The sequence below is a fragment of the Halichoeres trimaculatus genome, unplaced genomic scaffold (genome assembly GCF_033239565.1).
Source record: "Halichoeres trimaculatus isolate MK-OKI-2021-1 unplaced genomic scaffold, fHalTri1.1 fHalTri1_scaffold_8, whole genome shotgun sequence".
Lineage (NCBI taxonomy): Eukaryota > Metazoa > Chordata > Actinopteri > Labriformes > Labridae > Halichoeres > Halichoeres trimaculatus.
This window is the reverse complement of record NW_027437186.1, coordinates 6,915,782-6,987,350: the sequence shown is the minus strand read 5'-3', so window position 1 is coordinate 6,987,350 and position 71,569 is coordinate 6,915,782. Positions and strand designations below refer to the sequence as shown.

The window sequence follows — 71,569 nt, the reverse complement described above, 5'->3', positions numbered from 1 at the left end:
GTGGTTCAGAAAATGAATGAGTGTAACAAACTGTGAGGGAGAATGACCGTAAATTTACCTCAAAGTTAAACTCACAAAAGAGGGATCAGGTGAAAAAAGTGACTTCTCTTTTGTTTTATCCTTTCTTATTTTGGATGTTGAAAATAAAAAAATGATATGAGAAACAAACACTTGTTCCTGCATTTTCTTGAATTGATTTCTTTGACTGTGTGTTTATGTTTACATTTAAGACAGTGATGTTTTGGAGGATTAACGCTCACTAGTCAATGTAAAACAGGAGCGTTCACAGGTGCATTGTGTCAGAGTCACAACAAATCAGATGAGGTTTGTACTTCTAATGACATAAATGTACTGGCTCAGAAGTCGTCAGAAATATTCTGCCGTCATGTTCCTCTTCACAGGAGGCAGCTCAAGGAAACAGAACCTCAACCTCGGTGTTGACACAGTTAAAGGCTCAGTTTTATTTGTATTGAATAGAAACGGGTATTTTGAAATGTAAAAGAAAAACAGAAAAGCCAAAAAAGGTACAACGATTTGTTGGACTTATTCAAAAGAGGAGAGGGGTGAAGCTCAGTTTTAGGGGTATTTGATCCAACCCCTCTCCCATTAGATAGTATGGTTAACAGTTAATTATTTAACTCCCTTATTCATGTGAACCTCAGGAATAATTACTTCACTTACTCCGGTCCAGTTCATTAATTACCAATAATCTTTGTTTTATAACAAGAAATAAATGAACAAGAAAAGGATCGCTACAAAACACAGCTTAGATATAAACCTTTAACAAATACAATCACAAATTTTTTGGTCTCAAAAAAACATGAATACATCAGTGTTTTCTTTAATCTTTTAAAATGTGTATCTAAATTTGAATTATATAAAAGATACAAATATCATTAGATGGTTTTTTTTTTTTTTTTTTTGGGGGGGGGGGGGGGGGGGGGGGCATATTAACGCTTAATATAACAACACTCAGTAAAAAAAGTGGATGAGATTTTTATCCTGGGGTCATCCTCCCAGCTTGGTGGCTGTCATAGCCTCCAGTGTCCCAATCACTAATGGCACCACTGTTGCCCTCACACTCCACATCATCTGTAGCTCTTCCTTTAGCCCTTGGTATTTCTTCAGCTTCCCGTGTTCCTTCCTCCTGATGTTGCTATCTTTCAGTATTGCTGCATCTGATGTTTGTCAACCTCCACTATGTCAGGCTGAGAGGCTTTCACCATCTCGTCAGTCTGGATCTGAAAGACCCACAGGACCTTGGCATGCTTGTTCTCTGCCTGTGTCAGTTACAACCTTTACTACAGATGATTTATTTTCTGTTTGGGATTATTCTGTCAGGACATGATTCAAATTCTCAATTGTTGATAAAAATGATAAATGTTCTGTGATCGACATGTTATGATGCTGTCTTTGAGTGGTGTAATATCTTCTTTTATTTTTAATAATTAACAAACCATGAGAAATAATAACTGTAAATTTACCTCAAAGTTAAACTCACAAGAGAGGGATCAGGTGAAAAAAGTGACTTCTCTTTCATTTTATCATTTTTAACTTTTAATGTTGAAAAGAAATAATGAAAAGAAAAACAAACACTTGTATCTCCACTTGATTAAATTTTCTGTCTGTCTACATGTTTACATTTAATACAGTGATATTTGGAGGATTTTAAAAAAATCCTAATGTAATTTTAAAACAGGAGAGTTCACAGATGTAATTTTGTGTCATAAAAGAATCATGAAGTATACTTCTACTGACATAAATGTAATGTATCGAAAGTCATCAGAAATATTTTGCTGTCATGTTCCTCTTCACAAGAGGTAGCTCACACAGACACCTGAAGGCAACAGAAACTGAACCTCTGCTGACACGGTTAAAGGCTCACTTAAATTTGGATTGAACAGAAATGTGTAATTGAAAATGTAAAAATGAGAAGTGATCACACAAGTGCAGGTAGATATGGACAGAAGGAATGAAAAGGAAGAAATATCAGCAATAATGACTTGACTTAGCTTGACAAGCTGCCAGATCTTAGACTCTACTCGAGAGTTAGTCTAGCTCCAGCCTTTGCTTCAAATATTCATTTGTGCCTTTTTGACGCCCGAGCTCAATCCTGTTCTCCTCTGTTTTAGAACCTGCTCTGGAATCCCAGCCTGCCATACCCTTCTCTACATCCCTGGATTCTTCAGCATTACCGGATTTACCCATTTATTTTAGCTTACTCCAATTAGCATTTGTTAGCATGATGATATCAAACAGACACTTCCTCGTTTCTTCTTTTTCTTCTTATTTTTTTTATTTTTTTTATTTTTTACAATCTGAAGAGAACAAACTGGTCCCTGTACTTGATTATTACCCTCTGTCTTTGCAGAGTCATGCTTTAAAATCTCCAAGTATACAGATGCATTGCAAAATATTAGAATACTGTGAAGAATTTGATTATAGAGCACAAAAAAGTTTATTCTTTATACTGTTATACATCTGGTGAAAGACATCAAGCCTTTTTTCATTTGAATGTTGGTTCATAGCTCCAAAGATCTTTCAAAAAAGAGCATCTCTAAACAAACAACACGTCCAAGCTTGAAGCAGATGGGCTACAGCAGCAGAAGACCACACCGGGTGACCCTCCTGTCAGCTAAGAACAGGAAACTGAGGCTACAATTCACACAGCAACACCAAAACTGGACAATAGAAGATTGGAAAAACGTTGCCTGGTCTGATGAGTCTGGATTTCTGCTCCACATTCAGATGGTAGGGTCAGAATTTGGCCTCAACAACATGAAAGCATGGATCCATCCTGCCTTGTATCAACGGTTCAGACTGCTGCTGCTGGTGTAATGGTGTGGGGGATATTTTCTTGGCTCACTTTGGGCCCCTTATAAGGGGCCCATGCTCAGTTGGTACTATAGTACCAACTGTTGGTACTATAGTACCAACTGAGCATGGTTTAAAGTCCACAGCCTACCTGAGTATTGTTGCTGACCATGTCCACCCCTTTATGAGCACAGTGTACCCATCAAATCTGCAGCAACTGTGTGAGGTTATCATGTCAATCTGGACCAAACTCTCTGAGGAATGTTTCCAGTACCTTGATGAATCTATGCCACGAAGGATTAAGGCAGTTCTGAAGGCAAAAGGGGGTTCAACCCAGTACTAAGGTATAGCTAATAAGGTGGCCGGTGTGATCTTTAAATAAATTTTGATGACAGATATTTGAAAACTTAGATATCTATAATTTGATTTTGACCAGTCAAAATTGAATACAGATATCTCTTTTTTACATTTGGCCTATTCCAAATTGATTTACAGAAATCCTGAATTAAAACTCTGACTATTTAAAATGTTATTACAAATCGTCAGGTATGCGTTGTTTAAACAATGTTAATTTCGGATGTAGCTTGATGTTAAAATCTATTGCCATGCACGCCCCTCCAAGTTATCGTGTTCAATAATTCAAACAGGATGAGACGTTCGTGGCAAAAGTGAAAGTATCCAGAAGTTTCTGTCCGGTTGACGGAGAGCTCCTCAAACTCAGCTACACAAACCCACTGAAAACGGAAAACTGTCTGGATGTATCTAGCCCTGGTGAGTCTGAGGGTAAGAGCAGAGCATTGCTTTTAAATAAGTTAACAAGAGAGATTATTATTACTACAGATGAAGAGCAGACCGGCTCGGCTTCCTGCAGTTTGTTCAGTTTACGCTACAGTCAGATTTCAATGTTCAAGACCTGATCTGTTAAACAAGTGAAGCAGGCATCAAGTGAAAGTCCCTGCTTACCGAAAAGTTTCATTTTTAATCCTGAAGTGGACACTGTGGATATACTTCCGTGTTGATACGGAGGTGTATATATTTCAGGGCTCTCAAGTGTCAGGCATTGAGCGGGACAGTCACTCTTTCTGGTCTGTTGTCACGCACTCCAGCCACACGTTGTATTTCTCACGCTGATAAAAATGTCCACAGACTTGACTTGAACAATCGTTACGATCTCTCTTTTCCTGGCGTATAAACATTAGGATAACTATGAAATGTCTGATCAGCTATGGCCCATCATAGATATGAGGCGCGTCTAGCGGTCCCGCACATTAGCAGGCCTACATCCGATATGCCGCTACGATCCGCTCTGTGGACTACAGACTCGATATCTTCCATTTAAAGTGTGGCTGTTACTGTTGTTGTCTGACAGTAATGTCACAGCCGATGTACGTGTGAATATCTGACCTAAATATCTCCCGAAACGCTCGACGTCTTTGGGAGCGCTCCCTGTGCTGGTGAGAGTAAAGACGCAGACAGATAACTCCATCTCCAAGCTGCTGTTTTTAGTCACTCACTGAAATGATAAGTTTAACCTGAGGTATCCTGCATCACGTATTGTCTATACCGGGGTGAGGACAGTTTCATTTTTAACGTTCGCCTTTCTTCTGTAAAAGTTGTGAGAGGATGGCCAGGACACATTGGAGGTCATTTCTTGATCATAAATTCAAAAAGACAAAGTTATTGACATTCCAAGTTGAAAAAAGCACATTTATAGCAACTGGCCCTTGATTATGGTCTCTGTGAGGTTTTTTTTAATGACCTTTTATAAACAAATTTAGAGCTGTGGAAGTTGTGAGAGGATGTCCAGGACAGAGGTTATTTGGTGTCAATAAATTAAAATTTGACAAAGGGGTTGAAATTATAACCTGGAAAAAGCACATTTTCATCGACTGGCCCCTGATTATGGTCTCAGTGTTTTTTAAATCACCTTTTATAAACTAAATAAAAACTGTGAAAGTTTTGAGAGGAGAAAGCTACCGATATTTAAACCTGAAAAATTGTCTTTTTAAGGCAAAATGTTGATGATGATGATGAAGATTAGCAGTTTCTTTTAATTATTACATAGTATTTATTGTTGTGATATTTTAAGGGCTGTCACATCCTAAAATAACAGTGGATTGAGGCGAAAAGTTATGAAAGACCCCAAATCCTATAACCTGCAGGTGGGGTGGGGGGTCACTCTAGTCTGCACTCAAACTCGAGAGCCCTATATATTTACACACACACACACACACACACACACACACAAACTAACACAGAAGTATATTAACATTCACACACACACAGAGGTATATTTACATCCATACATACACACTCTCACTCACACACACACACACACACACACACACACACACACACACACACACACACACACACACACACACACACACACTGTAGTGGAATAATAATCCTCAAGGGGGTCGAATATTTTGTGATCAGGTTTTTAAGGGAACTTAAAAACTGTGGATGCTACGCTGAGATAGACATGGAAATATGAGACGTGCCCATCAAGGTTCAGGTCCAGGACTGGTTCTCAGGTACTGATCTTGGATCTTGGATCAAATTCCTGATGTTTGGACACCCCTGCCAAAGAGTCAGTTGGTCCAGCAGATGTGGGGTAGTTGTCACAATGGTGACTGGATTAGAGGTAAATGAATTCTTCCAGAGTATGGACATGATATTAACTGGCTCTTTTGTTCTCCAGATCACTGAAGGCCGGTCTGTGTGCAGAGCAGACAGAGGCAGGGAAACATGGCGTGTACATCACAGTCTGCCCTGGAATATGTCAGGTCTGCCAGACTCCACCTTGTGACACACTTAAGGGACCTCTCAGTGATTGTTGAGAATCTGCATCAGGAAGAAGTGTTTCATGGGGAAGAGGTCAGTACGATACAGGCAGAAAGAAATGAGTTTGAAAAAGCAAGAAAAATACTGGACTTAGTCACAAAAAAAGGGGAAGAAGCCTGCTACAAGTTCCTCAGGGTTATTGACAGGACATGGAAGAGGACTTCAGGAAGGGGATCTGCTCATTCTGAGACAAGGACTGAAGCTTCCTCTGAGACTGAAAAGTTTAACCTGTCCTACTGGATCAGCTGCTATCCTTTCAGAGAAGATGCTGGAAACTATGAAGGCCTCTCAGCAGGTAATTTGAAGCAGCATTTGGTTGATATTGATCAGTGTATTTACTTTATGTGATGCACCCTCATGTGTCTGTGTACAAATCAAGTGTAGGCTCACTTCATTTGTCGTTGATTCTCTCACTGCTTAAATATTTCTTTCAGGTCTGAGATCATGCCATAAGTACCAGGAAAAGCTGAAAACACGAGCACGAAAAAAGTCTTCTGAATTTTGGATGAGGAACAAAAAACTGCTTGATGAAAGCTACAGCCCTGATCTGTGCTACAGTCCACTGGTATTAGTCACACAAGGACGTGAATCTGCATCGAAAATAAAGAAACTTAAGAGCAAAAAAAGCAAGATGAGTCGCCCTAAAAAGCTCAAGACGTACATCCCTGTGGACAAACCCAACATATCTCCCCATGAGCTGCTGAAAACAAACCAAAACATACTCCTGGTTGGTAAACCTGGAATTGGAAAGACAGCACTATGTCATGAAATGTTCAAACTCTGGGCAGAAAAAGAGAACAAGGAGCTGGATTACATGTTTTACTTTGACATGAGACAAACATCTGACTTCACAGAGAGGATGAGCCTGGAGGAACTCCTTTTCCGTGTGTGCACTGAGCCCGATGAGGGTAAAGGGGAGGTCGTAGCGGACATAAAGAAGTTCTCTGATAACGTCACAGTGGTTTTTGATGGAATCACAGATCTCTCCTCTTCACTGGTGAAAAGCGTGGTGGAGAGGGACCTGCTCCCCAACGCCAAAGTCATCGTAACCTGCAGACCAGACGATGAAGACGACTTCTTTTCTGGAGACTTCCTCAGAGTGGAGGTGAAAGGCTTCAGTGAGCAGACCATCAGGAACTACTTCTCAGTAATTCTTGGCGAGGACCACAAGAAGGTTTTGTGTCACTTGGAGTTGTTCACTCTTTGCCACGTCCCGGTGTATGCTCTGATGGTGGCTGCCTGTTTTCTATCCAAGACACCAGAGGACTCGCCACAGCCGTGCAGCATGACAGAAATATACATCAATATCGTCCGCTTTTGCCTTCAGAGGAGCGGCAACAAAACCACCAGGTTCCTCAATTCCTTCATCCAGGAGAAGAAAGACAAAATCCTTTCTTTGGCTGAGCTTGCTTTTCATGCAACCAAGAGAAAAAGTGTGAACTTAACAGATCTTCCCTGTGAAGACAGCTGTGTGCTCTGCTTCCTGAAACCACTTGTTGTCAAAGTGGCTCCCACTGAAACAAGAACAACATATGCGTTTCTCCACTACACAGTGCAGGAGTTTTTTGCAGCTCTGTGGCTCCTGAAGAATCCAGATCAGATCAATGGTGTTTTTCAGCAATGCCTCACAGAGGAGGGGAAACACATGAAACACCTGATCCCTTTCATGTGTCGACTGTTGACTGAGAAGAGCCCCAGTTTGTTGGAGCACCTGGTTCCAGCTCAGGAGTTGAAAAGTACATCTAGCTGGATCTTCCAGGAGATGATAAGCACATTTTGTCCTGATGTGGACCTGCTGTTCTTTTGCCAGTGCTTGTATGAGTCACAGTGTCCTGCTGCATGTGTGGACTTCCTGGAAACACTTGACTACCATCTTGATCTCAGTGCTGAGAGTCTTGATTCCTATCTTTGCTGTGCTGTGGCCAATGTGGTCACAATGTCGAAGGAGAGGAAGGTTGGGCTGAACCTGGAGGACGTGTCTGTGTCAGAACAAGGAATCACAAGACTGATTGGATGTCTTGATAATGTCTTATGGTACGTCTTAAAGGTGTCACAGTGCTGCTCAAATTACAACGTACAGGGATAAAATGAGCCCATGATCATAACCAGGATCAGTTTTTGTTAGAACTGGATAAAAAGTATTATCCTCTGCAGTTAAACAGCCTTGTTTCTCTTCTCTGCTCCTTTATGATATGGGAATGGGCTCTGTTTCTCCTTTGAATTACAGGTGTGACCCTCTGCCACAACAGATGTGGAGGATTGTCTTTCTCAGTGAAGGACAGTTCAATGATGCCAGCCTGCTCAGCTGTGATGGGAACCAGTTGAACCTCCCTCTTCAGGGTAGAAGAGAGCTGTTTGAAAGGGCAGCAAACATCTTACAGAAGAATCCAACGAAGGTGAACGTTTGCCTTCACTGGGACAGCAGAGCAACTACTGTCTGCCCGAGTCTGAGCGAGTCCCTCCTCAAAGCTCTGCCCTGCATCAGGTCACTCAGGTGAGCAGCTTCTGGTTGATCTAACATGCAAACTACAGAGAGGGGAGAGGTCTTAATAAGCCCCCTCTACCCCAAACAAAGGTGTCTGTCAATAAATGACCCAACTCACTGAGCAGAGAGAAAACACAGCCTCTTTCCAAATGATTACCTGGAAATCTTTTCTCTTTAGATTTGATTGATTATCTGAAGCTGAACCAAATCTATTTTTATTTCAGAAGACAATTATTCAAGGAGGCATGTGTAATCTGAATAGTTGAACAGCTCATGTAGTGCATTCATTGATATATTTTTTTTACTCTTTCAGCTTCAGGATAAACGATACAGGTCCAGAACTGCAGGACAAGAAGGAAAGGGTCAGGAAACTGAAGGAGACAAGAAAGAAGCTGTTCCTGGATTTATGTCTGAAAGCAGTACTCCACAAAGAACAGAGCATTCAAGATGTACTGCAAAGGTTAAGGTCATTGTTTTCAGATTACAAAGAGCAGGAGTTCATCCTCGATTTATATCAACACATGGAGAGTGAAGGCTGTCTAAGTGTTATTCCAAGACTCAGACTCAAAACTCTTTTCAAGTCAACTCCTGCAGTCTGGTTCATCAACGTCTCAGAGAGAAAGACCTCCATCCTCCTGGAAGTGCTGAAACTCCAACCAGAGAAGAAACATGTGGAGCTGTTGGGCTGTTCATATGAAGAGAGTGAAGTGAGGACTTTCCTGCAGTGTCTGCCTTATATCTCACAGCTCAGGTAAATGAACAGTTCTTCACACATCAGTGCTCACCTGTTGAGGTGTGCTCAAAGTCAAATGTCAGTTTTTCAAATTTCATTTAAAAAACATCTCTTTAATGTTCCAAAGTCACCGACAGGTTAAATCAGCTAGAAAGTACTGATTGATTGATCAGTTACTGTGTGAAGTTTTCTTTGGCTCCTCCTGCTGCTTCATGAGCTGTATCCCAGTTTATCAAACTATCTGTGGATGCAGAGGAGAGGACAGAGCTCTGAGGATGGACTTTAGTCAGAAAACCTGTTCTGAAGATCTTCATTTGGTGTCAGGGATCAGTCCTCTACATTTGATGGACTTGGTTCAGAGTCATTTGAGTTTGAGATGGAGGAGAGAAACTGTTCTCTGCTCACAAACAGCTATTTGTTAGCTTTTAGTGCAAACACTCCATCAGTAAAACATGTCTCCTTTCCTGCTGTTAACATCACATCCTGACAAACTTTTCATCTTCTGTTTCAGTTTCTCTGACTGGTCTGAAAATGACGTCAAGTTTTGTGGGAGACTGTTCTGTGCAGCAGCAGAAAGAGATCAGCAGACAGGAGAGAACACACTGGAGCTGTTAGCATCACTGTGCACACATCAAGAGTTCCCTTTACCAAAAACTGTTGATAATGTAGGATATGAGGTCTACCACTGTGGTCTTCTTCTGGATCTGTTCTCCTACATTAAGGTCTTTGAGACTGAAACAGGCCTTAGTGTTCTTCCATCTCTACAGTCAGTTTTAAAGTCAACTCCTGCAGTCTGGATCATCAGCGTCTCAGAGAGAAAGACCTCCATCCTCCTGGAAGTGCTGAAACTCCAACCAGAAAAGAAACATGTGGAGCTGTGGGGCTGTTCATATGAAGAGAGTGAAGTGAGGACTTTCCTGCAGTGTCTGCCTTATATCTCACAGCTCAGGTAAATGAACAGTTCTTCACACATCAGTGCTCACCTGTTGAGGTGTGCTCCTCCATCTCAGAGTCTTACTGTGACATTCAGGTTGAAGATCAAGAAGATTTATAATCCAGAGGGCTGGATGAAATATTGTTCATCTCAGTTAATGTTGATCATGACATTGTGTAAAAGTCTAAGTTACATGCGAGTTTTTCTCATTTCATTTTAAGAACATGTCTTAATGTTCAGAGATCAGTGACAGGTTAAAGCAGCTAAAAAGTACTGATCCTGTTCTCTGGTCTTTGAGTTCAATGAGGATTTTATTCAGAGACAGAACGACTCTTAGACAATAAATGAACTAAGGCTGAATGTGGGTCTGAAAAGATCATTTCTTAAAGAGGACAGACAAGATAATTAGTGTTTGTTTAAAAAATTACACTCACTGAAAGAATCAACATTTGTTGATCATCAAACCACAGTTTTTCTCCAGGAGGGAGGGACTGGTTTGATGCAGCTTGGTCATAAAAACAAACCAGCACAGTGACACCAAATCAGTAAGACAGAAGAGTTTAAACACTGATTAAGATCAACATCTACTACTGATTAATACATGAGATGATTCTAATGTCCTCAGCGTGTAATGAGTGACCTGCTCTAACACTGGACTTTAACATTATTAGAATCATGAGGTTTCACTGGCAGAGGTCAAACATGAAGTCTGGTATCTGTAGGCTCAGATCTAATTGATTGATCAGTTACTGTGTGAAGTTTTCTTTGGCTCCTCCTGCTGCTTCATGAGCTGTATCTCAGTTTATCAAACTATCTGTTGATGCAGAGCAGAGGACAGAGCTCTAAGGATGGACTCAAGTCTGAAGACCTGTTCTGAAGATCTTCATTTGGTGTCAGGGATCAATCCTCTACATTTAATGGACTTGGTTCAGAGTCATTTGAGTTTGAGATTGAGGAGAGAAACTGATCTCTGCTCACAAACAGCTATTTATTAGCTTTTAGTGGAAAGACTCCATCAGTAAAACATGTCTCCTTTCCTGCTGTTAAAATCACATCCTGAAAAACTTTTCATCTTCTGTTTCAGTTTCTCTGACTGGTCTGAAAATGGAGTCAAGTTTTGTGGGAGACTGTTCTGTGCAGCAGCAGAAAGAGATCAGCAGACAGGAGGGAACACACTGGAGCTGTTAGCATCACTGTACACACATCAAGAGTTCCCTTTACCAAACACTCAAGGAGTCTACCAGTGTGGTTTCCTTCTGGATCTGTTCTCCTACCTTAAGGTCTATGAGACTGAAATAGGCCTTAGTTTTCTTCCATCTCTACAGTCAGTTTTAAAGTCAACTCCTGCAGTCTGGATCATCAACCTCTCAAAGAGAAAGACCTCCATCCTCCTGGAAGTGCTGAAACTCCAACCAGAGAAGAAACATGTGGAGCTGTGGGGCTGTTCATATGAAGAGAGTGAAGTGAGGACTTTCCTGCAGTGTCTGCCTTATATCTCACAGCTCAGGTAAATGAACAGTTCTTCACACATCAGTGCTCACCTGTTGAGGTGTGCTCCTCCATCTCAGTCAGCTCACTGTGACATTCAAGGTGAAGGTTAAGGAGAGTTATAATCCAAAGGGCTGAATAAAAGTTTGTTAATCTCAGTTAATGTTGATCAGGACACTGTGTGAAAGTCAAAGTCACATGTTAGTTTTTCTCATTTCATTTTAAAAACATCTCTTTAATGTTCAGAGATCAGTGACAGGTTAAAGCAGCTAAAAAGTACTGATCCTGTTCTCTGTTCTTTGAGTTCAATGAGGATTATTTTCAGAGACAGAACGACTCTGAGCCAATAAATGAACTGAGGCTGAATGTGGGTCTGAAAAGATCATTTCTTAAAGAGTACAGACAAGATAATTAGTGTTTGTTTATAAAATTACACTCACTGAAAGAATCAACATTTGTTGATCATCAAACCACAGTTTTTCTCCAGGAGGGAGGGACTGGTTTGATGCAGCTTGGTCATAAAAACAAACCAGCACAGTGACACCAAATCAGTTAGACAAAAGAGTTTAAACACTGATTAAGATCAACATCTACTACTGATTAATACATAAGATGATTCTAATGTCCTCAGAGTGTAATGAGTGACCTGCTCTAACACTTGACGTTAACATTATTATAATCACGAGGTTTCACTGACAGAGGTCAAACATGAAGTCTGGTATCTGTAGGCTCAGATCTAATTGATTGATCAGTTACTGTGTGAAGTTTTCTTTGGCTCCTCCTGCTGCTTCATGAGCTGTATCTCAGTTTATCAAACTGTCATTTGAGTTTGAGATTGAGGAGAGAAACTGATCTCTGCTCACAAACAGCTATTTGTTAGCTTTCAGTGGAAAGACTCCATCAGTAAAACATGTCTCCTTTCCTGCTGTTAACATCACATCCTGACAAACTTTTCATCTTCTGTTTCAGTTTCTCTGACTGGACTGAAAATGGAGTCAAGTTTTGTGGGAGACTGTTCTGTGCAGCAGCAGAGAGAGATCAGCAGACAGGAGGGAACACACTGGAGCTGTTAGCATCACTGTGCACACATCAAGAGTTCCCTTTACCAAACACTCAAGGAGTCCACCAGTGTGGTTTTCTTCTGGATCTGTTCTCCTACCTTAAGGTCTATGAGACTGAAACAGGCCTTAGTGTTCTTCCATCTCTACAGTCAGTTTTAAAGTCAACTCCTGCAGTCTGGATCATCAACCTCTCAGAGAGAAAGACCTCCATCCTCCTGGAAGTGCTGAAACTCCAACCAGAGAAGAAACCTGTGAAGCTGCTGGGCTGTTCATATGAAGAGAGTGAAGTGAGGACTTTCCTGCAGTGTCTGCCTTATATCTCACAGCTCAGGTAAATCAGATAAATTCTTCTTGTTTGCTGAAATGTGAGGATGGTTTCAGAATAAAATAAACAACTTATTAGGAAAGAGAGCAACTTTTGATGAATGATAATCTCATTCAGTAGCTTTTTGTGTCAATGTTTTTGTATTTTGTATTTTTTGTATTACCTGAGCTGTGTTTACATTTCTTTTTTTCTGTTTTAGCTGTGGTCCAGAGTTTTTCCAGTGTGCGTGTTCATCCCTGTCAGTGAGATCCAGAGAGGAGGCTGAGCAGTTTGTTTCTCTGCTGCAGCTGCTCGGGTTCATCCTGACATTAACAGGAGAGTTACCCAGCAAAACGTGCAAGTCTGTTGGACGAGTTCTCGGTCTTTGTGGTTCTGAAGTGGATCTGATCCTCACACCCACCAAGATTTCTGTTCGAGGAGCTTCACTCCTATTCAGACACACAGCAAGTCTACGCAGTCTGAGGTCGGTATCATACAATTCCTGTTTCTGTTTTTTTTCAAACACGTCTTCTCCAGCTTAATGTCTGTATTGTTCATGTCTCAATGCTTCCTGTGTGTGTGTGTCTCAGGCTTTCCAGTGACATGGCCTTGGTTCTGTGTGGATGGGTAAAAAGAGGGAGAGTGAACCTTCTGTCTGTCACAGAGGAGCTCTCTCTTTCCTCTCAGAAACACCCACCTTCAGAGAGAGTCGTGCTGAGGGTTGTCAGCAGTTTGGCATCCCTGCTGCGATCCTGGACAGTCAGACAGTTAGACCTGACCGAGTCCAGGACCCCTGCTCAGAGTCTGATCCCCCTCCTGCTTCACGATGGCCCTCTCACTATCAAGTAAAAGTTTTCCGAGCCTTCTAACCAATTTCTGGTGTTTAAGAAATGTTACGTTGTCAGTACCATGATACTTTGACTAAAACACATTTTCTTCAACAGACTGAGTGGGGAGGTTTCAGAGTCACTACTTGCCATCCTTTGTGAAATTCAAGACACATACTTGACCAGGTCCTGTTTGAGTAAGGTTGGTGGAGACCTGACCCCCGTCTGTCTGAACTGGGAGCTTCTTCATCATCTTTGGGAGTCTTCACATCAGACTGTTACTGTGGACCTGAGGAAAAACAGCTTCCTACAGGAGAGCTTCACACGTCTGCTCCCCTTTCTGGACAGGGTTCTGTTTAAAAGGTTTGTTTGTGTTTTTGTGACCCATGAAGATGACATGGTCTGGATATGTGTACATGGTTTTATCAGCCTGAACTTCTGCAGTCTCTGTGAAATCCAGAGACTTGTGTAAATACTCTTATTTGACTTTCAGGCTGTCCCCCAGCTTTGTGCTGACTGCCATCAGAGAGGTCTATGCGGCTCGTGCCAGTTCCTTTATTCCCAGTTTACTGAGGTCGTTTGATCATAAGATCAGCCTGACCTGCAGAGAGATGGACTCAGAGGACTGTGCTGCTCTGCTCTACACCCTCAGACACAGTGCTGGGGCAAAGCTGAACCTCATGTGGACCTCCATACCAACAGAGGAAATCAGCTCCATCCTCTTCACGCTGGACAAAGTTTCTCAGCTCAGGTCAGACATTAGTGCTGGTTTCCCACAGACAGGGCTCTATCAGCAGTGTGTTTTTAAAGCACTTTCTCTTCCAGTGTTGACAGGGATCTGCTGCTGAGGATCGTCCACTGCTGTGCTGCCTCTGCTGCCCCGCAGGAGAGGCAGGAGAGAGCAGCCAGTCTGCTCAGGAGTCTGCAGCACAGGTTGGATCTGTCCTGCTCCTCTCATGTGGAGCTGTCAGCAGGGGGTCAGACTCAGACCCTCTGTCTCAGTGTCTCTGACTGTAGGGCCATCTTCACCGTCCTGAGATACAGCAGCCAGGACACAGTGCTCCGACTGCAGGACTGTGAGGTGGGGGACAGTGGACTGGACCTGCTGTATCCTGTCCTAGACAGAGTCCAGCTCAGGTAGGAGGACTACAAAACGACCAAGATCCTGGCTCTAGTTTTATTCATGATTTTATTTCATTTTTTTAATTCTTTATTTAGAGGATGGTTGTGAGCATAAACTATTAGCCATGCAGTTACAGAGGGTATGAAGGGTCCACAGTGAAAGTCCGCTGCAAACATGGAAATATCTTCAAACCCTTTTCCTCTTTAACATCCTTAATATTTATTTTTTTAGCAATAAACTCCTTATTACTCTGTAGCTATATACAGTCTGTAAAAGGGATGTGCAGTTACCCTGATCTTCTTTCATACGTAGGGTAATTCATGAACATGAATCAAAGCAGAGGGCTAAAGAGAACAAAAACAAAATACAGGAAAAAAAAGACAAACACCCATCAAAAACAACAACAAAAACAACCCCAACATCTTATGAATGATTAACATATAAGACATCAGTAAACATATATGTTTGCATGAGAATAACATCAACTGTTAATTTACCAATTCACAGAAGTTTGGTCATGACTGACGTACAGTACAGGCCAAAAGTTTGGACACACCTTCTCATTCAATGTGTTTTCTTTATTCTCATGACTATTTATATTGTAGATTCTCACTGAAGGCATCAAACTATGCATGAACACATGTGGAGTTATGTACTTAACAAAAAAAGGTGAAATAACTAGTGCTGTTAGGCGATTAAAAAAATTAATCTAATTAATTAATTATAGGATTTGTAATTAATTAATCTAATTAATCACATTTTAATCTCATATCTGCTTAAGGTCCCAAAATAAAGAATTTGAATTCCAGGACATTATAATTACATTAAAAGACATTAAAAAACATTTAAAAATGAGGGGGGAATATATACAACACATTTTAGGTACCCTGAGGCATAAGGAACAAATGAAAAAAGTTTTATGGTTCTATCTTTACAAAATCTACACAGTCCTGCACCTAAGATAAGCTGATTTTTAGGATGGTTTTTGCTTCTGTCACATTTTTACTCGATGTGGACTCAATTTTCACTGCAATATGAACTTCTATACTTCTATGAGGTCAGGAAAACCAGGGCTAAAGGCTAAAAACTGTGAGGAACTATGTACAAATCACTTAATTCAAGTCTTGGATCAAAGAAAAAATAAGTATTTTCAGTTGCTCTGAACACACAAACTGTTGCTTATTGGTGCAGAGCAGCCCCAAGCTGAAACATGACACCAGGAAGATAAAAGGCAATTTTCAAAGAATTCTTTAGATTTAAATACAGAACAAATATCGATTATTCAGGGCTTGTTTGATGCAGTAAAGAGTGTAGAATTATCTGTTTTTTACAGAATTGAGCTAGAGCAATGGTTGATTTTCTGCAGATTTTCAAAAAGGACGTGTGAATAAACGAGATGTGGACGGCAGTCCCCCAAAAATCACTCTTGCTTCCCCCTGGTTTAAAGCATGTTGCTGACATCAAGTGTGATATATTCAGGGACTGTCGGAAATTTGAAAATCTGACAAGACCACCACTTTTTCAAAGTAGGACAAACGGTTTGTAAATGCCAGACATTCGAAAATAAGTGCGTCCTTGAACGCCCCGCGGGTTTGGGGTCCAGATTAATCTGCATTAATTTTTATAACGCGTTAATTTGCGGTGTAATTAATTAATCTAATTAACACGTTAAAATGGCAGCCCTAGAAATAACTGAAAACGTGTTTTATATTGTAGTTTCTTCAAAATAGCCACCCTTTGCTCTGATTACTGCTTTGCACACTCTTGGCATTCTCTGGATGAGCTTCAAGAGGTAGTCACCTGAAATAGTTTTCCAACAGTTTTAAAGGAGTCCCCAGAGGTGTTTGGCACTTCTTGGCCTTTTTGCCTTCACTCTGCCGTCCAGCTCATCCCAAACCATCTCGATTGGGTTCAGGTCTGATGACTGTGGAGGCCAGGTCATCTGCCGCAGCACTCCATCACTCTCCTTCTGAGTCAAATAGCCCTTACACAGCCTGGAGGTGTGTTTGGGGTCATTGTCCTGTTGAAAAATAAATGATCGTCCAACTAAACGCCAACCGGATGGGATGGCATGTCCCTGCAGGAGGCTGTGGTAGCCATGCTGGTTCAGAGTGCCTTCAATTTTGAATAAATCCCCAACAGTGTCACCAGCTAAACACCCCCACACCATCACACCTCCTCCTCCTCCATGCTTCACAGTGGAAACCAGACATGTGGAATCCATCCATTCACCTTTTCTGTGTCTCACAAAGACACGACCATTGGAACCAAAGATCTCAAATTTGGACTCATCAGACCAAAGCACAGATTTCCACTGGTCTAATGTCCATTCCTTGTGTTTCCTGGCTCAAACAAATCTCTTCCCCTTGTTGCCTCTCCTTAGCAGTGGTTTCCTAGCAGCTATTTGACCATGAAGGCCTGATTCATGCAGCCTCCTCTTAACGGTTGTTTTAGAGATGGGTCTGCTGCTGGAACTCTTTTTGCCATTCATCTGGTCTCTGGTCTGAGCTGCTGTTAACTTGTGATTTCTGAGGCTGGTGACTCGGATGAACTTATCCTCAGAAGCAGAGGTGACTCTTGGTCTTCTTTTCCTGGGTCAGTCCTCATGTGTGCCAGTTTCATTGTGGCACTTAGTTGTTTTTTCGACTCCACTTGAGGACACATTTAAGGTTTTTGCAATTTTCCGGACTGACTGACCTTCATTTCTTAAAGTAATGATGGCCACTCATTTTTTTAGTTAGCTGATTGGTTCTTGGTATAATATGAATTTTAACAGTTGTCCAATAGGACTGTTGTCAGCTGTGTATTAACCTGACTTCTGCACAACACAACTGATGGTCTGAACCGCATTAGCCACGTTTACATGGACCCAAATATTCCGCTTGCATTCGGATTATTTTCTCAAACGGAAAGAATTTAACCTTTGTATACACCTCATTCTGAAAGAAAAGTGCCAATCCAAATGAACATGTAATCGGTTTCACAGGGGTGGAATATTCCTTTCCCCAAACTGATTGAGGTATCATGTATCCACTCAAACAGAAAGTTGTCAGGGTGCGTTCTTTCAGTGCATGCTCAGATATGACGTAAGACGTTCCACAACTTTAAAAATGGCGGCGAGCTGTCAGCACTGGACTGCTGCTGAAAGTTTGTTTTTGATCCAAACTTTGAAAGAAATTAACATACTTTCAAGACTGGATGGACGACAAACTCGCAATATGGAGTATTGCAACACCGTGATAAACAAACTGTCGTCCTCCAGCTTTGATAAATCACGTGGTGTTAAGGTTGACTATTCTGTTTGATTACAGCGGCGCATGTAGACCAGAGATTGGAATATTCCTTTCCATGTATACTATTGTTTTCGGAAAAGTCATTCGGAAAGATTCCATTCAGGAAGACGGAAAACTCCTCATGTAACCGTGGCTATTAATAAAGCCAGAAATTCTACTAATTAACCCTGAAAAGGCACACCTGTGAAGTGAAAACCATTTCAGGTGAACACCTCTTGAAGCTCATCCAGAGAATGCCAAAAATGTGCAGAGCAGTAATCAGAGCAAAGGGTTGCTGTTTTGAAGAAACTACAATATAAAACATGTTTCCAGTTATTTCACCTTTTTTGTTAAGTACATGGGCTGCACGGTGGCGCAACTGGTAGCGCTCAATTCCCAGCTTTGTTTTAATTTCTTTGTCGAAGAGTGCAAATTTATAAAAAGATACATTTCAATCTTCTTAATATTGCAATACACATCAATGTTCCAACATAGTGAAGAAGATATAAAAAAGAAATATTGGTATTCCCAATCCTCACTGTTTTTTCTTATTTATTAATTTTCCCCCCAGATTTTTAATTAAGGGAGCTTTAGGAGAGGCTGATAAAACCTTAAAATGACACCTAAACTGACACCAGATTCGAAGAGTAGATCTTACAACTAGATTTTCTGTAAAGCCAGAGGGGTTGAGTGGCAATGAAGATGTGAGAAGAGCATCCAGAAAAGACAGACTACAAGGTTGTCTTTCAAGTCTGCACCATGAGACATCGGGAGATTTAACCCAGTGTATAATCTTTTGAATATGTGCTGCCCAGTAACATAACTGAAAATTAGGCATAGCAAGACCTCCATTAAATTTACATCTTTGTAGAAGAGATTTTTTAATTCTAGGAGCTTTTTTTCCCCAAAGGAAAGTTGAAATAATATTTTCAATAGTTTTAAAGATTTTTTTGGTATATAGAGTGGGATACATTGAAACAGAAAGAGCAGCTTTGGTAAGATGTTCATTTTTACTGTATCAATCCGTCCAATGAGAGAGAGTGGTAAACTATTCCATTTCTCCAGATCAGTTTTTAGCTGAGTTATTAGGGGTAAGAAATTGGCAGAAAATAAAGAGGACATACTACGTGTAATATTTATCCTCAAGTACTTGAAACCAGTGGAGTTTATTTTAAAGGGAATATCTGTCTGTTGTAGTTGTAGTGCCAGGTCATTTATTGGCTAACAAATGCTTTTAAGCAGATTCACTTTATAACCCGAAAATGATCCAAACCTCTGCAAGGTCCTCTGGATAAAAGGGATGTTTCTGACAGTGTCTAATACATACAATAAAAGATCATCAGCAAATAATGAAAGTTTAAATTCCTTATCTACTCGAGTAAGTCCTTGATAAAAGGGAGATGATCTAAGTGCAACTGAAAGAGGTTCTATCACCAAGGCAAACAGCAAGGGCGACAGAGGACAACCCGGTCTAGTTCCTCAATTCCCAGCTTTGCCAGTGGGCCTTTCTGTGTGGAGTTTGCATGTTCCCCCCGTGCATGTATGGGTTCTCTCTGGGTCCTCCCACAGTCCAAAAACATGCTCACCAGGTTAATTGATCACTCTAAATTGTCCCTAGGTGTGAGTGTGTCTGCGTGAATGGTTGTCTGTCTCTGTGTCAGCCCTGTGATTGGCTGGTGACCAGTCCAGGTTGTGCCCCGCCTCTCGCCCAATAACAGCTGGGATAGGCCCCAACCACCCGCTACCCTGAACAGGATAAGCAGTTCAGAAAATGGATGGATGTTGAGTACATAACTCCACATGTGTTCATTCATAGTTTTGATGCCTTCAGTGAGAATCTACGATGTAAATAGTCATGGAAATAAAGAAAACGCATTGAATGAGAAGGTGTGTCCAAACTTTTGGCCTGTACTGTACGTATGAGACCCATCCTGATCATAATTGCTAAATTTCATCCATTTGGAAACGAAGTGAAAATGAAATATTTTCCAACACGTATATTCCATTTACGATATCCCCCTCACTCTATCGTGGGGGGGTCAGGACGTAGCCAGTGTCTGGTTATGGTCTTTTTAGCTGCAGTTACCAGAATGCCAAATAATTAGACATCAAAGTGTCCAGCAATACAGTCAACTCTCCCAAAAATGTAAGTATTAAACTCAAAGGGTATTTTTTTTGTAAATATTAGCTCCAGAATGTTGTGGATTCTCGAACAGACATCTTTTAATAATTGGACAGTTTAAAGTATATGCCAGTGGTTAACATCTTTGCTCCCACATTGTTTCCAGCATTCTGGATCCTCTCCTGTGAGATAAGATTTCCAACCAAGTTCCCTCCATGTATGAGAGTTAGTAGATTTCCTCTGAAAGTCAGTGTTCATGATTCTAAATCTTAACGTGCTGCTCTGTTCTCCTTTTTAGGGCTGGTGGAGCCGTCCTCCTCCAGATGGTGTCCCTGGTAGGTTTTATCTCTGAGTGGGACTCAGCGAGTCGAGCAAGGTCCCTGTGCAGAGCCCTGGGTGGAGAGCTGGTTCTCAGTCACACCAAACTGGATCAGACGGCCTGTGAAGCCTTGGCCTTGGTGCTGGACTACGCTGAGGAGCTGACTGAGCTGGACCTGAGTTACTGCCAGCTAACCGACCAACTGCTGGTCACACTCATCGAGTATCTGCACAAAGTACAAGTCCTGGAGTGAGTTCATGAGACATGAGTGTTTATAATGCAAAGTTAGCTGGAGCATGACGAGTGTGTCATGGAGGTAATAACACAGAAGCAACAAATCACACAAACAAATATCTCTGTACCGTACTTCTGGATCTTTAATATCTACAGAGAAATGTGTGAATCTTGTTCTCTGATGTGTGTTTGTCAGATACACCTGGAGATGATCCATGAGGGTTTAGTGCTTGAACAGGATCAACAGCTTACCATGATACTAACTCTGTGTCACTTTGATTTGTGTGCACTTTGCAGCCTGAGTCACAACAGGATCACAGAAAAATCCACTTCCATGTTGCTCCGACTGGTGGACACCAACCCAGGCATTGAAACTGTGCGGTGAGCATGAATTCATGAGTTCACTATTCCTTTCTGTTGACATTTGAAGTGATTTCCCATCAGCTGACCATTCAGAACGACAGCTTGTTCAAATGGATGCTGAAACACGTTGTTCTGGCTGGATGAATGATGTTTGCTCTCTCTGCTTTGGGCTTTTTCGTAGACTCTTCGGGAACAACATTGTGGGCCGAGCACCCTTTGAGACACTGAAGCAGTTTGAAATCTGGTGAACCAGGTGTCACTGTGGTGGTAATGTGACACTCAGGGAAAAAAAAAACCTGTAATCTCAGAATAATGTTCTGTCTCAGGAAATATTTGTTTTACAGCTAGATAAACAAGTAACTTGTTAAAATTACAGGTCATATCATCTTGTGTTTTATTTTTCTCATGATGCAAGGGCAGAATTTTCTAATGATCATGTGTCAGTAACAGCCTTTGATACAAATTATTTATTTTCTGCTTGGGATTATTCTGCCAGGACCTGATTGAAATTTTCACTTGTTGATAAAAGTGATAACTGTTCTGTGATCGACATGTTATGATGCTGTCTTTGAGTTGTGTAATATTTTTTTAAATGTGTGACAAATATGTGACAAACTGGGCTGCACGGTGGCGCAACGGTTAGCTCTGCACCCTCGCAGCTCCAAAAACATGCTCACCAGGTTTATTTAACACTCTTAATTGTCTGTAGGTGTGAGTGTGTGTGTGAATGGTTGTCTGTCTCTTTGTCAGCCCTGTGATTGGCTGGTGACCAATCCAGGGTGTACCCTGCCTCTCACCCAATGACACATGGGATAGGCTTCAGTCACCCGTGACCCTGAACAGGAGAAGTGGTTCAGAAAATGAATGAGTGTAACAAACTGTGAGGGAGAATGACCGTAAATTTACCTCAAAGTTAAACTTACCAAAGAGGGATCAGGTGAAAAAAGTGACTTCTCTTTTGTTTTATCCTTTCTTATTTTGGATGTTGAAAATAAAAAAATGATATGAGAAACAAACACTTGTTCCTGCATTTTCTTGAATTGATTTCTTTGACTGTGTGTTTATGTTTACATTTAAGACAGTGATGTTTTGGAGGATTAAAGCTCACTAGTCAACGTAAAACAGGAGCGTTCACAGGTGCATTGTGTCAGAGTCACAACAAATCATATGAGGTTTGTACTTCTAATGACATAAATGTACCGGCTCAGAAGTCGTCAGAAATATTCTGCCGTCATGTTCCTCTTCACAGGAGGCAGCTCAAGGAAACAGAACCTCAACCTCGGTGTTGACACAGTTAAAGGCTCAGTTTTATTTGTATTGAATAGAAACGGGTATTTTGAAATGTAAAAGGAAAACAGAAAAGCCAAAAAAGGTACAACAATTTGTTGGACTTATTCAAAAGAGGAGAGGGGTGAAGCTCAGTTTTAGGGGTATTTGATCCAACCTCTCTCCCATTAGATAGTATGGTTAACAGTTAATTATTTAACTCCCTTATTCATGTGAACCTCAGGAATAATTACTTCACTTACTCCTGTCCAGTTCATTAATTACCAATAATCTTTGTTTTATAACAAGAAATAAATGAACAAGAAAAGGATTGCTACAAAACACAGCTTAGATATAAACCTTTAACAAATACAATCACAAATTTTTTGGTCTCAAAAAAACATGAATACATCAGTGTTTTCTTTAATCTTTTAAAATGTGTATCTAAATTTGAATTATATAAAAGATACAAATATCATTAGATGTTTTTTTTTTTTTTTTTTTTTTTTGGGGGGGGGGGGGGGGGGGGGCATATTAACGCTTAATATAACAACACTCAGTAAAAAAAAGTGGATGAGATTTTTATCCTGGGGTCATCCTCCCAGCTTGGTGGCTGTCATAGCCTCCAGTGTCCCAATCACTAATGGCATCACTGTTGCCTTCACACTCCACATCATCTGTAGCTCTTCCTTTAGCCCTTGGTATTTCTTCAGCTTCCCGTGTTCCTTCCTCCTGATGTTGCTATCTTTCAGTATTGCTGCATCTGATGTTTGTCAACCACCACTATGTCAGGCTGAGAGGCTTTCACCATCTCGTCAGTCTGGATCTGAAAGACCCACAGGACCTTGGCATGCTTATTCTCTGCCTGTGTCAGTTACAACCTTTACCACAGATGATTTATTTTCTGTTTGGGATTATTCTGTCAGGACATGATTCAAATTTTCAATTGTTGATAAAAGTGATAAATGTTTTGTGATTGACATGTTATGATGCTGTCTTTGAGTGGTGTAATATCTTCTTTTATTTTTAATGATTATGTATCAAACCATGAGAAATAATAACCGTAAATTTACCTCAAAGTTAAACTCACAAGAGAGGGATCAGGCGAAAAAAGTGACTTCTCTTTCATTTTATCATTTCTAACTTTTAATGTTGAAAAGAAATAATGAAAAGAGAAACAAACACTTGTATCTCCACTTGATTAAATTTTCTGTCTGTCTACATGTTTACATTTAATACAGTGATGTTTGGAGGATTTAAAAAAAATCCTAATGTAATTTTAAAACAGGAGAGTTCACAGATGTAATTTTGTGTCATAAAAGAATCATGAAGTATACTTCTACTGACATAAATGTATTGTATCGAAAGTCATCAGAAATATTTTGCTGTCATGTTCCTCTTCACAAGAGGTAGCTCACACAGACACCTGAAGGCAACAGAAACTGAACCTCTGCTGACACGGTTAAAGGCTCACTTAAATTTGGATTGAACAGAAATGTGTAATTGAAAATGTAAAAATGAGAAGTGATCACACAAGTGCAGGTAGATATGGACAGAAGGAATGAAAAGGAAGAAATATCAGCAATAATGACTTGACTTAGCTTGACAAGCTGCCAGATCTTAGACTCTACTCGAGAGTTAGTCTAGCTCCAGCCTTTGCTTCAAATATTCATTTGTGCCTTTTTGACGCCCGAGCTCAATCCTGTTCTCCTCTGTTTTAGAACCTGCTCTGGAATCCCAGCCTGCCATACCCTTCTCTACATCCCTGGATTCTTCAGCATTACCGGATTTACCCATTTATTTTAGCTTACTCCAATTAGCATTTGTTAGCATGATGATATCAAACAGACACTTCCTCGTTTCTTCTTTTTCTTCTTCTTCTTCTTTTTTTTTTTTTTTTTTTTTTTTACAATCTGAAGAGAACAAACTGGTCCCTGTACTTGATTATTACCCTCTGTCTTTGCAGAGTCATGCTTTAAAATCTCCAAGTATACAGATGCATTGCAAAATATTAGAATACTGTGAAGAATTTGATTATAGAGCACAAAAAAGTTTATTCTTTATACTGTTATACATCTGGTGAAAGACATCAAGCCTTTTTTCATTTGAATGTTGGTTCATAGCTCCAAAGATCTTTCAAAAAAGAGCATCTCTAAACACACAACACGTCCAAGCTTGAAGCAGATGGGCTACAGCAGCAGAAGACCACACCAGGTGACCCTCCTGTCAGCTAAGAACAGGAAACTGAGGCTACAATTCACACAGCAACACCAAAACTGGACAATAGAAGATTGGAAAAACGTTGCCTGGTCTAATGAGTCTGGATTTCTGCTCCACATTCAGATGGTAGGGTCAGAATTTGGCGCCAACAACATGAAAGCATGGATCCATCCTGCCTTGTATCAACGGTTCAGGCTGCTGCTGCTGGTATAATGGTGTGGGGGATATTTTCTTGGCTCACTTTGGGCCCCTTAGTACCAACTGAGCATGGTTTAAAGTCCACAGCCTACCTGAGTATTGTTGCTGACCATGTCCATCCCTTTATGAGCACAGTGTACCCATCAAATCTGCAGCAACTGTGTGAGGTTATCATGTCAATATGGACCAAACTCTCTGAGGAATGTTTCCAGTACCTTGATGAATCTATGCCACGAAGGATTAAGGCAGTTCTGAAGGCAAAAGGGGGTTCAACCCAGTACTAAGGGTATAGCTAATAAGGTGGCCGATGTGATCTTTAAATGAATTTTGATGACAGATATTTGAAAACTGAGATATCTATAATTTGATTTCGACTAGTCAAAATTGAATTACAGATATCTCTTTTTTACATTTGGCCTATTCCAAATTGATTTACAGAAATCCTGAATTAAAATTCTGAATATTTAAAATGTAATTACAAATAGTCAGGTATGCGTTGTTGAAACACTGTTAATTTCGGATGTAGCTTTTAAATGTTAAAATCTATTGCCATGCACGCCCCTCCCAGTTATCGTGTTCAATAATTCAAACAGGATGTGACGTTCGTGGCAAAAGTGAAAGTATCCAGAAGTTTCTGCCGGTTGACGGAGAGCTCCTCAAACTTAGCTACACAAACCCACTGAAAACGGAAAACTGTCTGGATGTATCTAGCCCTGGTGAGTCTGAGGGTAAGAGCAGAGCATTGCTTTTAAATAAGTTAACAAGAGAGATTATTATCACTACAGATGAAGAGCAGACCGGCTCGGCTTCCTGCAGTTTGTTCAGTTTACGCTACAGTCAGATTTCAATGTTCAAGACCTGATCTGTTAAACAAGTGAAGCAGGCATCAAGTGAAAGTCCCTGCTTACCGAAAAGTTTCATTTTTAATCCTGAAGTGGACACTGTGGATATACTTCCGTGTTGATACGGAGGTATATTTACACACACACACACACACCGAAAACACACACACACACACACACACACACACACACACACACACACACACACACACACACACACACACACGGAAGTATATTTACACACACAAACACTCACAGACACATACTGGGAAGTAAATTTGCACACACAAAAACACACACATGGAAGTTTATTAACACAAACACACAGAGGTATATTTACATTCACACACACACACACACACACGCACCAGGAAGTACATTTAAACAAACACGCACACAGAAGTATTTAACATTCAGAAACACGCACAAAAACACGCACATGGAAGTATATTTACACATACACACAAAAACACACAGAGAGAAGTATATTTATATTCACACACTCACACGCGCACACACACATACACACACGCAAACACACACACACACACACACACACTGAAAAGTATATTTACACACATATACGCAAAAAAACACACATCGAAATAAATTTACACAAACACACACAAGTATATTTACAGACACACACAAATACACACACACATAACACACACACACACACACACTTACACGCACAAACACACACACAAACACACAGAAGTATATTTACATTCACTCACACACACACACACACACACACACACACACACACACACACACACACACCGGGAAGTACATTTACACAAACACACACACACACACACACACACTTACATATACACACACACCGGGAAGTATATTTACACAAACACACACACACAAGTATATTTACACATGCACGCGCACACACACACACACACACACACACACACACACACACACACACACACACACACACACACACACACACACACACACACACACACACACCAGGAAGTACATTTAAACAAACACGCACACAGAAGTATTTAACATTTAGAAACACGCACAAAAACACGCACATGGAAGTATATTTACACATACACACAAAAACACACAGAGAGAAGTATATTTATATTCACACACTCACACACGCACACACACATACACACACGCAAACACACACACACACTGAAAAGTATATTTACACACATATACGCAAAAAAACACACATCGAAATAAATTTACACAAACACACAGAAGTATATTTACAGACACACACAAATACACACACACATAACACACACACACACACACTTAGACGCACAAACACACACAAACACACAGAAGTATATTTACATTCACTCACACACACACACACACACACACACACACACACACACACACCGGGAAGTATATTTACATTCACACACACGCACCAACACACAAAAACACACACATGGAAGTACATTTACACAAACACACACACACACACACACACACACTTACATATACACACACACCGGGAAGTATATTTACACAAACACACACACAAGTATATTTACACATGCATGCACACACACACACACACACACACACATAAGTATATTTACACACACATGCACATGGAAGTTTATTTACACAAACAGACATTCACACTAGGCCTGCACAATATATCCTTTTAACATCGCCATCGCAATATGCGCATGTGCAATAGTCACATCGCGCATGTGATGCGAGTGTCGAATTTCCCCCATTTATTGGAGAAATGGAAAAAAAGCAACTGAAATTGAAACTAATTCTATTTTGTACAGAGACATGGCCTCCTGGATCCCTTTCATATACAGCAATCTTCATCATTCACAGATTAACCCCCTTAGCCTGGATTAAATGGTATGATAGGAATACAATGATGTCATTGTGAGTCAACCAAATTCTTCCCAAACAGAGCTATTCAAGTCATCGGGTGAAAATTCTTCTATATTTAATAATGCAATATATATCGCAAACCCCCAAAACATGGCAATGTCATTTTTTTCCAATATTGTGCAGCCCTAATTCACTCACACACAAGCACATACACACACACACACACACACACACACACAGGTATATTTACATTCACACACACACACACACACACACACACACACACACACACACACACACACACACACACACTGTAGTGAAATAATGATCCTCAAGGGGGTCGAATATTTTGTTGTCAGGTTTTTAAGGGAACTGAAAAACTGTGGATGCTACGCTGAGATAGACATGGAAATATGAGACGTGCCCATCAAGGTTCAGGTCCAGGACTGGTTCTCAGGTACTGATCTTGGATCTTGGATCAAATTCCTGATGTTTGGACACCCCTGCCAAAGAGTCAGTTGGTCCAGCAGATGTGGGATAGTTGTCACGATGGTGAATGGATCAGAGGTAAATGAATTCTTCCAGAGTATGGACATGATATTAACTGGCTCTTTTGTTCTCCAGATCACTGAAGGCCGGTCTGTGTGCAGAGCAGACAGAGGCAGGGAAACATGGCGTGTACATCACAGTCTGCCCTGGAATATGTCAGGTCTGCCAGACTCCACCTTGTGACACACTTAAGGGACCTCTCAGTGATTGTTGAGAATCTGCATCAGGAAGAAGTGTTTCATGGGGAAGAGGTCAGTACGATACAGGCAGAAAGAAATGAGTTTGAAAAAGCAAGAAAAATACTGGACTCAGTCACAAAGAAAGGGGAAGAAGCCTGCTACAAGTTCCTCAGGGTTATTGACAGGACATGGAAGAGGACTTCAGGAAGGGGATCTGCTCATTCTGAGACAAGGACTGAAGCTTCCTCTGAGACTGAAAAGTTTAACCTGTCCTACTGGATCAGCTGCTATCCTTTCAGAGAAGATGCTGGAAACTATGAAGGCCTCTCAGCAGGTAATTTGAAGCAGCATTTGGTTGATATTGATCAGTGTATTTACTTTATGTGATGCACCCTCATGTGTCTGTGTACAAATCAAGAGTAGGCTCACTTCATTTGTCATTGATTCTCTCACTGCTTAAATATTTCTTTCAGGTCCGAGATCATGCCATAAGTACCAGGCAAAGCTGAAAACACGAGCACGAAAAAAGTCTTCTGAATTTTGGATGAGGAACAAAAAACTGCTTGATGAAAGCTACAGCCCTGATCTGTGCTACAGTCCACTGGTATTAGTCACACAAGGACGTGAATCTGCATCGAAAATAAAGAAACTTAAGAGCAAAAAAAGCAAGATGAGTCGCCCTAAAAAGCTCAAGACGTACATCCCTGTGGACAAACCCAACATATCTCCCCATGAGCTGCTGAAAACAAACCAAAACATACTCCTGGTTGGTAAACCTGGAATTGGAAAGACAGCACTATGTCATGAAATGTTCAAACTCTGGGCAGAAAAAGAGAACAAGGAGCTGGATTACATGTTTTACTTTGACATGAGACAAACATCTGACTTCACAGAGAGGATGAGCCTAGAGGAACTCCTTTTCCGTGTGTGCACTGAGCCCGATGAGGGTAAAGGGGAGGTCGTAGCGGACATAAAGAAGTTCTCTGATAACGTCACAGTGGTTTTTGATGGAATCACAGATCTCTCCTCTTCACTGGTGAAAAGCGTGGTGGAGAGGGACCTGCTCCCCAACGCCAAAGTCATCATAACCTGCAGACCAGACGATGAAGACGACTTCTTTTCTGGAGACTTCCTCAGAGTGGAGGTGAAAGGCTTCAGTGAGCAGACCATCAGGAACTACTTCTCAGTAATTCTTGGCGAGGACCACAAGAAGGTTTTGTGTCACTTGGAGTTGTTCACTCTTTGCCACGTCCCGATGTACGCTCTGATGGTGGCTGCCTGTTTTCTATCCAAGACACCAGAGGACTCGCCACAGCCGTGCAGCATGACAGAAATATACATCAATATCGTCCGCTTTTGCCTTCAGAGGAGCGGCAACAAAACCACCAGGTTCCTCAATTCCTTCATCCAGGAGAAGAAAGACAAAATCCTTTCTTTGGCTGAGCTTGCTTTTCATGCAACCAAGAGAAAAAGTGTGAACTTAACGGACCTTCCCTGTGAAGACAGCTGTGTGCTCTGCTTCCTGAAACCACTTGTTGTCAAAGTGGCTCCCACTGAAACAAGAACAACATATGCGTTTCTCCACTACACAGTGCAGGAGTTTTTTGCAGCTCTGTGGCTCCTGAAGAATCCAGATCAGATCAATGGTGTTTTTCAGCAATGCCTCACAGAGGAGGGGAAACACATGAAACACCTGATCCCTTTCATGTGTCGACTGTTGACTGAGAAGAGCCCCAGTTTGTTGGAGCACCTGGTTCCAGCTCAGGAGTTGAAAAGTACATCTAGCTGGATCTTCCAGGAGATGAGAAGCACATTTTGTCCTGATGTGGACCTGCTGTTCTTTTGCCAGTGCTTGTATGAGTCACAGTGTCCTGCTGCATGTGTGGACTTCCTGGAAACACTTGACTACCATCTTGATCTCAGTGCTGAGAGTCTTGATTCCTATCTTTGCTGTGCTGTGGCCAATGTGGTCACAATGTCGAAGGAGAGGAAGGTTCGGCTGAACCTGGAGGACGTGTCTGTGTCAGAACAAGGAATCACAAGACTGATTGGATGTCTTGATAATGTCTTATGGTACGTCTTAAAGGTGTCACAGTGCTGCTCAAATTACAATGTACAGGGATAAAATGAGCCCATGATCATAACCAGGATCAGTTTTTGTAAGAACTGGATAAAAAGTATTATCCTCTGCAGTTAAACAGCCTTGTTTCTCTTCTCTGCTCCTTTATCATTTGTAAATGGGCTCTGTTTCTCCTTTGAATTACAGGTGTGACCCTCTGCCACAACAGATGTGGAGGATTGTCTTTCTCAGTGAAGGACAGTTCAATGACGCCAGCCTGCTCAGCTGTGATGGGAACCAGTTGAACCTCCCTCTTCAGGGTAGAAGAGAGCTGTTTGAAAGGACAGCGAACATCTTACAGAAGAATCCAACGAAGGTGAACGTTTACCTTCACTGGGACAGCAGAGCAACTACTGTCTGCCCGAGTCTGAGCGAGTCCCTCCTCAAAGCTCTGCCCTGCATCAGGTCACTCAGGTGAGCAGCTTCTGGTTGATCTAACATGCAAACTACAGAGAGGGGAGAGGTCTTAATAAGCCCCCTCTAACCCAAACAAAGGTGTGAGTCAATAAATAACCCAACTCACTGAGCAGAGAGAAAACACAGCCTCTTTCCAAATGATTATCTGGAAATCATTTCTCTTTAGATTTGATTGATTATCTGAAGCTGAACAAAATCTATTTTTATTTCAGAAGACAATTATTCAAGGAGGCATGTGTAATCTGAATAGTTGAACAGCTCATGTAATGCATTCATTGATATATTTTTTTTACTCTTTCAGCTTCAGGATGAACGATACAGGTCCAGAACTGCAGGACAAGAAGGAAAGGGACAGGAAACTGAAGGAGACAAGAAAGAAGCTGTTCCTGGATTTATGTCTGAAAGCAGCACACGACAAAGAACAGAGCTTTCAAGATGTACTGCAAAGGTTAAGGTCATTGTTTTCAGATTACAAAGAGCAGGAGTTCATCCTCGATTTATATCAACACATGGAGAGTGAAGGCTGTCTAAGTGTTATTCCAAGACTCAGACTGAAAACTCTTTTCAAGTCAACTCCTGCAGTCTGGACCATCAACCTCTCAGAGAGAAAGACCTCCATCCTCCTGGAAGTGCTGAAACTCCAACCAGAGAAGAAACCTGTGAAGCTGTGGAGCTGTTCATATGAAGAGAGTGAAGTGAGGACTTTCCTGCAGTGTCTGCCTTATATCTCACAGCTCAGGTAAATGAACAGTTCTTCACACATCAGTGCTCACCTGTTGAGGTGTGCTCCTCCATCTTAGGCAGCTCACTGTGACATTCAGGGTGAAGGTTAAGGAGAGAACAAATCCAGAGTACTGGATGACAGTTGGTTAATCTCAGTTCAAGTTAATCTAGATATTGTGTGAAAGTTAAAGTTGAATGTCAGTTTTTCTCCTTTCAATTTTAAAACATCTCTTAAATATTCAGAGATCACTGACAGGTTAAAGCAGCTAAAAAGTACTGATTGATCGATCAGTTACTGTGTGAAGTTTTCTTTGGCTCCTCCTGCTGCTTCATGAGCTGTATCACAGTTTATCAAACTATCTGTGGATGCAGAGCAGAGGACAGAGCTCTGAGGATGGACTCAAGTCAGAAAACCTGTTCTGAAGATCTTCATTTGGTGTCAGGGATCAGTCCTCTACATTTAATGGACTTGGTTCAGAGTCATTTGAGTTTGAGATTGAGGAGAGAAACTGATCTCTGCTCACAAACAGCTATTTGTTAGCTTTTAGTAGAAACACTCCATCAGTAAAACATGTCTCCTTTCCTGCTGTTAACATCACATCCTGACAAAGTTTTCATCTTCTGTTTCAGTTTCTCTGACTTGTTTGAAAATGACGTCAAGTTTTGTGGGAGACTGTTCTGTGCAGCAGCAGAGAGAGATCAGCAGACAGGAGGGAACACACTGGAGCTGTTAGCATCACTGTGCACACATCAAGAGTTCCCTTCACCAAACATTGAAGCAGTCTACCAGTGTGGTTTTCTTCTGTATCTGTTCTCCTACATTAAGGTCTATGAGACTGAAACAGGCCTTAGTGTTCTTCCATCTCTACAGTCAGTTTTAAAGTCAACTCCTGCAGTCTGGATCATCAACCTCTCAGAGAGAAAGACCTCCATCCTCCTGGAAGTGCTGAAACTCCAACCAGAGAAGAAACATGTGGAGCTGTGGGGCTGGTCATATGAAGAGAGTGAAGTGAGGACTTTCCTGCAGTGTCTGCCTTATATCTCACAGCTCAGGTAAATGAAAAGTTCTTCACACATCAGTGCTCACCTGCTGAGGTGTGCTGCTCCATCTCAGTCAGCTCACTGTGACATTGGAGGTGAAGGTCGAGGAGAGTTAAAATCCAGAGGGCTGGATGAAAGTTTGTTAATCTCAGTTTATGTTGATCAGACATTGTGTGAAGTCAAAGTCACATGTGAGTTTTTCTCATTTCATTTTTAAAACATCTCTTTAATGTTCAGAGATCAGTGACAGGTTAAAGCAGCTAAAAAGTACTGATCCTGTTCTCTGTCCTTTGACTTCAATGAGGATTATTTTCAGAGACAGAACGACTCTGAGCCAATAAATGAACTGAGGCTGAATGTGGGTCTGAAAAGATCATTTCTTAAAGAGGACAGACAAGATTATTAGTGTTTGTTTAAAACATAAGACCCACTGAAAAAATCAACATTTGTTGATCATCAAACCACAGTTTTTCTCCAGGAGGGAGGGACTGGTTTGATGCAGCTTGGTCAAAAAATTAAACCAGCACAGTGACACCAAATCAGTTAGACAGAAGAGTTTAAACACTGATTTAGATCAACAACTATTACTGATTTATACATGAGATGATTCTAATGTCCTCAGAGTGTAATGAGTGACCTGCTCTAACACTGAACTTAACACATTATTATAATCATGAGGTTTCACTGACAGAGGTAAAACAGGAAGTCTGGTATCTGTAGGCTCAGATCTGATTGATCGATCAATCAGTTACTGTGTGAAGTTTTCTTTGGCTCCTCCTGCTGCTTCATGAGCTGTATCACAGTTTATCAAACTATCTGTTGATGCAGAGGAGAGGACAGAGCTCTGAGGATGGACTCAAGTCAGAAAACCTGTTCTGAAGATCTTCATTTGGTGTCACTGATCAGTCCTCTACATTTAATAGACTTGGTTCAGAGTCATTTGAGTTTGAGATTGAGGAGAGAAACTGTTCTCTGCTCACAAACAGCTATTTGTTAGCTTTTAGTGCAAACACTCCATCAGTAAAACATGTCTCCTTTCCTGCTGTTAACATCACATCCTGACAAACTTTTCATCTTCTGTTTCAGTTTCTCTAACTTGTATGAAAATGACGTCAAGTTTTGTGGGAGACTGTTCTGTGCAGCAGCAGAGAGAGATCAGCAGACAGGAGGGAACACACTGGATCTGTTAGCATCACTGTGCACACATCAAGGGTTCCCTTCACCAAAAACTAAAGCAGTCTACCACTGTGATTTTGTTCTGGATCTGTTCTCCTACATGAAGGTCTATGAGACTGAAACAGGCCAAAGTGTTCTTCCATCTCTACAGTCAGTTTTAAAGTCAACTCCTGCAGTCTGGACCATCAACCTCTTAGAGAGAAAGACCTCCATCCTCCTGGAAGTGCTGAAACTCCAACCAGAGAAGAAACATGTGGAGCTGTGGGGCTGGTCATATGAAGAGAGTGAAGTGAGGACTTTCCTGCAGTGTCTGCCTTATATCTCACAGCTCAGGTAAATGAAAAGTTCTTCACACATCAGTGCTCACCTGTTGAGGTGTGCTGCTCCATCTCAGAGTCCCACTGTGACATTCAAGGTGAAGGTTACCTTTAAAACTTCATGAGAAAATATATCTCTATCAGAAAGATGGTGAATGGTGCTCATTTTAAAATCCCAGGAGGGGGTCTGCAGCTTGTTTTTAAACCATGAAGATCAACAGATCAAATATAAAAGACACAAACTTTCTAAACATAAAGAAGATTTTAATCTGTAGTGATAAATGAGGATGCAGATCTCAGTGTGTGCAGTATTTCAAAGCTGTGATCCTCAGCAGTGACAGGCTGTAAACTGTTCATTTAGTCATGTTGTTATTTCTGAACTCTATTGAAACCCTCCTGGTACTTTTATTTATCTAGCTTACAGATCCCATTTCAAAACATTTCTTCATCATTGCAGAAGATGTTTGTATATTTTATATTTATCCCTGTTATCTAGATTTTAATGTGTTGTTTGTTTTGTTTGAAGCCACTGACATGCTGCATTGGTTTAATGCTAATATTTTAATCTATTTATTCAGTTTATTCCTCATTGTTTACTTATTTCTTATCACTGACATCAAGCCTCTGTTTTTCTACAGCAAAAAGATTGATAAAATGTTCCCTTGTCCAATTCTAATTAATACAACTAAAAATTATGTTGTCAGAATGGAACAGAGCACACTTCAAGAAACTCAACCAAACAGCAGCTTAACTCTTTATTGGTCTTTGATTTTTACTGAATGTTGAGAGGTTAAACATGAAGTCTGGTATCTGTAGGCTCAGATCTGATTGATTGATCAGTTACTGTGTGAAGTTTTCTTTGGCTCCTCCTGCTGCTTCATGAGCTGTATCCCAGTTTATCAAACTATCTGTTGATGCAGAGGAGAGGACAGAGCTCTGAGGATGGACTCAAGTCAGAAAACCTGTTCTGAAGATCTTCATTTGGTGTCAGGGATCAGTCCTCTACATTTAATGGACTTGGTTCAGAGTCATTTGAGTTTGAGATTGAGGAGAGGAACTGATCTCTGCTCACAAACAGCTATTTGTTAGCTTTTAGTGCAAACACTCCATCAGTAAAACATGTCTCCTTTCCTGCTGTTACCATCACATCCTGAAAAACTTTTCATCTTCTGTTTCAGTTTCTCTGACTTGTCTGAAAATGGAGTCAAGTTTTGTGGGAGACTGTTCTGTGCAGCAGCAGAGAGAGATCAGCAGACAGGAGGGAACACACTGGAGCTGTTAGCATCAGTGTGCACACATCAAGAGTTCCCTTTAGGAAACACTGATGATGATGAAGAATATAAGGAAGAGCAGTGTGGTTTTCTTCTGGATCTGTTCTCCTACATGAAGGTCAATGAGACTGAAACAGGCCTTAGTGTTCTTCCATCTCTACTGTCAGTTTTAAAGTCAACTCCTGCAGTCTGGATCATCAGCCTCTCAGAGAGAAAGACCTCCATCCTCCTGGAAGTGCTGAAACTCCAACCAGAGAAGAAACATGTGGAGCTGTGGAGCTGTTCATATGAAGAGAGTGAAGTGAGGACTTTCCTGCAGTGTCTGCCTTATATCTCAAAGCTCAGGTAAATGAACAGTTCTTTACACATCAGTGCTCACCTGTTGAGGTGTGCTCCTCCATCTCAGAGTCTCACTGTGACATTCAGGTTGAAGATCAGGGAGAGTTAAAATCCAGAGTGCTGGATGAAAGTCTGTTAATGTCAGTTAAAGTTGATCAGGACATTGTGGCAAAGTCTAAGTTACATGTGAGTTTTTCTCATTTCATTTTAAGAACATATCTTAATGTTCAGAGGTCACTGACAGGTTAAAGCAGCTAAGAAGTACTGATTGATTGATCGGTTACTGTGTGAAGTTTTCTTTGGCTCCTCCTGCTGCTTCATGAGCTGTGTCCCAGTTTATCAAACTATCTGTGGATGCAGAGGAGAGGACAGAGCTCTGAGGATGGACTTTAGTCAGAAAACCTGTTCTGAAGATCTTAATTTGGTGTCAGGGATCAGTCCTCTACATTTAATGGACTTGGTTCAGAGTCATTTGAGTTTGAGATTGAGGAGAGAAACTGTTCTCTGCTCACAAACAGCTATTTGTTAGCTTTTAGTAGAAACACTCCATCAGTAAAACATGTCTCCTTTCCTGCTGTTACCATCACATCCTGAAAAACTTTTCATCTTCTGTTTCAGTTTCTCTGACTGGTCTGAAAATGACGTCAAGTTGTGTGGGAGACTTTTCTGTGCAGCAGCAGAGAGAGATCAGCAGACAGGAGAGAAAACACTGGAGCTGTTAGCATCACTGTGCACATACAAAGAGTTCCCTTTAGGAAACACTTATTATGATGAAGAATTCATGGAAGAGCAGTGTGGTTTTCTTCTGGATCTGTTCTCCTACATTAAGGTCAATGAGACTGAAACAGGCCTTAGTGTTCTTCCATCTCTACAGTCAGTTTTAAAGTCAACTCCTGCAGCCTGGATCATCAACCTCTCAGAGAGAAAGACCTCCATCCTCCTGGAAGTGCTGAAACTCCAACCAGAGAAGAAACCTGTGGAGCTGTTGGGCTGTTCATATGAAGAGAGTGAAGTGAGGACTTTCCTGCAGTGTCTGCCTTATATCTCACAGCTCAGGTAAATGAACAGTTCTTCACACATCAGTGCTCACCTGTTGAGGTGTGCTCCTCCATCTCAGTCCTCCTGCTGCTTCATGAGCTGTATCCCAGTTTATCAAACTATCTGTGGATGCAGAGGAGAGGACATAGCTCTGAGGATGGACTCAAGTCAGAAAACCTGTTCTGAAGATCTTCATTTGGTGTCACTGATCAGTCCTCTACATTTAATGGACTTGGTTCAGAGTCATTTGAGTTTGAGATTGAGGAGAGAAACTGATCTCTGCTCACAAACAGCTATTTGTTAGCTTTTAGTAGAAACACTCCATCAGTAAAACATGTCTCCTTTCCTGCTGTTAAAATCACATCCTGACAAAGTTTTCATCTTCTGTTTCAGTTTCCCTGACTGGTCTGAAAATGACAACAAGCTTTGTGGGAGACTGTTCTGTGCAGCAGCAGAGAGAGATCAGCAGACAGGAGGGAACACACTGGAGCTGTTAGCATCACTGTGCACACATCCGTGGTTTTCTTTTTCATACACTGAAAGAGTCAACCAGTGTAGTTTTGTTCTGAATCTGTTCTCCTACATTAAGGTCTATGAGACTGAAACAGGCCTTAGTGTTCTTCCATCTCTACAGTCAGTTTTAAAGTCAACTCCTGCAGTCTGGATCATCAACCTCTCAAAGAGAAAGACCTCCTTCCTCCTGGAAGTGCTGAAACTCCAACCAGAGAAGAAACATGTGAAGCTGTTGGGCTGGTCATATGAAGAGAGTGAAGTGAGGACTTTCCTGCAGTGTCTGCCTTATATCTCACAGCTCAGGTAAATGAACAGTTCTTCACACATCAGTGCTCACCTGTTGAGGTGTGCTGCTCCATCTCAGTCAGCTCACTGTGACATTCAAGGTGAAGGTTAACCTCAAAACTTCTTGAGAAAATATATCTCTATCAGAAAGATGGTGAATGGTGCTCATTTTAAAATCCAAAGAGGGGGTCTGCAGCTTGTTTTTAAACCACGAAGATCAACAGATCAAATTTAAAAGACACAAACTTTCTTAATATTAAATAAATTTTTAATCTGTAGTGATAAATGAGGATGCAGATCTCAGTGTGTGCAGTATTTCAAAGCTGTGATCCTCAGCAGTGACAGGCTGTAAACTGTTCATTTAGTCATGTTGTTATTTCTGAACCCTATTGAAACCCTCCTGGTACTTTTATTTAAACTAGCTTACAGATACCATTTCAAAACATTTCATCATCATTGCAAAAGATGTTTGTATATTTTATATTTATCCCTGTTATCTAGATTTTAATGTGTTGTTTGTTTTGTTTGAAGCCACTGACATGCTGCATTTGTTTAATGCTAATATTTTAATCTATTTATTCAGTTTATTCCTCATTGTTTACTTATTTCTTATCACTGACATCAAGCCTCTGTTTTTCTACAGCAAAAAGATTGATAAAATGTTCCCTTGTCCAATTCTAATTAATACAACTAAAAATTATGTTGTCAGAATGGAACAGAGCACACTTCAAGAAACTCAACCAAACAGCAGCTTAACTCTTTATTGGTCTTTGATTTTTACTGAATGTTGAGAGGTTAAACATGAAGTCTGGTATCTGTAGGCTCAGATCTGATTGATTGATCAGTTACTGTGTGAAGTTTTCTTTGGCTCCTCCTGCTGCTTCATGAGCTGTATCACAGTTTATCAAACTATCTGTTGATGCAGAGGAGAGGACAGAGCTCTGAGGATGGACTCAAGTCAGAAAACCTGTTCTGAAGATCTTCATTTGGTGTCAGGGATCAGTCCTCTACATTTAATGGACTTGGTTCAGAGTCATTTGAGTTTGAGATTGAGGAGAGGAACTTATCTCTGCTCACAAACAGCTATTTGTTAGCTTTTAGTGCAAACACTCCATCAGTAAAACATGTCTCCTTTCCTGCTGTTAACATCACATCCTGAAAAACTTTTCATCTTCTGTTTCAGTTTCTCTGACTGGTCTGAAAATAACGTCAAGCTTTGTGGGAGACTGTTCTGTGAAGCAGCAGAGAGAGATCAGCAGACAGGAGGGAACACACTGGAGCTGTTAGCAACACTGTGCACACATCAAGGGTTCCCTTCACCAAAAACTAAAGCAGTCTACCAGTGTGGTTTTCTTCTGTATCTGTTCTCCTACATTAAGGTCTATGAGACTGAAACAGGCCTTAGTGTTCTTCCATCTCTACAGTCAGTTTTAAAGTCAACTCCTGCAGTCTGGATCATCAACCTCTCAGAGAGAAAGACCTCCATCCTCCTGGAAGTGCTGAAACTCCAACCAGAGAAGAAACATGTGGAGCTGTGGGGCTGGTCATATGGAGAGAGTGAAGTGAGGACTTTCCTGCAGTGTCTGCCTTATATCTCACAGCTCAGGTAAATGAACAGTTCTTCACACATCAGTGCTCACCTGGCGAGGTTTGCTCCTCCATCTCAGAGTCTTACTGTGACATTCAGGTTGAAGATCAAGGAGATTTATAATCCAGAGGGCTGGATGAAAGATTGTTCATCTCAGTTAATGTTGATCATGACATTGTGTAAAAGTCTAAGTTACATGTGAGTTTTTCTCATTTCATTTTAAGAACATATCTTAATGTTCAGAGGTCACTGACAGGTTAAAGCAGCTAAAAAGTACAGATCCTGTTCTCTGGTCTTTGAGTTCAATGAGGATTATTTTCAGAGACAGAACGACTCTGAGCCAATAAATGAACTGAGGCTGAATGTGGGTCTGAAAAGATCATTTCTTAAAGAGTACAGACAGGATAATTAGTGTTTGTTTAAAACATAAGACCCACTGAAAGAATCAACATTTGTTGATCATCAAACCACAGTTTTTCTCCAGGAGGGAGGGACTGGTTTGATGCAGCTTGGTCATAAAAACAAACCAGCACAGTGACACCAAATCAGTTAGACAGAAGAGTTTAAACACTGATTTAGATCAACATCTACTACTGATTAATACATAAGATGATTCTAATGTCCTCAGAGTGTAATGAGTGACCTGCTCTAACACTGAACTTTAACATTATTATAATCATGAGGTTTCACTGACAGAGGTCAAACATGAAGTCTGGTATCTGTAGGCTCAGATCTGATTGATCGATCAATCAGTTACTGTGTGAAGTTTTCTTTGGCTCCTCCTGCTGCTTCATGAGCTGTATCCCAGTTTATCAAACTATCCGTGGATGCAGAGGAGAGGACAGAGCTCTGAGGATGGACTCAAGTCAGAAAACCTGTTCTGAAGATCTTCATTTGGTGTCAGGGATCAGTCCTCTACATTTAATGGACTTGGTTCAGAGTCATTTGAGTTTGAGATTGAGGAGAGGAACTGATCTCTGCTCACAAACAGCTATTTGTTAGCTTTTAGTGGAAAGACTCCATCAGTAAAACATGTCTCCTTTCCTGCTGTTAACATCACATCCTGACAAACTTTTCATCTTCTGTTTCAGTTTCCCTGACTGGTCTGAAAATAACGTCAAGCTTTGTGGGAGACTGTTCTGTGAAGCAGCAGAAAGAGATCAGCAGACAGGAGGGAACACACTGGAGCTGTTAGCATCACTGTGCACACATCAAGGGTTCCCTTCACCAAAAACTAAAGCAGTCTACCAGTGTGGTTTTCTTCTGGATCTGTTCTCCTACATTAAGGTCTATGAGACTGAAACAGGCCTTAGTGTTCTTCCATCTCTACAGTCAGTTTTAAAGTCAACTCCTGCAGTCTGGATCATCAACCTCTCAGAGAGAAAGACCTCCATCCTCCTGGAAGTGCTGAAACTCCAACCAGAGAAGAAACATGTGGAGCTGTTGGGCTGGTCATATGAAGAGAGTGAAGTGAGGACTTTCCTGCAGTGTCTGCCTTATATCTCACAGCTCAGGTAAATGAAAAGTTCTTCATGCATCAGTGCTCACCTGTTGAGGTGTGCTGCTCCATCTCAGTCAGCTCACTGTGACATTCAAGGTGAAGGTTACCTTTAAAACATCATGAGAAAAAATATTGCCATCAGAAAGATGGTGAATGATGCTAATTTTAAAATCCAAAGAGGGGGTCTGCAGCTTGTTTTTAAACCATGAAGATCAACAGATCAAATATAAAAGACACAAACTTTCTAAACATAAAGAAGATTTTAATCTGTAGTGATAAATGAGGATGCAGATCTCAGTGTGTGCAGTATTTCAAAGCTGTGATCCTCAGCAGTGACAGGCTGTAAACTGTTCATTTAGTCATGTTGTTATTTTTGAACTCTATTGAAACCCTCCTGGTACTTTTATTTAAACTAGCTTACAGATACCATTTCAAAACATTTCATCATCATTGCAGAAGATGATTGTATATTTTATATTTATCCCTGTTATCTAAATTTAATGTGTTATTTGTTTTGTTTGAAGCCACTGACATGTTACATTGGTTTAATGCTAATATTTTAATCTATTTATTCAGTTTATTCCTCATTGTTTACTTATTTCTTATCACTGACATCAAGCTGCTGATGTTTTACAGCCAAGATATCACAAGAGGATTGATAAAATGTTCCTGCGTCTAATTCTGATTAATACAACTCCAAATTATGTTGTCACTTCAAGAAACTCAACCAAACAGCAGCTTAACTCTTTATTGGTCTTTGATTTTTACTGAATGTTGAGAGGTTAAACATGAAGTCTGGTATCTGTAGGCTCAGATCTGATTGATTGATCAGTTACTGTGTGAAGTTTTCTTTGGCTCCTCCTGCTGCTTCATGAGCTGTATCCCAGTTTATCAAACTATCTGTTGATGCAGAGGAGAGGACAGAGCTCTGAGGATGGACTCAAGTCAGAAAACCTGTTCTGAAGATCTTCATTTGGTGTCAGGGATCAGTCCTCTACATTTAATGGACTTGGTTCAGAGTCATTTGAGTTTGAGATTGAGGAGAGAAACTGATCTCTGCTCACAAACAGCTATTTGTTAGCTTTTAGTGGAAAGACTCCATCAGTAAAACATGTCTCCTTTCCTGCTGTTAACATCACATCCTGACAAAGTTTTCATCTTCTGTTTCAGTTTCTCTGACTGGTCTGAAAATAACGTCAAGCTTTGTGGGAGACTGTTCTGTGAAGCAGCAGAAAGAGATCAGCAGACAGGAGGGAACACACTGGAGCTGTTAGCATCAGTGTGCACATATCAAGAGTTCCCTTTAGGAAACACTGATGATGATGAAGAATATAAGGAAGAGCAGTGTGGTTTTCTTCTGGATCTGTTCTCCTACATGAAGGTCAATGAGACTGAAACAGGCCTTAGTGTTCTTCCATCTCTACAGTCAGTTTTAAAGTCAACTCCTGCAGTCTGGATCATCAACCTATCAGAGAGAAAGACCTCCATCCTCCTGGAAGTGCTGAAACTCCAACCAGAGACGAAACATGTGAAGCTGTTGGGCTGTTCATATGAAGAGAGTGAAGTGAGGACTTTCCTGCAGTGTCTGCCTTATATCTCACAGCTCAGGTAAATGAACATTTCTTTACACATCAGTGCTCACCTGTTGAGGTGTGCTGCTCCATCTCAGAGTCCCACTGTGACATTCAAGGTGAAGGTTACCTTTAAAACTTCATGAGAAAATATATCTCTATCAGAAAGATGGTGAATGGTGCTCATTTTAAAATCCCAGGAGGGGGTCTGCAGCTTGTTTTTAAACCATGAAGATCAACAGATCAAATATAAAAGACACAAACTTTCTAAACATAAAGAAGATTTTAATCTGTAGTGATAAATGAGGATGCAGATCTCAGTGTGTGCAGTATTTCAAAGCTGTGATCCTCAGCAGTGACAGGCTGTAAACTGTTCATTTAGTCATGTTGTTATTTCTGAACTCTATTGAAACCCTCCTGGTACTTTTATTTATCTAGCTTACAGATCCCATTTCAAAACATTTCTTCATCATTGCAGAAGATGTTTGTATATTTTATATTTATCCCTGTTATCTAGATTTTAATGTGTTGTTTGTTTTGTTTGAAGCCACTGACATGCTGCATTGGTTTAATGCTAATATTTTAATCTATTTATTCAGTTTATTCCTCATTGTTTACTTATTTCTTATCACTGACATCAAGCCTCTGTTTTTCTACAGCAAAAAGATTGATAAAATGTTCCCTTGTCCAATTCTAATTAATACAACTAAAAATTATGTTGTCAGAATGGAACAGAGCACACTTCAAGAAACTCAACCAAACAGCAGCTTAACTCTTTATTGGTCTTTGATTTTTACTGAATGTTGAGAGGTTAAACATGAAGTCTGGTATCTGTAGGCTCAGATCTGATTGATTGATCAGTTACTGTGTGAAGTTTTCTTTGGCTCCTCCTGCTGCTTCATGAGCTGTATCCCAGTTTATCAAACTATCTGTTGATGCAGAGGAGAGGACAGAGCTCTGAGGATGGACTCAAGTCAGAAAACCTGTTCTGAAGATCTTCATTTGGTGTCAGGGATCAGTCCTCTACATTTAATGGACTTGGTTCAGAGTCATTTGAGTTTGAGATTGAGGAGAGGAACTGATCTCTGCTCACAAACAGCTATTTGTTAGCTTTTAGTGCAAACACTCCATCAGTAAAACATGTCTCCTTTCCTGCTGTTACCATCACATCCTGAAAAACTTTTCATCTTCTGTTTCAGTTTCTCTGACTTGTCTGAAAATGGAGTCAAGTTTTGTGGGAGACTGTTCTGTGCAGCAGCAGAGAGAGATCAGCAGACAGGAGGGAACACACTGGAGCTGTTAGCATCAGTGTGCACACATCAAGAGTTCCCTTTAGGAAACACTGATGATGATGAAGAATATAAGGAAGAGCAGTGTGGTTTTCTTCTGGATCTGTTCTCCTACATGAAGGTCAATGAGACTGAAACAGGCCTTAGTGTTCTTCCATCTCTACTGTCAGTTTTAAAGTCAACTCCTGCAGTCTGGATCATCAGCCTCTCAGAGAGAAAGACCTCCATCCTCCTGGAAGTGCTGAAACTCCAACCAGAGAAGAAACATGTGGAGCTGTGGAGCTGTTCATATGAAGAGAGTGAAGTGAGGACTTTCCTGCAGTGTCTGCCTTATATCTCAAAGCTCAGGTAAATGAACAGTTCTTTACACATCAGTGCTCACCTGTTGAGGTGTGCTCCTCCATCTCAGAGTCTCACTGTGACATTCAGGTTGAAGATCAGGGAGAGTTAAAATCCAGAGTGCTGGATGAAAGTCTGTTAATGTCAGTTAAAGTTGATCAGGACATTGTGGCAAAGTCTAAGTTACATGTGAGTTTTTCTCATTTCATTTTAAGAACATATCTTAATGTTCAGAGGTCACTGACAGGTTAAAGCAGCTAAGAAGTACTGATTGATTGATCGGTTACTGTGTGAAGTTTTCTTTGGCTCCTCCTGCTGCTTCATGAGCTGTGTCCCAGTTTATCAAACTATCTGTGGATGCAGAGGAGAGGACAGAGCTCTGAGGATGGACTTTAGTCAGAAAACCTGTTCTGAAGATCTTAATTTGGTGTCAGGGATCAGTCCTCTACATTTAATGGACTTGGTTCAGAGTCATTTGAGTTTGAGATTGAGGAGAGAAACTGTTCTCTGCTCACAAACAGCTATTTGTTAGCTTTTAGTAGAAACACTCCATCAGTAAAACATGTCTCCTTTCCTGCTGTTACCATCACATCCTGAAAAACTTTTCATCTTCTGTTTCAGTTTCTCTGACTGGTCTGAAAATGACGTCAAGTTGTGTGGGAGACTGTTCTGTGCAGCAGCAGAGAGAGATCAGCAGACAGGAGAGAAAACACTGGAGCTGTTAGCATCACTGTGCACATACAAAGAGTTCCCTTTAGGAAACACTTATTATGATGAAGAATTCATGGAAGAGCAGTGTGGTTTTCTTCTGGATCTGTTCTCCTACATTAAGGTCAATGAGACTGAAACAGGCCTTAGTGTTCTTCCATCTCTACAGTCAGTTTTAAAGTCAACTCCTGCAGCCTGGATCATCAACCTCTCAGAGAGAAAGACCTCCATCCTCCTGGAAGTGCTGAAACTCCAACCAGAGAAGAAACCTGTGGAGCTGTTGGGCTGTTCATATGAAGAGAGTGAAGTGAGGACTTTCCTGCAGTGTCTGCCTTATATCTCACAGCTCAGGTAAATGAACAGTTCTTCACACATCAGTGCTCACCTGTTGAGGTGTGCTCCTCCATCTCAGTCCTCCTGCTGCTTCATGAGCTGTATCCCAGTTTATCAAACTATCTGTGGATGCAGAGGAGAGGACATAGCTCTGAGGATGGACTCAAGTCAGAAAACCTGTTCTGAAGATCTTCATTTGGTGTCACTGATCAGTCCTCTACATTTAATGGACTTGGTTCAGAGTCATTTGAGTTTGAGATTGAGGAGAGAAACTGATCTCTGCTCACAAACAGCTATTTGTTAGCTTTTAGTAGAAACACTCCATCAGTAAAACATGTCTCCTTTCCTGCTGTTAAAATCACATCCTGACAAAGTTTTCATCTTCTGTTTCAGTTTCCCTGACTGGTCTGAAAATGACAACAAGCTTTGTGGGAGACTGTTCTGTGCAGCAGCAGAGAGAGATCAGCAGACAGGAGGGAACACACTGGAGCTGTTAGCATCACTGTGCACACATCCGTGGTTTTCTTTTTCATACACTGAAAGAGTCAACCAGTGTAGTTTTGTTCTGAATCTGTTCTCCTACATTAAGGTCTATGAGACTGAAACAGGCCTTAGTGTTCTTCCATCTCTACAGTCAGTTTTAAAGTCAACTCCTGCAGTCTGGATCATCAACCTCTCAAAGAGAAAGACCTCCTTCCTCCTGGAAGTGCTGAAACTCCAACCAGAGAAGAAACATGTGAAGCTGTTGGGCTGGTCATATGAAGAGAGTGAAGTGAGGACTTTCCTGCAGTGTCTGCCTTATATCTCACAGCTCAGGTAAATGAACAGTTCTTCACACATCAGTGCTCACCTGTTGAGGTGTGCTGCTCCATCTCAGTCAGCTCACTGTGACATTCAAGGTGAAGGTTAACCTCAAAACTTCTTGAGAAAATATATCTCTATCAGAAAGATGGTGAATGGTGCTCATTTTAAAATCCAAAGAGGGGGTCTGCAGCTTGTTTTTAAACCACGAAGATCAACAGATCAAATTTAAAAGACACAAACTTTCTTAATATTAAATAAATTTTTAATCTGTAGTGATAAATGAGGATGCAGATCTCAGTGTGTGCAGTATTTCAAAGCTGTGATCCTCAGCAGTGACAGGCTGTAAACTGTTCATTTAGTCATGTTGTTATTTCTGAACCCTATTGAAACCCTCCTGGTACTTTTATTTAAACTAGCTTACAGATACCATTTCAAAACATTTCATCATCATTGCAAAAGATGTTTGTATATTTTATATTTATCCCTGTTATCTAGATTTTAATGTGTTGTTTGTTTTGTTTGAAGCCACTGACATGCTGCATTTGTTTAATGCTAATATTTTAATCTATTTATTCAGTTTATTCCTCATTGTTTACTTATTTCTTATCACTGACATCAAGCCTCTGTTTTTCTACAGCAAAAAGATTGATAAAATGTTCCCTTGTCCAATTCTAATTAATACAACTAAAAATTATGTTGTCAGAATGGAACAGAGCACACTTCAAGAAACTCAACCAAACAGCAGCTTAACTCTTTATTGGTCTTTGATTTTTACTGAATGTTGAGAGGTTAAACATGAAGTCTGGTATCTGTAGGCTCAGATCTGATTGATTGATCAGTTACTGTGTGAAGTTTTCTTTGGCTCCTCCTGCTGCTTCATGAGCTGTATCACAGTTTATCAAACTATCTGTTGATGCAGAGGAGAGGACAGAGCTCTGAGGATGGACTCAAGTCAGAAAACCTGTTCTGAAGATCTTCATTTGGTGTCAGGGATCAGTCCTCTACATTTAATGGACTTGGTTCAGAGTCATTTGAGTTTGAGATTGAGGAGAGGAACTTATCTCTGCTCACAAACAGCTATTTGTTAGCTTTTAGTGCAAACACTCCATCAGTAAAACATGTCTCCTTTCCTGCTGTTAACATCACATCCTGAAAAACTTTTCATCTTCTGTTTCAGTTTCTCTGACTGGTCTGAAAATAACGTCAAGCTTTGTGGGAGACTGTTCTGTGAAGCAGCAGAGAGAGATCAGCAGACAGGAGGGAACACACTGGAGCTGTTAGCAACACTGTGCACACATCAAGGGTTCCCTTCACCAAAAACTAAAGCAGTCTACCAGTGTGGTTTTCTTCTGTATCTGTTCTCCTACATTAAGGTCTATGAGACTGAAACAGGCCTTAGTGTTCTTCCATCTCTACAGTCAGTTTTAAAGTCAACTCCTGCAGTCTGGATCATCAACCTCTCAGAGAGAAAGACCTCCATCCTCCTGGAAGTGCTGAAACTCCAACCAGAGAAGAAACATGTGGAGCTGTGGGGCTGGTCATATGGAGAGAGTGAAGTGAGGACTTTCCTGCAGTGTCTGCCTTATATCTCACAGCTCAGGTAAATGAACAGTTCTTCACACATCAGTGCTCACCTGGCGAGGTTTGCTCCTCCATCTCAGAGTCTTACTGTGACATTCAGGTTGAAGATCAAGGAGATTTATAATCCAGAGGGCTGGATGAAAGATTGTTCATCTCAGTTAATGTTGATCATGACATTGTGTAAAAGTCTAAGTTACATGTGAGTTTTTCTCATTTCATTTTAAGAACATATCTTAATGTTCAGAGGTCACTGACAGGTTAAAGCAGCTAAAAAGTACAGATCCTGTTCTCTGGTCTTTGAGTTCAATGAGGATTATTTTCAGAGACAGAACGACTCTGAGCCAATAAATGAACTGAGGCTGAATGTGGGTCTGAAAAGATCATTTCTTAAAGAGTACAGACAGGATAATTAGTGTTTGTTTAAAACATAAGACCCACTGAAAGAATCAACATTTGTTGATCATCAAACCACAGTTTTTCTCCAGGAGGGAGGGACTGGTTTGATGCAGCTTGGTCATAAAAACAAACCAGCACAGTGACACCAAATCAGTTAGACAGAAGAGTTTAAACACTGATTTAGATCAACATCTACTACTGATTAATACATAAGATGATTCTAATGTCCTCAGAGTGTAATGAGTGACCTGCTCTAACACTGAACTTTAACATTATTATAATCATGAGGTTTCACTGACAGAGGTCAAACATGAAGTCTGGTATCTGTAGGCTCAGATCTGATTGATCGATCAATCAGTTACTGTGTGAAGTTTTCTTTGGCTCCTCCTGCTGCTTCATGAGCTGTATCCCAGTTTATCAAACTATCCGTGGATGCAGAGGAGAGGACAGAGCTCTGAGGATGGACTCAAGTCAGAAAACCTGTTCTGAAGATCTTCATTTGGTGTCAGGGATCAGTCCTCTACATTTAATGGACTTGGTTCAGAGTCATTTGAGTTTGAGATTGAGGAGAGGAACTGATCTCTGCTCACAAACAGCTATTTGTTAGCTTTTAGTGGAAAGACTCCATCAGTAAAACATGTCTCCTTTCCTGCTGTTAACATCACATCCTGACAAACTTTTCATCTTCTGTTTCAGTTTCCCTGACTGGTCTGAAAATAACGTCAAGCTTTGTGGGAGACTGTTCTGTGAAGCAGCAGAAAGAGATCAGCAGACAGGAGGGAACACACTGGAGCTGTTAGCATCACTGTGCACACATCAAGGGTTCCCTTCACCAAAAACTAAAGCAGTCTACCAGTGTGGTTTTCTTCTGGATCTGTTCTCCTACATTAAGGTCTATGAGACTGAAACAGGCCTTAGTGTTCTTCCATCTCTACAGTCAGTTTTAAAGTCAACTCCTGCAGTCTGGATCATCAACCTCTCAGAGAGAAAGACCTCCATCCTCCTGGAAGTGCTGAAACTCCAACCAGAGAAGAAACATGTGGAGCTGTTGGGCTGGTCATATGAAGAGAGTGAAGTGAGGACTTTCCTGCAGTGTCTGCCTTATATCTCACAGCTCAGGTAAATGAAAAGTTCTTCATGCATCAGTGCTCACCTGTTGAGGTGTGCTGCTCCATCTCAGTCAGCTCACTGTGACATTCAAGGTGAAGGTTACCTTTAAAACATCATGAGAAAAAATATTGCCATCAGAAAGATGGTGAATGATGCTAATTTTAAAATCCAAAGAGGGGGTCTGCAGCTTGTTTTTAAACCATGAAGATCAACAGATCAAATATAAAAGACACAAACTTTCTAAACATAAAGAAGATTTTAATCTGTAGTGATAAATGAGGATGCAGATCTCAGTGTGTGCAGTATTTCAAAGCTGTGATCCTCAGCAGTGACAGGCTGTAAACTGTTCATTTAGTCATGTTGTTATTTTTGAACTCTATTGAAACCCTCCTGGTACTTTTATTTAAACTAGCTTACAGATACCATTTCAAAACATTTCATCATCATTGCAGAAGATGATTGTATATTTTATATTTATCCCTGTTATCTAAATTTAATGTGTTATTTGTTTTGTTTGAAGCCACTGACATGTTACATTGGTTTAATGCTAATATTTTAATCTATTTATTCAGTTTATTCCTCATTGTTTACTTATTTCTTATCACTGACATCAAGCTGCTGATGTTTTACAGCCAAGATATCACAAGAGGATTGATAAAATGTTCCTGCGTCTAATTCTGATTAATACAACTCCAAATTATGTTGTCACTTCAAGAAACTCAACCAAACAGCAGCTTAACTCTTTATTGGTCTTTGATTTTTACTGAATGTTGAGAGGTTAAACATGAAGTCTGGTATCTGTAGGCTCAGATCTGATTGATTGATCAGTTACTGTGTGAAGTTTTCTTTGGCTCCTCCTGCTGCTTCATGAGCTGTATCCCAGTTTATCAAACTATCTGTTGATGCAGAGGAGAGGACAGAGCTCTGAGGATGGACTCAAGTCAGAAAACCTGTTCTGAAGATCTTCATTTGGTGTCAGGGATCAGTCCTCTACATTTAATGGACTTGGTTCAGAGTCATTTGAGTTTGAGATTGAGGAGAGAAACTGATCTCTGCTCACAAACAGCTATTTGTTAGCTTTTAGTGGAAAGACTCCATCAGTAAAACATGTCTCCTTTCCTGCTGTTAACATCACATCCTGACAAAGTTTTCATCTTCTGTTTCAGTTTCTCTGACTGGTCTGAAAATAACGTCAAGCTTTGTGGGAGACTGTTCTGTGAAGCAGCAGAAAGAGATCAGCAGACAGGAGGGAACACACTGGAGCTGTTAGCATCAGTGTGCACATATCAAGAGTTCCCTTTAGGAAACACTGATGATGATGAAGAATATAAGGAAGAGCAGTGTGGTTTTCTTCTGGATCTGTTCTCCTACATGAAGGTCAATGAGACTGAAACAGGCCTTAGTGTTCTTCCATCTCTACAGTCAGTTTTAAAGTCAACTCCTGCAGTCTGGATCATCAACCTATCAGAGAGAAAGACCTCCATCCTCCTGGAAGTGCTGAAACTCCAACCAGAGACGAAACATGTGAAGCTGTTGGGCTGTTCATATGAAGAGAGTGAAGTGAGGACTTTCCTGCAGTGTCTGCCTTATATCTCACAGCTCAGGTAAATGAACATTTCTTTACACATCAGTGCTCACCTGTTGAGGTGTGCTCCTCCATCTCAGAGTCTTACTGTGACATTCAGGTTGAAGATCAGGGAGAGTTCAAATCCAGAGGGCTGGATGAAAGTCTGTTAATGTCAGTTAAAGTTGATCAGGACATTGTGGCAAAGTCTAAGTTACATGTGAGTTTTTCTCATTTCATTTTAAGAACATATCTTAATGTTCAGAGGTCACTGACAGGTTAAAGCAGCTAAGAAGTACTGATTGATTGATCGGTTACTGTGTGAAGTTTTCTTTGGCTCCTCCTGCTGCTTCATGAGCTGTATCCCAGTTTATCAAACTATCTGTGGATGCAGAGCAGAGGACAGAGCTCTGAGGATGGACTCAAGTCAGAAAACCTGTTCTGAAGATCTTCAATTGGTGTCAGGGATCAGTCCTCTACATTTAATGGACTTGGTTCAGAGTCATTTGAGTTTGAGATTGAGGAGAGAAACTGTTCTCTGCTCACAAACAGCTATTTGTTAGCTTTTAGTGGAAAGACTCCATCAGTAAAACATGTCTCCTTTCCTGCTGTTAACATCACATCCTGACAAAGTTTTCATCTTCTGTTTCAGTTTCTGTGATTTGTTTGAAAATGACGTCAAGCTTTGTGGGAGACTGTTCTGTGCAGCAGCAGAGAGAGATCAGCAGACAGGAGGGAACACACTGGAGCTGTTAGCATCACTGTGCTCATACAAAGAGTTCCCTTTAGGAATAACTGATGATGATGAAGAATTTATGGAAGAGCAGTGTGGTTTTCTTCTGGATCTGTTCTCCTACATTAAGGTCTTTGAGACTGAAACAGGCCTTAGTGTTCTTCCATCTCTACTGTCAGTTTTAAAGTCAACTCCTGCAGTCTGGATCGTCAACCTCTCAGAGAGAAAGACCTCCATCCTCCTGGAAGTGCTGAAAATCCAACCAAAGAAGAAACATGTGGAGCTGTGGGGCTGGTCATATGAAGAGAGTGAAGTGAGGACTTTCCTGCAGTGTCTGCCTTATATCTCACAGCTCAGGTAAATGAACAGTTCTTCACACATCAGTGCTCACCTGTTGAGGTGTGCTCCTCCATCTCAGAGTCTCACTGTGACATTGGAGGTGAAGATCAAGGAGAGTTATAATCCAGAGTGCTGGATGAAAGATTGTTCATCTCAGTTAATGTTGATCAGGACATTGTGTAAAAGTCTAAGTTACATGTGAGTTTTTCTCATTTCATTTTAAGAACATATCTTAATGTTCAGAGATCAGTGACAGGTTAAAGCAGCTAAAAAGTACTGATCCTGTTCTCTGGTCTTTGAGTTCAATGAGGATTATTTTCAGAGACAGAACGACTCTGAGCCAATAAATGAACTGAGGCTGAATGTGGGTCTGAAAAGATCATTTCTTAAAGAGAAAAGACAAGATAATTAGTGTTTGCTTAAAAAATTAGACCCACTGAAAGAATCAACATTTGTTGATCATCAAACCACAGTTTTTTTCCAGGAGGGAGGGACTGGTTTGATGCAGCTTGGTCATAAAAACAAACCAGCACAATGACACCAAATCAGTTAGACAGAATAGTTTAAACACTGATTAAGATCAACATCTACTACTGATTAATACATAAGATGATTCTAATGTCCTCAGAGTGTAATGAGTGACCTGCTCTAACACTGAACTTTAACATTATTATAATCATGAGGTTTCACTGACAGGTCAAACATGAAGTCTGGTATCTGTAGGCTCAGATCTAATTGATTGATCAGTTACTGTGTGAAGTTTTCTTTGGCTCCTCCTGCTGCTTCATGAGCTGTATCCCAGTTTATCAAACTATCTGTGGATGCAGAGGAGAGGACAGAGCTCTGAGGATGGACTCAAGTCAGAAAACCTGTTCTGAAGATCTTAATTTGGTGTCAGGGATCAGTCCTCTACATTTAATGGACTTGGTTCAGAGTCATTTGAGTTTGAGATTGAGGAGAGAAACTGATCTCTGCACACAAACAGCTATTTGTTAGCTTTTAGTGGAAAGACTCCATCAGTAAAACATGTCTCCTTTCCTGCTGTTAACATCACATCCTGACAAAGTTTTCATCTTCTGTTTCAGTTTCTCTGACTGGTCTGAAAATGAAGTCAAGCTTTGTGGGAGACTGTTCTGTGCAGCAGCAGAAAGAGATCAGCAGACAGGAGGGAACACACTGGAGCTGTTAGCATCAGTGTGCACATATCCAGGGTTCCCTACACCAAAAACTAAAGCATTCTACCAGTGTGGTTATCTTCTGGATCTGTTCTCCTACATTAAGGTCTATGAGACTGAAACAGGCCTTAGTGTTCTTCCATCTCTACAGTCAGTTTTAAAGTCAACTCCTGCAGTCTGGATCATCAACCTCTCAGAGAGAAAGACCTCCATCCTCCTGGAAGTGCTGAAACTCCAACCAAAGAAGAAACCTGTGGAGCTGTGGAGCTGTTCATATGAAGAGAGTGAAGTGAGGACTTTCCTGCAGTGTCTGCCTTATACCTCACAGCTCAGGTAAATCAGATAAATTCTTCTTGTTTGCTGAAATGTGAGGATGCTTTCAGAATAGAATAAACAACTAATGAGGAAAGAGAGCAACTTTTGATGAATGATAATCTCATTCAGTAGCTTTTTATCTCACTGAATGTGTTTGTGTGTTTTTGTTCTTTTCAGCACTTGTCTCCTCTTGTACCTGAGCTGTGTTTACATTTCTTTTTTTCTGTTTTAGCTGTGGTCCAGAGTTTTTCCAGTGTGCGTGTTCATCCCTGTCAGTGAGATCCAGAGAGGAGGCTGAGCAGTTTGTTTCTCTGCTGCAGCTGCTCGGGTTCATCCTGACATTAACAGGAGAGTTACCCAGCAAAACGTGCAAGTCTGTTGGACGAGTTCTCGGTCTTTGTGGTTCTGAAGTGGATCTGATCCTCACACCCACCAAGATTTCTGTTCGAGGAGCTTCACTCCTATTCAGACACACAACAAGTCTACGCAGTCTGAGGTCGGTATCATACAATTCCTGTTTCTGTTTTTTGTCAAACACGTCTTCTCCAGCTTAATGTCTGTATTGTTCATGTCTCAATGCTTCCTGTGTGTGTGTGTCTCAGGCTTTCCAGTGACATGGCCTTGGTTCTGTGTGGATGGGTAAGAAGAGGGAGAGTGAACCTTCTGTCTGTCACAGAGGAGCTCTCTCTTTCCTCTCAGAAACACCCACCTTCAGAGAGAGTTGTGCTGAGGGTTGTCAGCAGTTTGGCATCCCTGCTGCGATCCTGGACAGTCAGACAGTTAGACCTGACCAAGTCCAGGACCCCTGCTCAGAGTCTGATCCCCCTCCTGCTTCACGATGGCCCTCTCACTATCAAGTAAAAGTTTTCTGAGCCTTCTAACCAATTTCTGGTGTTCAAGAAATGTTATGTTGTCAGTACCATGATACTTTGACTAAGACACATTTTCTTTAACAGACTGAGTGGGGAGGTTTCAGAGTCACTACTTGCCATCCTTTGTGAAATTCAAGACACAGACTTGACCAGGTCCTGTTTGAGTAAGGTTGGTGGAGACCTGACCCCCGTCTGTCTGAACTGGGAGCTTCTTCATCATCTTTTGGAGTCTTTACATCAGACTGTTACTGTGGACCTGAGGAAAAACAGCTTCCTACAGGAGAGCTTCACACGTCTGCTCCCCTTTCTGGACAGGGTTCTGTTTAAAAGGTTTGTTTGTGTTTTTGTGACCCATGAAGATGACATGGTCTGGATATGTGTACATGGTTTTATCAGCCTAAACTTCTGCAGTCTCTGTGAAATCCAGAGACTTGTGTAAATACTCTTATTTGACTTTCAGGCTGTCCCCCAGCTTTGTGCTGACTGCCATCAGAGAGGTCTATACGGCTCGTGCCAGTTCCTTTATTCCCAGTTTACTGAGGTCGTTTGATCATGAGATCAGCCTGACCTGCAGAGAGATGGACTCAGAGGACTGTGCTGCTCTGCTCTACACCCTCAGACACAGTGCTGGGGCAAAGCTGAACCTCATGTGGACCTCCATACCAACAGAGGAAATCAGCTCCATCCTCTTCACGCTGGACAAAGTTTCTCAGCTCAGGTCAGACATTAGTGCTGGTTTCCCATAGACAGGGCTCTATCAGCAGTGTGTTTTTAAAGCACTTTCTCTTCCAGTGTTGACAGGGATCTGCTGCTGAGGATCGTCCACTGCTGTGCTGCCTCTGCTGCCCCGCAGGAGAGAGCAGCCAGTCTGCTCAGGAGTCTGCAGCACAGGTTGGATCTGTCCTGCTCCTCTCATGTGGAGCTGTCAGCAGGGGGTCAGACTCAGACCCTCTGTCTCAGTGTCTCTGACTGTAGGGCCATCTTCACCGTCCTGAGATACAGCAGCCAGGACACAGAGCTCCGACTGCAGGACTGTGAGGTGGGGGACAGTGGACTGGACCTGCTGTTTCCTGTCCTAGACAGAGTCCAGCTCAGGTAGGAGGACTACAAAACGACCAAGATCCTGGCTCTAGTTTTATTCATGATTTTATTTCATTTTTTAAATTCTTTATTTAGAGGATGGTTGTGAGCATAAACTATTAGCCATAAAGTTACAGAGGGTATGAAGGGTCCACAGTGAAAGTCCGCTGCAAACATGGAAATATCTTCAAACCCTTTTCCTCTTAAACCTCCTTAATATTTATTTTTTTAACAATAATCTCCTTATTACTCTGTAGCTATATACAGTCTGTAAGAGGGATGTGCAGTTACCCTGATCTTCTTTCATACGTAGGGTAATTCATGAACATGATTTCAAAGCAGAGGGCCAAAGAGAACAAAAACAAAATACAGGAAAAAAAGAAAAAAACACCCCTCAAAAACAACAACAAAAACAACCCCAACATCTTATGAATGATTAACATATAAGAAATCAGTAAACATACAGGTTTGCATGAGAATAACATCAACTGTTAATTTACCAATTCACAGAAGTTTGGTCATGATTGACGTACAGTACAGGCCAAAAGTTTGGACACACCTTCTCATTCAATGTGTTTTCTTTATTCTCATGACTATTTATATCGTAGATTCTCACTGAAGGCATCAAACTATGAATGAACACATGTGGAGTTATGCACTTAACAAAAAAAGGAGAAATAACTGATAACTGAACATGTTTTATATTGTAGTTTCTTCAAAATATCCACCCTTTGCTCTGGTTACTGCTTTGCACACTCTTGGCATTCTCTGGATGAGCTTCAAGAGGTAGTCACCTGAAATAGTTTTCCAACAGTTTTGAAGGAGTCCCCAGAGGTGTTTGGCACTTCTTGGCCTTTTTGCCTTCACTCTGCCGTCCAGCTCATCCCAAACCATCTCGATTGGGTTCAGGTCTGATGACTGTGGAGGCCAGGTCATCTGCCGCAGCACTCCATCACTCTCCTTCTGGGTCAAATAGCCCTTACACAGTCTGGAGGTGTGTTTGGGGTCGTCCTTGTCATCACTTTTTTTTTTTTTTCCGTTGCTAGGCGCTGCCCAAGTAGCTGCCTGTTGCTGCAGCTCTCTCTTCTTTGTCCGTTTCTTGTAATTTTTTTTCGTCTCTTTTTCGTCATCTTTGTATTTGGAGTGGATCATTTCTTTGTATGGTTTATTTGTTGGTCGTGGACACCAAACTTTTTGTGGCTTCAGTGATATTTTACTACTTTTTCTCCTGTGTTTGTCTGGAGATCCTACATGTAACCATGGCTGCATTGTTAACATGTGAACTCAGCTGTTAGCAGCCTGTAGCATGTCAATGCTAACTGGTGAGGAGGAGGAGGTGAGGACGACGTGCTGGTTCTCAGGTGTGAGCTGGGAGGTGACGACGTGGACCTGTCCTTCCATCCATCGTTGTTGGGAACGTGGGATCTATCTCCGGTGGGATGGAGCTAGCTGTGCTAGCCCAGCTGCAGAAGGGCTGCTGAAAGGCAAAGTGGCATCGTGCTGTTCATGGACGTGGCTGACGGAGCTGACATCGGACACCGGCGCCACATTGGAGGAGCTTCGCTTGCTGTGAGCAGACAGGATCCAGGAGACAGAGACTGAACAGACTGCTGAAGAAGCTCAGTCCTGGACCCTGTGGAGGTGGAGACTAGCTGGGCTGGAGAGTGGTGGACGAGTGGTGGACGTCATCTAATTTCTTGTGGACCTTTTTGCACTTTCTATACTCTTTCTTACTTTTGTTTTCTTGATTGCTGCGGTGACTCCTGAATTTCCCCTCGGGGATAAATAAAGTATTTTCTATTCTATTCTATCCTGTTGAAAAATAAATGATCGTCCAACTAAACGCCAACCGGATGGGATGGCATGTCGCTGCAGGAGGCTGCCATGCTGGTTCAGAGTGCCTTCAATTTTGAATAAATCCCCAACAGTATCACCAGCTAAACACCCCCACACCATCACACCTCCTCCTCCTCCATGCTTCACAGTGGGAACCAGACATGTGGAATCCATCCATTCACCTTTTCTGTGTCTCACAAAGACACGACCATTGGAACCAAAGATCTCAAATCTGGACTCATCAGACCAAAGCACAGATTTCCACTGGTCTAATGTCCATTCCTTGTGTTTCCTGGCTCAAACAAATCTCTTCCCCTTGTTGCCTCTCCTTAGCAGTGGTTTCCTAGCAGCTATTTGATTATGAAGGCCTGATTCACACAGCCTCCTCTTAACGATTGTTTTAGAGATGGGTCTGCTGTTAGAACTCTTTTCGCCATTCATCTGGTCTCTGGTCTGAGCTGCTGTTAACTTGTGATTTCTGAGGCTGGTGACTCGGATGAACTTATCCTCAGAAGCAGAGGTGACTCTTGGTCTTCTTTTCCTGGGTCAGTCCTCATGTATGCCAGTTTCATTGTGGCACTTAGTTGTTTTTTGCAACTCCACTTTAGGACACATTTAAGGTTTTTGCAATTTTCCGGACTGACTGACCTTTATTTCTTAAAGTAATTATGGCCACTCGTTTTTCTTTAGTAAGCTGATTGGTTTTTGGTATAATATGAATTTTAACAGTTATCCAATGGGACTGTTGTCAGCTGTGTATTAACCTGACTTCTGCACAACACAACTGATGGTCTGAACCGCATTGATAAAGCAAGAAATTCTACTAATAAACCCTGATAAGGCACACCTGTGAAGTGAAAACCATTTCAGTTGAACACCTCTTGAAGGTCATTAAGAGAATGCCGAGAGTGTGCAAAGCAGTAATCAGAGCAAAGGGTGGCTGTTTTGAAGAAACTACAATATAAAACATGTTTCCAGTTATTTCACCTTTTTTTGTTAAGTACATGAGCTGCACGGTGGCGCATCGGTTAGCGCTGCAGCCTCATAGCAAAGAAGGTCAACGGTTCAATTCCCAGCTTTGCCAGTGGGCCTTTCTGTGTGGAGTTTGCATGTTCTCCCCGTGCATGTGTGGGTTCTCTCTGGGTCCTCCAACAGTCCAAAAACATGCTCACCAGGTTAATTGTTCACTCTAAATTGTCCCTAGGTGTGAGTGTGTGCGTGAATGGTTGTCTGTCTGTGTGTCAGCCCTGTGATTGGCTGGTGACCAGTCCAGGGTGTACCCCGCCTCTCGCCCAATAACAGCTGGGATAGGCCCCAACCACCCGAGACCCTGAACAGGATAAGCAGTTCAGAAAATGGATGGATGTTGAGTACATAACTCCACATGTGTTCATTCATAGTTTTGATGCCTTCAGTGAGAATCTACGATGTAAATAGTCATGAAAATAAAGAAAACGCATTGAATGAGAAGATGGGTCCAAACTTTTGGCCTGTACTGTACGTATGAGACCCATCCTGATCATAATTGCTAAATTTCATCCATTTGGAAACAAAGTGAAAATGAAATATTTTCCAACACGTATATTCCATTTACGATATCCCCCCCACTCTATTGTGGGGGGTCAGGACGTAGCCAGTGTCTAGTTATGGTCTTTTTAGCTGCAGTTACCAGAATGCCAAATAATTAGACATCAAAGTGTCCAGCAATACAGTCAACTCTCCCAAAAATGTAAGTATTAAACTCAAAGGGTATTTTTTTGTAAATATTAGCTCCAGAATGTTGTAGATTCTCGAACAGACATCTTTTAATAATTGGACAGTTTAAAGTATATGCCAGTGGTTAACATCTTTGCTCCCACATTGTTTCCAGCATTCTGGATCCTCTCCTGTGAGATAAGATTTCCAACCAAGTTCCCTCCATGTATGAGAGTTAGTACATTTCCTCTGAAAGTCAGTGTTCATGATTCTAAATCTTAACGTGCTGCTCTGTTCTCCTTTTTAGGGCTGGTGGAGCCGTCCTCCTCCAGATGGTGTCCCTGGTTGGTTTTATCTCTGAGTGGGACTCAGCGAGTCGAGCAAGGTCCCTGTGCGGAGCCCTGGGTGGAGAGCTGGTTCTCAGTCACACCAAACTGGATCAGACGGCCTGTGAAGCCTTGGCCTTGGTGCTGGACTACGCTGAGGAGCTGACTGAGCTGGACCTGAGTTACTGCCAGCTAACCGACCAACTGCTGGTCACACTCATCGAGTATCTGCACAAAGTACAAGTCCTGGAGTGAGTTCATGAGACATGAGTGTTTATAATGCAAAGTTAGCTGGAGCATGACGAGTGTGTCATGGAGGTAATAACACAGAAGCAATAAATCACACAAACAAATATCTCTGTACCGTACTTCTGGGTCTTTAATATCTACAGAGAAATGTGTGAATCTTGTTCTCTGATGTGTGTTTGTCAGATACACCTGGAGATGATCCATGAGGGTTTAGTGCTTGAACAGGATCAACAGCTTACCATGATACTAACTCTGTGTCACTTTGATTTGTGTGCACTTTGCAGCCTGAGTCACAACAGGATCACAGAAAAATCAACTTCCATGTTGCTCCGACTGGTGGACACCAACCCAGAAATTGTAACTGTGCGGTGAGCATGAATTCATGAGTTCACTATTCCTTTCTGTTGACATTTGAAGTGATTTCCCATCAGCTGACCATTCAGAACGACAGCTTGTTCAAATGGATGCTGAAACACGTTGTTCTGGCTGGATGAATGATGTTTGCTCTCTCTGCTTTGGGCTTTTTCGTAGACTCTTCGGGAACAACATTGTGGGCCGAGCACCCTTTGAGACACTGAAGCAGTTTGAAATCTGGTGAACCAGGTGTCACTGTGGTGGTAATGTGACGCTCAGGGAAAAAAAAACCTGTAACCTCAGAATAATGTTCTGTCTCAGGAAATATTTGGTTTACAGCTAGATAAAAGAGTAACTTGTTAAAATCACAGGTCATATCATCTTGTGTTTTATTTTTCTCATGATGCAAGGGCAGAATTTTCTAATGATCATGTGTCTGTTACAGCCTTTGATACAAATTATTTATTTTCTGTTTGGGATTATTCTGTCAGGACCTGATTCAAATTTTCACTTGTTGATAGAAGTGATAACTGTTCTGTGATCGACAAGTTATGATGCTGTCTTTGAGTTGTGTAATATTTTTTTAAATGTGTGACAAATATGTGACAAACTGGGCTGCACAGTGGCGCAACAGTTAGTTCTGCAGCCTCACAGCAAAGAAGGTCACTGGTTCGAATCCCAGCTTGACCGGTGGGCCTTTCTGTGTGGAGTTTGCATGTGTGGGTTCTCTCCGGGTGCTCAGACTTTCTCACACAGTCCAAAAACATGCTCACCGGGTTAATTGATCTCTCTAAATTATCCATAGGTGTGAGTGAGTGTGTGTGTGAATGGGTGTCTGCAGGGCTTGAAGACCTCCGGCATAGTGCCGGAAATCCGGCGTAGACAAACCTGCCAGATTGTGAAATCCTGCAGGTCGGTCTGGCTGCCCTCCGTTGATTTCACTCGATCGAGTTCCGACTGAACCAGTCAGGAAAGAGAGGCGGGAGCTGCAGAGAGCAGCTCCCGCCTCTCTTTGACAAACAAGCAGCAGCGGCCCAAATCCGCTACGTCATACCGTGGCTTGATGCGTATTGGTCTATGATGAGTGTGACTGGCAGAACGATCGTCCAATATGGCACTGTCCGTCTAATTTGTCAGATAAATGTGCTTCGTGAAGAGAGTAATTAATGACGGAGGCGGAGAGCAGAAGCGGAGTAGCAACCCCTTATAACGAAGCAGTGATATTGAGAGATGTTTTTGGACAACAAAGAAGCTTGGCTTCAGAGAGCAAGTTTACCACGTAATCGGGATACCCGCTCGAAAACTGCGCCGCCAGCGAGTCTGTAATCACGCAATCGGGCGCGCATGGATGTATTTTTCATCCATGCGAATTTCAGTAAAACCGTCACTCCTACTAGCGACTTCGGCGGGTTGAATTATTTAATTGTAGTTTTCTGAAACGGCATCTGAAATACTAAACCCATTGCAGTATGAGACTACGACACCACAACTCCCACGAGCACTGCCTGCACACAGTGTTTGCTCATTGGTCCCTTCGCAAAGTCTTCTACTGAGAGGCGCCCCAGACGCGCTGGTCTCCAGCCTTCGTCTCGGACACTGTGACAGCTCCCGGTGTTTAGCGCTTAATAACGTGATTTAAAACTTCCTCGCGTCTTATTTGCTCTCTATGGTAAACGGATTCCGGGATTTAAGTCACAATCTAGCGCCAAATATTCCGTAACTTGTTAAAAGTGAGGACATTTATCAGATGGAGCTCATTTGAGCTCACAGTGCACCGTTCTCACCAGTAACACTCACCTTGAGCAGGGGAGGAGGAGAAGACAGGAGCACACGTAGAGAAGTGAAACTGATCATAGATATGAGAAGCCGTAGGAACAGTATTTAAACCTCCTAATAAACAAACATTTTAAAAGTTTTAATCTAATTTTAATCTTCAACCTTCACAACTTTCATTGAATGCAATATTATGCTCCTCCTTTAATTACTTTGTTTCAATAGTCTGCATATTTTCATATTTAAGGAGCACAACCATTTCAGAGCTGAATACCTGATTTAGGTAGTCTTTATTTGAGTGTGCACAGCGGTCATTTATATTTAAAAAGGTTTTAAATCTATTTCAGGTAAACTTTAGCATTTCATCATCCGCCTTGATCATATCAAACATATTTATCCAACAACAAAATTGTGGACCCTACCAGAAGCGATGGCCACAGGTACTTATGCTGTATCGCTGACTGACCGTTTGTGTGAACAAAAAATTAGTGTTACTGTGTTTAATGTTGTTTTTCTTATTATTATTATTATTATTATTATTATTATTATTATTATTATTATTAATAAAAACAATATTAAACGCAGTAACCCCCCCCCCCCCCCCCCCCTTTCAGGCACAGGATTTTTTCCTGCTTCAAGCCCTGTGTCTGTCTCTGTGTCAGCCCTGTGATTGGCTGGTGACCAATCCAGGGTGTACCCCGCCTCTCGCCCAATGGCAGCTGGGATAGGCTCCAGCCACCAGTGACCCTGAACAGGAGAAGTGGTTCAGAAAATGAATGAATGTAACAAACTGTGAGGAAGAATGACCGTGACAAAGTTAAACTGACACGAGAGGGATCAGGTGAAAAAAGTGACTTCTCTTTTGTTTTATCCTTTCATATTTTGGATGTTGAAAATAAAAAATGAGAAACAAACACTTGTTCCTGCATTTTCTTGAATTGATTTCTTTGACTGTGTGTTTATGTTTACATTGAAGACAGTCATGTTTTGGAGGATTAAAGCTCACTAGTCAAAGTAAAACAGGAGCATTCACAGGTGCATTGTGTCAGAGTCACAACAAATCAGATGAGGTTTGTACTTCTAATGACATAAATGTACCGGCTCAGAAGTGATCAGAAATATTCTGCCGTCATGTTCCTCTTCACAGGAGGCAGCTCAAGGAAACAGAACCTCAACCTCGGTGTTGACACAGTTAAAGGCTCAGTTTTATTTGTATTGAATAGAAACAGGTATTTTGAAATGTAAAAGGAAAATAAAAAAGCCAAAAAAGGTACAACAATTTGTTAGACTTATTCAAAAGAGGAGAGGGGTGAAGCTCAGTTTTAGGGGTATTTGATCCAACCCCTCTCCCATTAGATAGTATGGTTAACAGTTAATTATTTAACTCCCTTATTCATGTGAACCTCAGGAATAATTACTTCACTTAGCCCTGTCCAGTTCATTAATTACCAATAATCTTTGTCTAATAACAAGAAATAAATGAACATGAAAAGGATTGCTACAAAGCACAGCTTAGATATAAACCTTTAACAAATACAATCACAAATTTTTTGGTCTCAAAAAAACATGAATACATCAGTGTTTTCTTTAATCTTTTAAAATGTGTATCTAAATTTGAATTATATAAAACATGCAAATATCATTTAAATGTTTTTTGGGGGGCCATATTAACACACAATATAACAACACTCAGAAAGAAAAGTGGGTAAGATTTTTATCCTGGGGTCATCCTCCCAGCTTGGTGGCTGTCATAGCCTCCAGTGTCCCAATCACTAATGGCACCACTGTTGCCCTCACACTCCACATCATCTGTAGCTCTTCCTTTAGCCCTTGGTATTTCTTCAGCTTCTCTTGTTCCTTCCTCCTGATGTTGCTATCTTTCAGTATTGCTGCATCTGATGTTTGTCAACCTCCACTATGTCAGGCTGAGAGGCTTTCACCATCTCGTCAGTCTGGATCTGAAAGACCCACAGGACCTTGGCATGCTTGTTCTCTGCCTGTGTCAGTTACAACCTTTACCACAGATGATTTATTTTCTGTTTGGGATTATTCTGTCAGGACATGATTCAAATTCTCAATTGTTGATAAAAATGATAAATGTTCTGTGATCGACATGTTATGATGCTGTCTTTGAGTGGTGTAATATCTTCTTTTATTTTTAATAATTATGTAACAAACCATGAGAAATAATAACTGTAAATTTACCTCAAAGTTAAACTCACAAGAGAGGGATCAGGCGAAAAAAGTGACTTCTCTTTCATTTTATCATTTCTAACTTTGAATGTTGAAAAGAAATAATGAAAAGAGAAACAAACACTTGTATCTCCACTTGATTAAATTTTCTGTCTGTCTACATGTTTACATTTAATACAGTGATGTTTGGAGGATTTAAAAAAAATCCTAATGTAATTTTAAAACAGGAGAGTTCACAGATGTAATTTTGTGTCATAAAAGAATCATGAAGTATACTTCTACTGACATAAATGTATTGTATCGAAAGTCATCAGAAATATTTTGCTGTCATGTTCCTCTTCACAAGAGGTAGCTCACACAGACACCTGAAGGCAACAGAAACTGAACCTCTGCTGACACGGTTAAAGGCTCACTTAAATTTGGATTGAACAGAAATGTGTAATTGAAAATGTAAAAATGAGAAGTGATCACACAAGTGCAGGTAGATATGGACAGAAGGAATGAAAAGGAAGAAATATCAGCAATAATGACTTGACTTAGCTTGACAAGCTGCCAGATCTTAGACTCTACTCGAGAGTTAGTCTAGCTCCAGCCTTTGCTTCAAATATTCATTTGTGCCTTTTTGACGCCCGAGCTCAATCCTGTTCTCCTCTGTTTTAGAACCTGCTCTGGAATCCCAGCCTGCCATACCCTTCTCTACATCCCTGGATTCTTCAGCATTACCGGATTTACCCATTTATTTTAGCTTACTCCAATTAGCATTTGTTAGCATGATGATATCAAACAGACACTTCCTCGTTTCTTCTTTTTCTTCTTATTTTTTTTATTTTTTTTATTTTTTACAATCTGAAGAGAACAAACTGGTCCCTGTACTTGATTATTACCCTCTGTCTTTGCAGAGTCATGCTTTAAAATCTCCAAGTATACAGATGCATTGCAAAATATTAGAATACTGTGAAGAATTTGATTATAGAGCACAAAAAAGTTTATTCTTTATACTGTTATACATCTGGTGAAAGACATCAAGCCTTTTTTCATTTGAATGTTGGTTCATAGCTCCAAAGATCTTTCAAAAAAGAGCATCTCTAAACAAACAACACGTCCAAGCTTGAAGCAGATGGGCTACAGCAGCAGAAGACCACACCGGGTGACCCTCCTGTCAGCTAAGAACAGGAAACTGAGGCTACAATTCACACAGCAACACCAAAACTGGACAATAGAAGATTGGAAAAACGTTGCCTGGTCTGATGAGTCTGGATTTCTGCTCCACATTCAGATGGTAGGGTCAGAATTTGGCCTCAACAACATGAAAGCATGGATCCATCCTGCCTTGTATCAACGGTTCAGGCTGCTGCTGCTGGTGTAATGGTGTGGGGGATATTTTCTTGGCTCACTTTGGGCCCCTTATAAGGGGCCCATGCTCAGTTGGTACTATAGTACCAACTGTTGGTACTATAGTACCAACTGAGCATGGTTTAAAGTCCACAGCCTACCTGAGTATTGTTGCTGACCATGTCCACCCCTTTATGAGCACAGTGTACCCATCAAATCTGCAGCAACTGTGTGAGGTTATCATGTCAATCTGGACCAAACTCTCTGAGGAATGTTTCCAGTACCTTGATGAATCTATGCCACGAAGGATTAAGGCAGTTCTGAAGGCAAAAGGGGGTTCAACCCAGTACTAAGGTATAGCTAATAAAGTGGCCGGTGAGTGTGGATATCTTTAAATAAATTTTGATGACAGATATTTGAAAACTTAGATATCTATAATTTGATTTTGACCAGTCAAAATTGAATACAGATATCTCTTTTTTACATTTGGCCTATTCCAAATTGATTTACAGAAATCCTGAATTAAAACTCTGACTATTTAAAATGTTATTACAAATCGTCAGGTATGCGTTGTTTAAACAATGTTAATTTCGGATGTAGCTTGATGTTAAAATCTATTGCCATGCACGCCCCTCCAAGTTATCGTGTTCAATAATTCAAACAGGATGTGACGTTCGTGGCAAAAGTGAAAGTATCCAGAAGTTTCTGTCCGGTTGACGGAGAGCTCCTCAAACTCAGCTACACAAACCCACTGAAAACGGAAAACTGTCTGGATGTATCTAGCCCTGGTGAGTCTGAGGGTAAGAGCAGAGCATTGCTTTTAAATAAGTTAACAAGAGAGATTATTATCACTACAGATGAAGAGCAGACCGGCTCGGCTTCCTGCAGTTTGTTCAGTTTACGCTACAGTCAGATTTCAATGTTCAAGACCTGATCTGTTAAACAAGTGAAGCAGGCATCGAGTGAAAGTCCCTGCTTACCGAAAAGTTTCATTTTTAATCCTGAAGTGGACACTGTGGATATACTTCCGTGTTGATACGGAGGTATATTTCAGGGCTCTCAAGTGTCAGGCATTGAGCGGGACAGTCACTCTTTCTGGTCTGTTGTCACGCACTCCAGCCACACATTGTATTTCTCACGCTGATAAAAATGTCCACAGACTTGACTTGAACAATCGTTACGATCTCTCTTTTCCTGGCGTATAAACATTAGGATAACTATGAAATGTCTGATCAGCTATGGCCCATCATAGATATGAGGCGCGTCCAGCGGTCCCGCACATTAGCAGGCCTACATCCGATATGCCGCTACGATCCGCTCTGTGGACTACAGACTCGATATCTTCCATTTAAAGTGTGGCTGTTACTGTTGTTGTCTGACAGTAATGTCACAGCCGATATACGTGTGAATATCTGACCTAAATATCTCCCGAAACGCTCGACGTCTTTGGGAGCGCTCCCTGTGCTGGTGAGAGTAAAGACGCAGACAGAAAACTCCATCTCCAAGCTGCTGTTTTTAGTCACTCACTGAAATGATAAGTTTAACCTGAGGTATCCTGCATCACGTATTGTCTATACCGGGGTGAGGACAGTTTCATTTTTAACGTTCGCCTTTCTTCTGTAAAAGTTGTGAGAGGATGGCCAGGACACATTGGAGGTCATTTCTTGATCATAAATTCAAAAAGACAAAGTTATTGACATTCCAAGTTGAAAAAAGCACATTTATAGCAACTGGCCCTTGATTATGGTCTCTGTGAGGTTTTTTTTATGACCTTTTATAAACAAATTTAGAGCTGTGGAAGTTGTGAGAGGATGTCCAGGACAGAGGTTATTTGGTGTCAATAAATTAAAATTTGACAAAGGGGTTGAAATTATAACCTGGAAAAAGCACATTTTCATCGACTGGCCCCTGATTATGGTCTCAGTGTTTTGTAAATCACCTTTTATAAACTAAATAAAAACTGTGAACGTTTTGAGAGGAGAAAGCTACCGATATTTAAACCTGAAAAATTGTCTTTTTAAGGCAAAATGTTGATGATGATGATGAAGATTAGCAGTTTCTTTTAATTATTACATAGTATTTATTGTTGTGATATGTTAAGGGCTGTCACATCCTAAAATAACAGTGGATTGAGGCGAAAAGTTATGAAAGACCCCAAATCCTATAACCTGCGGGGGGGGTCACTCTAGTCTGCACTCAAACTCGAGAGCCCTATATATTTACACACACACACACACACACACACACACACACACACACACACACACACACACACACACACACACACACACACTCTCACACACACTCACACAAACTAACACAGAAGTATATTAACATTCACACACACACACAGGTATATTTACATCCATACATACATACACACACACACACTCACACACACACACACACACACACACACACATACACTGTAGTGAAATAGTAATCTTGAAGGGGGTCGAATATTTTGTTGTCAGGTTTTTACGGGAACTGAAAAACTGTGGATGCTACGCTGAGATAGACATGGAAATATGAGACGTGCCCATCAAGGTTCAGGTCCAGGACTGGTTCTCAGGTACTGATCTTGGATCTTGGATCAAATTCCTGATGTTTGGACACCCCTGCCAAAGAGTCAGTTGGTCCAGCAGATGTGGGGTAGTTGTCACGATGGTGACTGGATCAGAGGTAAATGAATTCTTCCAGAGTATGGACATGATATTAACTGGCTCTTTTGTTCTCCAGATCACTGAAGGCCGGTCTGTGTGCAGAGCAGACAGAGGCAGGGAAACATGGCGTGTACATCACAGTCTGCCCTGGAATATGTCAGGTCTGCCAGACTCCACCTTGTGACACACTTAAGGGACCTCTCAGTGATTGTTGAGAATCTGCATCAGGAAGAAGTGTTTCATGGGGAAGAGGTCAGTACGATACAGGCAGAAAGAAATGAGTTTGAAAAAGCAAGAAAAATACTGGACTCAGTCACAAAAAAAGGGGAAGAAGCCTGCTACAAGTTCCTCAGGGTTATTGACAGGACATGGAAGAGGACTTCAGGAAGGGGATCTGCTCATTCTGAGACAAGGACTGAAGCTTCCTCTGAGACTGAAAAGTTTAACCTGTCCTACTGGATCAGCTGCTATCCTTTCAGAGAAGATGCTGGAAACTATGAAGGCCTCTCAGCAGGTAATTTGAAGCAGCATTTGGTTGATATTGATCAGTGTATTTACTTTATGTGATGCACCTTCATGTGTCTGTGTACAAATCAAGAGTAGGCTCACTTCATTTGTCGTTGATTCTCTCACTGCTTAAATATTTCTTTCAGGTCCGAGATCATGCCAAAAGTACCAGGAAAAGCTGAAAACACGAGCACGAAAAAAGTCTTCTGAATTTTGGATGAGGAACAAAAAACTGCTTGATGAAAGCTACAGCCCTGATCTGTGCTACAGTCCACTGGTATTAGTCACACAAGGACGTGAATCTGCATCAAAAATAAAGAAACTTAAGAGCAAAAAAAGCAAGATGAGTCGCCCTAAAAAGCTCAAGACGTACATCCCTGTGGACAAACCCAACACATCTCCCCATGAGCTGCTGAAAACAAACCAAAACATACTCCTGGTTGGTAAACCTGGAATTGGAAAGACAGCACTATGTCATGAAATGTTCAAACTCTGGGCAGAAAAAGAGAACAAGGAGCTGGATTACATGTTTTACTTTGACATGAGACAAACATCTGACTTCACAGAGAGGATGAGCCTGGAGGAACTCCTTTTCCGTGTGTGCACTGAGCCCGATGAGGGTAAAGAGGAGGTCTTAGCGGACATAAAGAAGTTCTCTGATAACGTCACAGTGGTTTTTGATGGAATCACAGATCTCTCCTCTTCACTGGTGAAAAGCGTGGTGGAGAGGGACCTGCTCCCCAACGCCAAAGTCATCATAACCTGCAGACCAGACGATGAAGACGACTTCTTTTCTGGAGACTTCCTCAGAGTGGAGGTGGAAGGCTTCAGTGAGCAGACCATCAGGAACTACTTCTCAGTAATTCTTGGCGAGGACCACAAGAAGGTTTTGTGTCACTTGGAGTTGTTCACTCTTTGCCACGTCCCGGTGTATGCTCTGATGGTGGCCGCCTGTTTTCTATCCAAGACACCAGAGGACTCGCCACAGCCGTGCAGCATGACAGAAATATACATCAATATCGTCCGCTTTTGCCTTCAGAGGAGCGGCAACAAAACCACCAGGTTCCTCAATGCCTTCATCCAGGAGAAGAAAGACAAAATCCTTTCTTTGGCTGAGCTTGCTTTTCATGCAACCAAGAGAAAAAGTGTGAACTTAACAGACCTTCCCTGTGAAGACAGCTGTGTGCTCTGCTTCCTGAAACCACTTGTTGTCAAAGTGACTCCCACTGAAACAAGAACAACATATGCGTTTCTCCACTACACAGTGCAGGAGTTTTTTGCAGCTCTGTGGCTCCTGAAGAATCCAGATCAGATCAATGGTGTTTTTCAGCAATGCCTCACAGAGGAGGGGAAACACATGAAACACCTGATCCCTTTCATGTGTCGACTGTTGACTGAGAAGAGCCCCAGTTTGTTGGAGCACCTGGTTCCAGCTCAGGAGTTGAAAAGTACATCTAGCTGGATCTTCCAGGAGATGAGAAGCACATTTTGTCCTGATGTGGACCTGCTGTTCTTTTGCCAGTGCTTATATGAGTCACAGTGCCCTGCTGCATGTGTGGACTTCCTGGAAACACTTGACTACCATCTTGATCTCAGTGCTGAGAGTCTTGATTCCTATCTTTGCTGTGCTGTGGCCAATGTGGTCACAATGTCGAAGGAGAGGAAGGTTGGGCTGAACCTGGAGGACGTGTCTGTGTCAGAACAAGGAATCACAAGACTGATTGGATGTCTTGATAATGTCTTATGGTACGTCTTAAAGGTGTCACAGTGCTGCTCAAATTACAACGTACAGGGATAAAATGAGCCCATGATCATAACCAGGATCAGTTTTTGTAAGAACTGGATAAAAAGTATTATCCTCTGCAGTTAAACAGCCTTGTTTCTCTTCTCTGCTCCTTTATAATTTGTAAATGGGCTCTGTTTCTCCTTTGAATTACAGGTGTGACCCTCTGCCACAACAGATGTGGAGGATTGTCTTTCTCAGTGAAGGACAGTTCAATGACGCCAGCCTGCTCAGCTGTGATGGGAACCAGTTGAACCTCCCTCTTCAGGGTAGAAGAGAGCTGTTTGAAAGGGCAGCAAACATCTTACAGAAGAATCCAACAGAGGTGAACGTTTGCCTTCACTGGGACAGCAGAGCAACTACTGTCTGCCCGAGTCTGAGCGAGTCCCTCCTCAAAGCTCTGCCCTGCATCAGGTCACTCAGGTGAGCAGCTTCTGGTTGATCTAACATGCAAACTACAGAGAGGGGAGAGGTCTTAATAAGCCCCCTCTAACCCAAACAAAGGTGTCTGTCAATAAATAACCCAACTCACTGAGCAGAGAGAAAACACAGCCTCTTTCCAAATGATTACCTGGAAATCATTTCTCTTTAGATTTGATTGATTATCTGAAGCTGAACAAAATCTATTTTTATTTCAGACTATTATTCAAGGAGGCATGTGTAATCTGAATAGTTGAACAGCTCATGTAGTGCATTCATTGATATATTTTTTTTACTCTTTCAGCTTCAGGATAAACGATACAGGTCCAGGACTGCAGGACAAGAAGGAAAGGGTCAGGAAACTGAAGGAGACAAGAAAGAAGCTGTTCCTGGATTTATGTCTGAAAGCAGCACTCCACAAAGAACAGAGCATTCAAGATGTACTGCAAAGGTTAAGGTCATTGTTTTCAGATTACAACGAGCAGGAGTTCATCCTCGATTTATATCAACACATGGAGAGTGAAGGCTGTCTAAGTGTTATTCCAAGACTCAGACTGAAAACTCTTTTCAAGTCAACTCCTGCAGTCTGGTTCATCAACGTCTCAGAGAGAAAGACCTCCATCCTCCTGGAAGTGCTGAAACTCCAACCAGAGAAGAAACATGTGAAGCTGTGGGGCTGGTCATATGAAGAGAGTGAAGTGAGGACTTTCCTGCAGTGTCTGCCTTATATCTCACAGCTCAGGTAAATGAACAGTTCTTCACACATCAGTGCTCACCTGTTGAGGTGTGCTCCTCCATCTCAGTCCTCCTGCTGCTTCATGAGCTGTATCCCAGTTTATCAAACTATCTGTGGATGCAGAGGAGAGGACAGAGCTCTGAGGATGGACTCAAGTCAGAAAACCTGTTCTGAAGATCTTCATTTGGTGTCAGGGATCAGTCCTCTACATTTAATGGACTTGGTTCAGAGTCATTTGAGTTTGAGATTGAGGAGAGGAACTGATCTCTGCTCACAAACAGCTATTTGTTAGCTTTTAGTAGAAACACTCCATCAGTAAAACATGTCTCCTTTCCTGCTGTTAACATCACATCCTGACAAACTTTTCATCTTCTGTTTCAGTTTCTCTGACTGGTCTGAAAATGACGTCAAGTTTTGTGGGAGACTGTTCTGTGCAGCAGCAGAGAGAGATCAGCAGACAGGAGAGAAAACACTGGATCTGTTAGCATCACTGTGCACACATCCGTGGTTTTCTTTTTCATACACTGAAGGAGCCTACCAGTGTGGTTTTCTTCTGAATCTGTTCTCCTACATGAAGGTCTATGAGACTGAAACAGGCCTTAGTGTTCTTCCATCTCTACAGTCAGTTTTAAAGTCAACTCCTGCAGCCTGGACCATCAACCTCTTAGAGAGAAAGACCTCCATCCTCCTGGAAGTGCTGAAACTCCAACCAGAGAAGAAACCTGTGAAGCTGTGGGGCTGGTCATATGAAGAGAGTGAAGTGAGGACTTTCCTGCAGTGTCTGCCTTATATCTCACAGCTCAGGTAAATGAACAGTTCTTCACACATCAGTGCTCACCTGTTGAGGTGTGCTCCTCCATCTCAGTCAGCTCACTGTGACATTCAAGGTGAAGGTTAACCTCAAAACTTCTTGAGAAAATATATCTGTATCAGAAAGATGGTGAATGGTGCTCATTTTAAAATCCAAAGAGGGGGTCTGCAGCTTGTTTTTAAACCATGAAGATCAACAGATCAAATATAAAAGACACAAACTTTCTAAACATAAAGAAGATTTTAATCTGTAGTGATAAATGAGGATGCAGATCTCAGTGTGTGCAGTATTTCAAAGCTGTGATCCTCAGCAGTGACAGGCTGTAA

The 71,569-nt window shown here is 41.3% G+C and overlaps 4 protein-coding genes and 1 long non-coding RNA gene across 5 annotated transcripts in view; all 5 read left to right on the top strand.

The window, feature by feature from the left end:
* LOC141795229 (uncharacterized) overlaps positions 1-78 on the top strand; it is a 10,367-nt gene extending 10,289 nt beyond the window's left edge. The window contains exon 10 of the mRNA XM_074676045.1: positions 1-78. This exon is cut by the window's left edge and continues 1,576 nt beyond it. The gene's annotated coding sequence lies outside the window, so the exon portion shown is untranslated.
* Positions 79-6,126: 6,048 nt separating this feature from the next.
* Positions 6,127-21,210, top strand: LOC141795228 (uncharacterized). Its single transcript, XM_074676044.1, has 10 exons — positions 6,127-7,695; positions 7,889-8,155; positions 12,887-13,150; positions 13,257-13,511; positions 13,611-13,856; positions 13,987-14,244; positions 14,319-14,630; positions 20,309-20,578; positions 20,861-20,944; positions 21,108-21,210. Exons 1-10 carry the CDS (start codon positions 6,167-6,169, stop codon positions 21,172-21,174), a joined length of 3,552 nt encoding a protein of 1,183 aa, XP_074532145.1. The 5' UTR covers positions 6,127-6,166; the 3' UTR covers positions 21,175-21,210.
* A 4,015-nt stretch (positions 21,211-25,225) lies between these two features.
* LOC141795533 (uncharacterized) lies at positions 25,226-28,867 on the top strand. Its single transcript, XR_012598613.1, has 3 exons — positions 25,226-25,326; positions 27,925-28,362; positions 28,502-28,867. It is a non-coding gene; the product is annotated as an uncharacterized LOC141795533 (long non-coding RNA).
* A 29-nt stretch (positions 28,868-28,896) lies between these two features.
* LOC141795227 (uncharacterized) lies at positions 28,897-59,951 on the top strand. The gene is made up of 12 exons (XM_074676043.1): positions 28,897-30,101; positions 30,295-30,561; positions 30,866-31,012; positions 52,846-53,109; positions 53,216-53,252; positions 53,313-53,470; positions 53,570-53,815; positions 53,946-54,203; positions 54,278-54,580; positions 58,404-58,673; positions 58,956-59,039; positions 59,203-59,951. The coding sequence occupies exons 1-12, from the start codon at positions 28,897-28,899 to the stop codon at positions 59,267-59,269; spliced, it is 3,306 nt and encodes a 1,101-aa protein (XP_074532144.1). The 3' UTR covers positions 59,270-59,951.
* A 5,065-nt stretch (positions 59,952-65,016) lies between these two features.
* LOC141795226 (nucleotide-binding oligomerization domain-containing protein 1-like) lies at positions 65,017-70,442 on the top strand. Its single transcript, XM_074676041.1, has 5 exons — positions 65,017-65,123; positions 67,063-67,500; positions 67,640-69,239; positions 69,433-69,699; positions 70,001-70,442. The coding sequence occupies exons 2-5, from the start codon at positions 67,110-67,112 to the stop codon at positions 70,440-70,442; spliced, it is 2,700 nt and encodes an 899-aa protein (XP_074532142.1). The 5' UTR covers positions 65,017-65,123; positions 67,063-67,109.
* The last annotated feature ends 1,127 nt before the right edge of the window (positions 70,443-71,569 follow it).

Bases quoted from the DNA above. Each gene is read 5' to 3' on its own strand.
- LOC141795228 (XM_074676044.1), top strand. From the start codon at position 6,167: ATGAGGAACAAAAAACTGCTTGATGAAAGCTACAGCCCTGATCTGTGC. The intron at 14,245-14,318 runs GTCAGACATTAG...TTTCTCTTCCAG, and splicing joins GACAAAGTTTCTCAGCTCAG to TGTTGACAGGGATCTGCTGC. The intron at 14,631-20,308 runs GTAGGAGGACTA...TCTCCTTTTTAG, and splicing joins CTAGACAGAGTCCAGCTCAG to GGCTGGTGGAGCCGTCCTCC.
- LOC141795227 (XM_074676043.1), top strand. From the start codon at position 28,897: ATGAGACAAACATCTGACTTCACAGAGAGGATGAGCCTAGAGGAACTC. The intron at 53,253-53,312 runs GTAAGAAGAGGG...CTTTCCTCTCAG, and splicing joins CCTTGGTTCTGTGTGGATGG to AAACACCCACCTTCAGAGAG. The intron at 53,471-53,569 runs GTAAAAGTTTTC...TTTCTTTAACAG, and splicing joins GATGGCCCTCTCACTATCAA to ACTGAGTGGGGAGGTTTCAG.
- LOC141795226 (XM_074676041.1), top strand. From the start codon at position 67,110: ATGGCGTGTACATCACAGTCTGCCCTGGAATATGTCAGGTCTGCCAGA. The intron at 67,501-67,639 runs GTAATTTGAAGC...TATTTCTTTCAG, and splicing joins CTATGAAGGCCTCTCAGCAG to GTCCGAGATCATGCCAAAAG. The intron at 69,700-70,000 runs GTGAGCAGCTTC...TTACTCTTTCAG, and splicing joins CCCTGCATCAGGTCACTCAG to CTTCAGGATAAACGATACAG.